The sequence below is a fragment of the Xenopus tropicalis genome, chromosome 8 (assembly GCF_000004195.4).
Source record: "Xenopus tropicalis strain Nigerian chromosome 8, UCB_Xtro_10.0, whole genome shotgun sequence".
Taxonomy (NCBI): domain Eukaryota; kingdom Metazoa; phylum Chordata; class Amphibia; order Anura; family Pipidae; genus Xenopus; species Xenopus tropicalis.
Window position 1 is genome coordinate 117,886,888 of NC_030684.2, and position 72,089 is coordinate 117,958,976.

Consider the following 72,089-nt stretch of genomic DNA (forward strand, 5'->3'; position numbering starts at 1 on the left):
TGTCTTTTTCCTGCTGCAGCCTCTCTCCTTCTGTTTCTGCTGCTGCTGCGTCTCTTCCTGCTTCCGCCTGTTGATATTGCAGGATCAGCTGAAGGTGCAGGTGGGGGTCATCTGAACCCAACAATTGCAAAGCTGCTTGCAAGGATTAATTCCTGTCACCCTGCCCACTGCAGCTATTACTATCCTCTCGCTGAGAGGATCCAGGAGCAGAGTTCATCACTGGCATGTCCTGAGTGGCATAGTCTCCTGACTCAGGGGTGTAGTTTTGCTGCTGCCATCTTGCAATGCTTTACCAAAATAAAAGATAGAAAAGAAAAACGAGAAGGGAAGGCAAACTGTTTGCAACACGTATGTCTTAAAAAAATAAGTCTGCACTGAGTTTGTCTTTGAAGTCAAGGATTCAGTCTTTAGTGCAAGGTTCAATTACTTAATCCAAGCACTAATGCTCTAAATAACAATATGCCACCGCTACCAAACAATTTGTCACTTCAGACGCACGTGACTTTAGGCGTGGCTGTCTAGAGGGTCCCCTGCTCAGTCTCTCACACCTGACACACAGGTCAGACTAGCGTCACAGCACCCCAAAGACCAACCAGCACTCACCAACTCATACACAACTTGCTGCCACCACTCTCATACTTCTTACACTGGCGATGAGAGATGCCAAGCACACTGATAGAGAAAGGGTTAATGTAAAGAACTGACACACACTCTCCTTACCAGCAGTCAAAGGGTTAATCAGCATGCAGAGGGCTAAGGCACACAACACAGTTACACACTCGGAGGTTAGGTACGTTTTAGAGCATTAAGGACAAACTTATTAAATTTTATATTTAATATTATAAAAGGTATAACAGTGCACATTTAAAACAAGATGTTACAAAAAGGACATACAATAAAATATAAGTACAGGTATCGGACCCCTTATCCGGAAACCCGTTATCCAGAAAGCTCCGAATTATGGAAAGCCTGTCTCCCATAGACTCCATTATAAGCAAATAATTCAGAATTTTAAAATTGATTTCCTTTTTTTATGTAGAAATAAAACAGAACCTTGTAATTGATCCCAACTAAGATATAAATAATCCTTATTGGATGCAAAACAATCCTGTTGGGTTTAATTAATGTTTTATTAATTTTTTAGTAGACTTAAGGTATGGAGATCCAAATTATGGAAAGACCCCTTATCCGGAATACCCTTGGTCCCGAGCATTCTGGATAATGGGTCCTATACCTGTACAAACAGTTTTTTGTAAAATAAAAGGGAAAAATATAGAAGTCCTATACTATACAAAGCAAAGTCCTTCTAGTCCTGGAGGCAAGGGGAAACCACAGGATAAACTTCCAATAGAAATTGGTCCTCCACAGAATATCAGAGTATAGTCAGAAGAGCTGACTATTTATCCCAGTTTGCAGGGGATCAGGTAACTGGACACTCCCCCCTCCCTCAGGAATGCAAGGGGAGTCACCATTAGCAGGGCAAAAGAAAATTATACATGCCCAGAAAAACCAGATCCATCAGGTGGATTAGGCTGTGGACGTTGCACAACAGGTGACTCAGATGAACACTCCGTTTCCTCAAGAAGTATTACACCTTCACCAGAGGAAGATAATTCATCAATACATTTGGTTTCGTTTTTCTGATTTTTTTTTTTTTACTTTAACCTTTTTTGCACGTGAAAAACTTCTACCTCAGAAGGGGCCCCAGGCTTAGATCCTGTTTTAAATCCTACTTCTCAGACCTATAACCCCTCGTACTGCTGTGTTGAACCCTCACCTCACCCAATTCAGGTTTTATGGGTAAGACAGGGCCCCGTTACTGGCTCCTGCCTCTTTAGCTGCTTTAGTCTTATTTGCATAAAACATTGGACAAGCATGATCTATATGCCTGCCCTTTCCACACAACCAGCTGTGACATGATCTTTTGATCCGCAATGACAACATATTACAAAATCACAGTAAAAACTCAAACTTGAAATAGTTAAGTGTCAGACAATGGGTCAGTGGAGTCAGCAAAAACTCAGTAGATGGTCTGTCCTCATCTGGATAATCCAGCAGGTATTTCTCAATTCCTTCTGAGGTCGGAATGACCGTGTACAAAGAGGAAACGTCCATAGTAGCCAATAGAAGTCTACTTGGTAGTAGGTAAAGGGCATGTAGTTTACCTAACAGGTCACCTGTATCCGTGATATAAGTGTTAGACTTCTGTATTATGGGTTGTAAAAAGTAGTCCACATAGAGGTTGCAAAAGGGAGTCACATGCACTTACAATCGGGCGTCCCGGTGGTGTGGTTAAACTTTTATGTATTTTAGGGAGTGTGTAGAAGATAGGACACTTCGGAAATTCCTTAGTTAGGAAGTTGAAAACATCGGTGGTATTAAAACCACCCTGCAAGCCTAATGTAATGTAATGTTATCAACCACTCTTTTAAAAGACCAACCAGGGTCCCTGTCTAGTTTTATGATAGGCCGTGGTGTCAGCAAGTTGTTTGGTAATCTCTTGTCAGTAATAGGAGTAATCTAAGACTACTATGGAACCACCCTTATCCGCAGGACGGATAACAATATTGGAATTTTGGGATAAGCTATTGATCGCATCCCTTTCGCACCTAGTAAGGTTGGGGTATACTTGTGCTGTGTGCATATGCTTACGAGTCTCATCTATAATCAGTCTGGTAAACGCTTCAATAGATTTAGGGGTATTTGGTGGTTCGAATTGGCTTGAGGCTTTAAAACGTGTAGTGTGATCAGAGGGGGTGCGGAAATGGTCTTTAAGTTTCATGTTCCGCTGAAATCTATGGATGTCTATCATATCGAGCGTATGAGTCTATGATATAGGGACAAAAGATAAACCCTTAGATAAGAGTGCCAATTCAGAATCAGTTAATATGAGTGCTCAGGTTGAATACTACTTGTTCCGTGGTCTTAGGTTTTTTGCGGAAGGAGTGTTGACGCCCCCCTCGCCTCTTATGGGGGCGCCCACTGAAGGGGGGACGGGTATTGGACCCTAAAAAATCTGTCTGAGAGGACACTGGTGTGATGGTTGATGTGTTGGGGCCCAAAAAGGTCTCCCCCTACGAAAGCCCCGCTTCCTAGTAGGGGAGTCTAAGGAGGTGTTAGTATAAGGAGAAGAGTCAATTCTGTCAGTATGGGAAAGCTGTGTTGAATGAGTCCTCCCCCAGGACAGAGTCACCCCACCGGTTAGCCACCGGTAAACCCGTCTGTTTTGATAGTCAGTGGTAACAGTAGTCAAATTTGCCTTTTAAACTTGTGTAGTGCAGTAGTGTATTGGGTAACCTGGTCCTGCAGCTTCTCTAGCCACTTGTGCTCTTTATCATTCACCAGTGTATGATAGACATCTCTGTTTTAACAGTCTTTAGGTTTTTACTGACCTCTTCTATGACCAATAACATCAAGTCCATATAACACTTATTAAGAATTTGGCACCACCTCTTGCAGAAGTTCACGTTGTTGGGGCCGATTGTCGGGATGTTCCGGATCCTGAATCCCCTCGGGATATGCTGTTTCTTATAAAAGTCGGATAAATAAATTCCATGTAGCTTAATCTCAGAAGCTGATGGTATAGATCAGTGCTAGAAGATTGTGGGATGATGTCGTCTGCCGTTTCATCAAACAGTATATCAGCCGCCTCTGCATCAGAGAACTGGAAGCCGGATAACGGTACTTCCACTACTTCGCGTCCATCAGATTTTGCCATAGTCAGGTGTTATTAGCAAGGTAATTTCAAAAATATACATAGATTTAAAGTACTCTGGTGCACTGTTAGAAGCAATAATCAAGAACCTATAGGAGCAGGCACTCATGTTTAACAAAAATATAGCAAGCCTGGGTGCAGTATAAAAAACATGCAAAACAATAAACAGTGTGCCGCACTCACAGGTCTTAAGGTGCAAAAAAAGAAACTTTTATTGAAAAATTGACTGACGTTTCTCAAAGTACAATTGTGACAAACAAAACCCGCTAATAAACACAACAACGGCGCCAAAAGGAGTGTGATGTCATATAGTGGGAGTGTAAATACCAATGAGGACATAAAGATGTAAAAAAACAAAAAGAAATATAAAGAAAATGTGCAAGACGACCAAAGAGAAGCACCACGTGTGTGGGGAGTAAAAAAGTGAAGACTGAAAAAGTAGAAAGGCGCAGATACCCTAGTAGAGCTGAACTGCAACTGCCAGGTACCTTAGTCAGCTTGGAGTACATAAAAAAAAAAATTATTTAAATTTAATGATTATTTTATTCCAGTTAACCTTAAACCCTGCAGCTAAACAGAAATTACTGACATGATCATGTGCCCTTCCCACTATTTCCTTGATTAATTCCCTCTTAACTTCTACTGTGCTCCACCTCCTTTCCCCAGGCACGTAAGCTATATACGTTTTTTAGCCTACCAACCGTTATTAGATTGGTGGGGGTTAGGTAAAAACAAAGGGTTTTTTTTCAGAGAAAGGGGAGAGAAAAGGCAAGAGGAGGGAGAGAGGATATATGACCCTGTCAAACCTTTCCTTTTGCTTCCTTGATCCCTTATATGCTTCAACATACTCCCCTTGTGCTATCCTCTTCTAACAATGTTAAGTTTTCACACTCCCCTCCCATTTTCTCTCTTCTCCTACCTTCACTTTCCCTTTCTCTACCTTGTGGTCTGAGAATATTGAAACATCTGTACTAAAACCCTCCCCCTTCACATTCTGCGATATATAAAGATTTTATCTAACCTTGATATAATTTTGCCCGTTTCTGCTTCCCACGTGTACCTATCCCTCTTATCCCCTACACACTACATAATTACAATCTTTTATCATCTTTAACAGTACCCTACTAGAGGCATCTAATGCTTCCCCCCCACCCCCTTCCCTATCCTCTTTTGCTGTTACACAATTAAAATCTCCTACAATTATTGTTGGCCCCTTCCCCGGCAAAAAAACATTACATTTTTTAAAAATATCAATTCTTCCCCTCACAACTGTTGGTGCATACATATTAAACAGCTGTATACTCTTCCCCGCTACTTGCATATTAACCATTAATAACCTGCCTGGCTCAACCATCGTACAGTATAACTGAACTTTAACCTTATCATTTTTTACCAGCACCCCAACCCCTGCATTACGATTATCTCCACCCCCGACCATATTGCCTTCCCATGTTTCCATTCCCTGTCAACAGGACAATTCCTAATACCACATTCTTGCAAACAAAAGATATCATCATTTAAAGTTCCTATATGCTCCAGGATTGGCTTCCTCATTGCATTCGCCCTTACAATTCTGACATTTAAGGAGCATATTTGAACCGACATAGTTTAACAAAATACTGATAGCACTATATCGGCATGGCACTACTTTCTTTTTTTCCCAGACCTTCCCCCAGTCTTACGCTCACTGGATCTCAGAGTCTCTTCCACCACTGTTCCATCTGCTTGTCGTCCTCTACTTTCCTCTTCTTTCTTCGATTGTAGTTCCGCCACTGCCGTTCTCAGGTGCTCCAAACTCTGCTTGGCCTGCTCCTCCTCACTTTCTTCCTTCAGCACTTCGTAGCTATTTGCAGAATGTAATTTTCACTTTTTGGGGGGATTGAACACTCTGCGCTGCTTTGTCTCGTTTCCTTGCTCCTGCTTGGGATGAAGTCCATCTCAGACTGACTCCGATTCCGTGCTGACGTCCCACCCCATTTTTGGGGTTTTCTCCAGCTCCGCTGCACTGTCTTGACTCTTCTCGTCGATCTGTAACTTGCCCTCAGAGTCCTACTCAGACTGTACTCAGACATCCGCCTCCTCTGCCTCTCCTTGTCCCTCTCTGTCTCCTTGTGCTGCTGACAGCCCCGATGGGCCCGCTGGTGCTCTGGCCCCCTCCTGCACCTCCTCATTGACCTTGTCCATCCTCTGGGGAGCAGTCCTTGCATAGGTGCTCCTCCAGCCCACAGATATCAAATCGCCTCGGCTTTGGGCACCATCCCACCTTGTGGCTTACTTCTCCACAATTTCTGCATCTTGGGGCATTAGGGCACTCATCCTTGATGTGCCCAAACTGCAGGCATAAACGGCCGTATTTAGGCTGCCCTGGATACGATAGAAAGCCTCTGTTGCCTCCCAGGGAAAAGTTCGCCAGAGGATGTTTCACTTCCCTGATTCCTTCTGGGTCTGGTACCAGTCTTACCCAGAACTTGATTTTCCCATTGAAGATATCATAGGGATTGAACTGCTTTGATCCCTCCTCTCACCGTCGTGCAGTACCTCTTCAGAAACGCTTGAACCTCGTCCAGGTCCGTGAAGGGGTTTAACAAGTGTACAGTCACTGGTTTCTCTTCCATCTGGAAGCTTGGTACCAGCATGATACCTTCCAGCTCTGGAGTGTTTATCAGCTCTTTCCCCTTCTCGTAGAAATTCATGCAGTCGTCCTCTCTGTAGAACGTGAGGTTGTAGATTCCCTGCCACTGGAAATCTTGCATGCAGAAAATCTTAAGTGGTTCCAGCTTGAACTTGTCTCTCAGCAGCGTCTCCACCACAAATTCGAGACTCTCTTCTCTGGTGACCTGGCTCAACCCGAAGGCGTACAGTATTCCTGACGCGATTCTCAAAGGCCGCCATGCCTCTTGCGATCACTTGTTCTTAGCCAAAAGGCCAAGAAGCGATAACCCGAATTGCACACACACCGACGGGCCCAGATCCTCACTTGGTTGGTCTACATCCATGGGGAGAGGGGCAATAACGCCTCCTGCACCTACACTACCTTCCCCCCAACCCCCACATTACAGCATCTCTACAGCTGCCCTTCTCTGGCATCTAGCTCTCTTTTGCGGCCTGCACTGACCAAGCACTCGGCACCGGAACAGCAACTTCACCACTCTCCCAGAAGCCAACATTTGCATTTGCAATACGATGAAATGTGATGCTTTGTTGCTTGCTGCTTCCTCAAAAGAACCCTCCCTTGAATATGTCTCAAACGTGTTGAAATGCAATACGATGGAAGCGCATAAAAAATATAAAGAAAACAATTTGTGGAAATGCACATGTGATCACCACCACTGGATGCGGTAAAAGTGCGCACTCCCCAGATGACAAATATGATATGCAGAGATAAGTCAAAGCGAATGTTGAATGAAGTATGATTCAGAATCTCCATAAGGTTAAAGAGGCAAAAGAGAACAGAAATAGTATAATACCATTTATTAAAAACAATCCTGCAACAATATAGGCTACTCACAGGGGCAGATTTACCAAAACACGAATTTGAATCCTTAATGGGAAAAATTCTGATTGGAAACGAAAATATTGCGACACTTCCGTCGCCATTGCAACGTTTTGTATTTTTCGCAACTTTTTTGTATTGAACGATCGTAAACGGCGTTAAAACCTTTCCGACTTTGCATGATTTTGGAAGCCTCCCATAGGAATAAATGGCACTCTGCAGCTTCAACCTGGCCCAAGGAAAGTCAAGAGTACCAAAGCTTGAATGAATCCAAAACTTTCGTACTCGGTGCAACAATACGATTTTTTTGCGACGGCGGCAAAAAAGTCACGTAAAATACGTGCAAGATACGAAAAAGTCACGACGGCGACAGTCGCAAAAATACAGATCACTACGGAAAAAAACATTCGGAGTGTTCATGGATTAGTAAATGTGCCCCACAGTGTCTGGATATGAAATAGTCCTCTCGCAACTTTATCCTTTCTCAATTTACTCAACAAAGGCTCTGTCACGAGGAGACGCCGTGGAGTACCAGGAAGTTGGGAGCCTGAAGACTGGGGAACCCGGAGTGTAACCATAGATCACAGGACTGGTGTCAGAGGCCATGATGATCAGTGAAGAACTTAAATAAACGTAATAAAGTAACAGTGCACACAGACGATATACACACTTGAATATTTGAATCAGCAGGCAGAGACGTAATCCAATTCAGGCCAAAGGTCAGGGGACATCGAACAAGCAGTCGAGGACAGGCCAAGGTCAGAACCGGGGAAATAAGAGCAGAACAAGGAAGGGAACAGGGCAAGAGCAGGAACAAGACTCAGAATCTGGAGTTTGGAACCAGAAGGGGATGACGAGGAAATCCACAGGAACAAGGAACACAGCGGCAGGGTCACAGGAAACAGATCAATGACCAAGCAAGGGGCAATGGTCAGGGACAGGCTTATAATGAGTCAAGATTAGACGATGGGAAACGCGTGAGGATAATGAAGTGAGTGGGGGAAAGGGAGCAGACAGAAAAGTAGAAGACAGACAATAGAATTGGACAGAATCAGCCCAAAATGCCTCCAGTGGCTCAGGAGGCAAATGTACGTTGCCAGGAACACCCCAAGCCGTGTTCAATTCCCGACTGATCCTGACATGCTCTATTGCACATATGAATAGGATGGGGGACAGCGGGCATCCCTGCCTCACACCCCAGATTTGATATTTACAGTATTAGTTAGAAAACCATTAACCTGAAATCTACTCAATATTTGTATACAGACTGATCCAAGACAGCATTCTTTCTGGTACTCCCATCCTGCTCAACACTTTAAATATAAAATATCTCCACTCTCGCCAAGGCAATTATCTCTCTTCCTTTCTGCTTCAGAATTCTCTTGCCTCTTCAAACTCGTACTCCAGATAGGGGATGTATCAGATATTAAACTGATAAGAACAGTTTTTTTTTTTCATTACAAAACATTCAAAAACATTAACAATACATTAAATCTAAACCACATCAATTTCAGCAAAAACAAATAATTACTGCAGAGGATGTGATGCTTTCTCTTGACTTCTCAGAAAACAGGTCCTTAATTCGTTCATGCTGGTAAATGTCATATCATAGCAGCCTTGTTGATGAAAAACATGAACACAGAAGATGCTTGGTCAGTCCATTCCTAATTACTCCTCAACGATGTCTTTCTGTATCAGCCGCAACATAAATTTCTCCTTCTCTCTCGGAAAATACACCTTTACAGTGTTTGGTGCCTCCCACAAAGCTCACCTTCTCTCGATAGATAATTCCTGGTCCCCAGTGACAGCATGCCTCTCAACCTTAACAGAAGAGAACCAGGGTTCCTCCGGTATTCATTGAGTACTGCCTTCACCTAATAGCAGCATGGACCCAACCTGTCGGGTAAGGGCCAAAAGGCCGAGTAGAAGGGGCCACACGCACGCCAATGACTAGACTGGGCACTGACGGGCCCAGATCCTGACTGGGTCTACCTACATGGGGAGAGGGGCAACGACCTGCCCCTACCCAATTGAATTTTGGCTTTGTGTAACTCTTTACAAACCTTACTTGTTTCTGCACAATTCAATCCTTGTATTAACCCCATCTCAGCTTTATCCTATATTACTCCCACCAACCGTCTTCTGTTTGTCCGTACCTCCTCTGGTTCCTACAGGATCTTGTACTTTCACTTTCTTTTCGATGTACAGATAAAATTGTGGACAATAAAACCTTTTGGGCCTTTTATTATCCCACTGGTACATTCCCATCCCCCTAAATATATCATAAGTGCAGCCGTTGATGAATTCCTTGTGAGAAATATGTAATGCCCATGACCACATCAATATCAGGAAAATCCCACCCCCGTTTCACACTGGTTTTTAACAACCTCCCTCTTAATTTTTTTGTATGCTGTTCCCCAGAAAAATATAAACAGCAGTCTTTGCCACATTTCTTTGTGTGGGCGGTAATACCATACAAATAGACAGCAGAATTGGCAATATTACCCCTTTTACTATTAGCAGTTTTCCCCCAAAAGAGCTCCCTTAATCTCCATAAGTTTAACTTTTGTGCGACTCTATTCCCTACTTCATCACAACTGTCTTTCCCTTTTAAGGTTGTTAATAAATGTTAATCCCAATACCTTAATTCCCCTTGCCTCTTCCTGTAAATTTGTGTCTGTGATGTCTATTTTTTTCCCAAATTGCTTGTACCAACTTTTATTCCAATTTACCTTAAACCATGCGGCTAAACAGAAGTTACTGACATGATCCTGTGCTTTTTAACCCCTCCCTTGTACTGTTTACCAGTGTCACATCATCCATATATCCCAAAACTTTTACCCCCTTTTTACCACTCCCCGGAACCTCATACCCTTTAATCTGTATATCCTTCCTTATTGCTTCTAATAGTGGTTCTATTACACATATAAACCATTACTGGTGACATTGGACACCCCTGTCTTACTCCTGACTGAATTTTAATTCTCCTCCCCACCTTTCCATTTATCACTATTCTACTATAAATATCTTTATACAGCGCTTTTATTACCCGTCCAACTCCCTCTGGCACTCCTATTTTCTCTAGTACCTTAAACAAAAAGTTATGAGCCACCCTGTCGTATGCTTTTTCAAAATCAATGTTAGTAACAACCAAACTCCCCCTCCCATATCATGTCCCTCAGTAAGATTAGATTCTGCTGGATCGTTCTTTCCGGTACAGCACACACCTGCTCCTCTCCTATCACCTTATCAATCTCTAATTTAAATCTGTCAACAGAACAATTCCTAATACTACATTCTTGCAAACAAAAGATATCGGCATTTAAAGTTCCCATATGCTCCAGGATTGCCGCCCTCCTTGCATTAGCCCTTACGCTTCTGACATTTAAGGAGCATATTTGAACCGACATGTTTTAACATAAAATACTGATAGCATTATATCGGCATGGCACTGTCGTAGTTACACTCCTATAATCCTCCAGGGATATAAGATTCTCGCCCACAATGAGTAAGTTACTCTTGGAATTGAATAACTGCTTACTCAAATCGAGCCTGGCCCCGAAGTTCCCCCTGGGCCTGACTAGAACCATTCAGATTCACTCAGGATATTAACCAGACAGCTTTATTAGAGGTATACATTAATACAGAGTATTACAATACAGAGTATTAAATAATAGCTCATACGTCCTGAAAGCTCGTGAGGACGTGAGGGAACATCTAACAATACAGCATGTTACCATTTAACCATTTCTTCTTCCATGGGGTAGATCCTGTGGCATCCAATCATCATCCTTGGTTTTGCATAACTATCCCCCTCTGTTCATCTTTAGTAAAACTAACTAGCATCAACACAATAGGCCCAAAAAGGTAAACTGTTATGTCCGCACAGTGTCCAGAATGGTATCTGTGCAGTGGGGGTGTTTTTAGGGCTATTTGCGACAACTAAGAAGGCCATTAACCAAGGACAACAGCTGCATTTTCTTTTTCTGTGCCTATACTTTGACCTTTAACCTTCAGCTGTTTTGTCAGCTGTTCTATACCAGTGTCCAATTTTAAACTTATTTGACTATGACCTTGTATACAGTTTATATTTAAGATAACAGGCACTACTTTCTTTTTTTCCCAGCCCCTCCCCTAGTCTTATGCTCACTTTGTCTCGGAGTCTCTTCCACCACTGTTCTGTCTGCTTGTCTTCCTCCGCTTTCCTCTCCTTCCTTTGCTTGCAGCTCCGCCACTGCCGTTCTCAGGTGCTCCAAACTCTGCTTGACCTGCTCCTCCTCGCTTTCCTCCTGCAGCACCTCGTAGCTATTTGCAGAATGCGAAATCCCCCGTCGTTTTCACTTTCTTGGGGGATGGACACTCTGCGCTGCTTTGTCCTTTTTCCTTGCTCTTGCTTTGGGTGAAGTCCATCTCAGACTCTGACTCCGATTCCATGCTGACGTCCCACCCCATTTTTGGGGTTTTCTCCAGCTCCGCTGCACTGTCCTGACTCTCCTCATCGATCTGTAACTCGCCTTCAGATGACTCCTCCTCAGCCTGTACTTTGGCATCCACCTACTCTGCCTCTCCTTGTCCCTCTGTCTCCTTGTGCTGCTGGCAGCCCCGATGGGCCCGCTGGTGCTCAGGCCCCCTCCTGCACCTCCTCATCGGCCTCATCCATCCTCGACGTCGGCTCCTTCTCCTCTCTCTCCCTCAGCTGTGGCCTCTCACCTGTGACTAAAGTGTTACCAGCTCTATTTACCAGCCCTGCTACAGCTCTCGCATATGATTGGGCAACAGCTGAGTCTTTATAAAAGTATAGCCTTTTTTTCTGGGGGCAGTCCTTGCATAGGTGTCCTTCCAGCCCACAGATGTCGCATCTCCTCGGCTTTGGGCACCGTCCCACCCCATGGCTTCCTTCTCCACAATATCTGCATCTTGGGGCATTAGGGCATTCATCCCTGATGTGCCCAAATTGCAGGCATAAACGGCAGTATTTAGGCTGTCCCGGATACGACAAAGCCTCTGTTGCCTCCCAGGGAAAAATTCGCTGGAGGATGTTTCACTCCCCCGATTCCTTCTGGGTCTGGCGCCAGTCTTACCCAGAACTTGATTTTCCCATTGAAGAAGTCATAGCGATTGAACTGCTTGATCCCTCCTCTCACCGTCAAGCAGTACCTCTTCAGGTAAGCTTGAACCTCGTCCAGGTCCGTGAAGGGGTTAAACAAGTGTACAGTCACTGGTTTTTCTTCCATCTGAAAGCTGGGTACCAGTATGATACCTTCCAGCTCTGGAGTGTTACTGAGCTCTTTCCCCTTCTTGTAGAAATGTGAGGTCATAGATCCCCTGCCACAGGAAATCTTACATGCAGAAAATCTTCAATGGTTCCAGCTTGAACTTGTCTCTCAGCAGCGTCTCCACCATGAATTCAAGATTCACTCTCCTTCGGTGACCTGGCTCAACCAGAAGGCTAACAGTGTTTTTGAGCGATTTTCAAAGGCCGCCATGCCTCTTTTGATCACTTATTCTTAGCCAAAAGGCCGAGAAGCGATAACCCGAATTGCGCACGCACCGACAGGCCCAGATCCTCACTTGCTCTACCTCCATGGGGAGAGAGAGGGGCCATAACGCTTCCTCCTGCACCTACACTACCCTCCCCCCAACCCCCCACATGAGACACAAGCCCCACATTACAGCACCTCTACAGCTGCCCTTCTCTGGCCTCTTTGGGCCTCTAGCTCTCTTTTGCAGCCTGCACCGGACAAGCACTCCGCACCAGAACAGCAACTTCACCACTCTCCCAGAAGCCAACATTTGCAGAGCCCCACCTCTTTCTTGCGCACACAACAAACTCCTGCAACGAGTCCCGGCTGAAAGGGGATCAGACCAAATAAAGGGGGGAGACGACAGCAACCTGTCTCCTGCTTCTACTGTTGCACAACAAACACCACTGACTACTTGCTCCTGCTTCCCTGTCCTGCTTTCTTCTCCTTATCTGTCTCTTTAACTCTCTCCTTCCTTGCATCCAGCCCACTTGTGCTGTTGCTGCTGCTGTCATTCAGTACAGTACAGCTCAGCTTGCCCCTGCTTTGCCTTGTTTCACTTCACACTGCTTCCTCCGTTTTCGCCCGACAAACTTTGCAAAGTGCTGCAAAGCTTTTTTTTTCCTTCCTTGGGCTGTTGCTGCTGTTTCTTTGCACTTGTTGTGCTGCTGCTGCTGCTGATTTTTGCTTGTTCTGATTTTTCAAACTGAATAAAGAGGTGCATCGGTCCTGGAGGTACTGCAATACCAGGTTGATGCGTGGAGTGGACAGAGCAAGCTCTTCTTCCATCTCCCTGTTCCAAAAATCCATTTAATATACAGTGGCTTGCAAAAGTATTCTGCCCCCTTGAACTTTTCCACATTTTGTCACATTACAGCCACAAACATGAATCAATTTTATTGGAATTCCACGTGAAAGACCAATACAAAGTGGTGTACACGTGAGAAGTGGAATGAAAATCATACATGATTCCAAACATTTTTTACAAATAAATAACTGCAAAGTGGGGTGTGCGTAATTATTCAGCCCCCTCAATACTTTGTAGAACCACCTTTTGCTGCAATTACAGCTGCCAGGCTTTTAGGGTATGTCTCTACCAGCTTTGCACATCTACAGACTGAAATCCTTGCCCATTCTTTGCAAAACAGCTCCAGCTCAGTCAGATTAGATGGACAGCATTTGGGAACAGCAGTTTTCAGATCTTGCCACAGATTCTCCATTGGATTTAGATCTGGACTGTGACTGGGCCATTCTAACACATGGATATGTTTTGTTTTAAACCATTCCATTGTTGCCCTGGCTTTATGTTTAGGGTCGTTGTCCTGCTTGAAGGTGAACCTCCGCCCCAGTCTCAAGTCTTTTGCAGACTCCAAGAGGTTTTCTTCCAAGATTGCCCTGTATTTGGCTCCATCCATCTTCCCATCAACTCTGACCAGCTTCCCTGTCCCTGCTGAAGAGAAGCCCCCCCAGAGCATGATGCTGCCACCACCATATTTGACAGTGGGGATGGTGTGTTCAGAGTGATGTGCAGTGTTAGTTTTCCGCCACACATAGCGTTTTGCATTTTGGCCAAAAAGTTCCATTTTGGTCTCATCTGACCAGAGCACCTTCTTCCACATGTTTGCTGTGTCACCCACATGGCTTGTGGCAAACTGCAAACGGGACTTCTTATTGTTTTCTGTTAACAATGGCTTTCTTCTTGCCACTCTTCCATAAAGGCCAACTTTGTGCAGTGTACGACTAATAGCTGTCCTATGGACAGATTCCCCCACCTGAGCTGTAGATCTCTGCAGCTCCCCCAGAGTCACCATGGGCCTCTTGGCTGCATTTTTGATCAGCGCTCTCCTTGTTCGGCCTGTGAGTTTAGGTGGACGGCCTTCTCTTGGTAGGTTTACAGTTGTGCCATACTCCTTCCATTTCTGAATGATTGCTTGAACAGTGCTCCGTGGGATGTTCAAGGCTTTGGAAATCTTTTTGTAGCCTAAGCCTGCTTTAAATTTCTCTTAAATTTCCTGTCCCTGACCTGTCTGGTGTGTTCTTTGGACTTCATGGTGTTGTTGCTCCCAATATTCTCTTAGACAACCTCTGAGGCCGTCACAGAGCAGCTGTATTTGTACTGACATTAGATTACACACAGGTGCACTCTATTTAGTCATTAGCACTCATCAGGCAATGTCTATGGGCAACTGACTGCACTCGGACCAAAGGGGGCTGAATAATTACGCACACCCCACTTTGCAGTTATTTATTTGTAAAAAATGTTTGGAATCATGTATGATTTTCGTTCCACTTCTCACGTGTACACCACTTTGTATTGGTCTTTCACGTGGAATTCCAATAAAATTGATTCATGTTTGTGGCTGTAATGTGACAAAATGTGGAAAAGTTCAAGGGGGCCGAATTACTTTTTGTAATATATGGTAAATACTTTTTAGTTGCCAAAAAATAAGAATATGTGACTAACTGAAATTGATTTTACATTTTTATTATGCTATACTTTATAAAATAAAATGAAAAAGAGAGATGTTTGATGTTACTGCTGCCTTTTTTTGATGAGTTGTAGAAGACATATTGAATTGAATAAGTCCAGAATTCACACAGACTATACATGCCATACAGAGTTAAAGACAGTTGAAGACTAGACTGTAGAAGACTGTTCTTCGAATAAAGTCATCAAGCATAATGAAATACTAGTAATACTATACTAGTAGTAGTCACTTAGTACAATAACATTTTTGGCATTATGTGCACAGTAATCAACATCATCATCATTTATACATTAAAAGCAGTAAAACTGTCAAAAGGCAAAATTCATAGCTTGAAATTGAATTTGAGGAATTCCTCCTGGTAGTGGCAAGTTGTCAACTTGAACTAAATAATAACTAACTTAAAGTTAGTGGCACGCATCAGAAAGAGACAGACAACATGCAGCAGTCACTTTTGCACAGTCACATAGTAGTAGTCTGTCATAAAATTGACATTTGCTTTCAGAAAAATAAGCCGTTCAGCATTTTGAGGAGACAGTCTAGAGCGACTATGAGAACAAACATCCCTAGGTGTACTAAAAAGCTGTTCACTTTGAACTGATGTAGGTGGAGAGCAGAGATAGATCTCTGCAGTTTTTGCTAAATTTGGGAAGATAATTCTATTTCTTTTCCACCATTGAACAGGATCTTCTGAGCGATCAATATTTTGATCTAGATAGAAAGCATTAATTTCCTTTTCAACAGTATTAGTGGGCATAGGTTGATGATTTTTTTTTTCCCAAACAGTTCCTCCCAATTATTCCAATTACTTTTTTTTTTTTTGAAGGTGATGGACCTGTTTCTCTACCTGGTGATTTACCCTGCTTAGAGTTTTTATCATCATGGCTTTTAGGAAGAGTGCTACCACCACTGCCACTATCATCACTATAATGATCACTGTCATCTTCAATTGTTAAGGCTGGATCAGCATTAAGTACAGTTGCAACAGCCTGCTGTCCAAAGTTTAACTTTATATCTGGGGTCTAATGCTGTAGCAACAACTAAGATACTATTCTCTTCTAGTCCCTGGAACCTTGACTGAATGGATGATAGCATAAGATTTTTCATATGCTTGATACCATCATCTGCTACATCAGTGCTTATGTAACGCTTTAGCTTGACACTGCTGGTAAGATAATGGATATACAAGCGTTTGAAGCACTTATCTCTCGTCAGTTCCTCAAATGGCTGTAGAATGCCTATAACTGTTTCCATGAGACCCCATTGTTGTGCATGGATATGCTGCATGTTGTCTGTCTCTGAAATATACAAGTTAACTGCACGTTTCTGTTCCATCATTCTCTGCAGCATCAGGTAAGAAGAATTCAATCTAGTAACAACATCTTGAATAAGGTTATGATTTGGAAGGCCTAACTCTGACTGCAACTCAGTAAATCTTGCTTTTGCACTTGATGAGTGTTTAAAATGACCAACTGTTTTTCTGCATACTGCTATCATATCATTTACACTGCGCTGTGAAAAAAGACTGTCATGGATACAGAGTTGGAGTGTGTGAGCAAAACAGCCAATGCTAGGAAGCTGAGCTTCAGACATGGCTTTAACCATGTTAGCTGCATTATCACGAACAATGATATGGCATTTTTTTTATGGGAATGTCCCATCTTTTCATGGTTTCTAGTACAGAATCTGCAATTTGCTTGCCAGTGTGCCTGGTATTAAAAGCTTTACACTGCAAAACTGCACTTCTGCGACTGAATTCAATATCAATCCAATGTGCTGTCAAACTGATATATGATTGGATATTGTACTCTGATGTCCATGTGTCACATGTGAAAGCTAGGGCATTTGCTCTGTCAACTGCATTTCTAACTTGCTTTATCACCTTATTATACATGTCAGGTATTACTTTGTCAGAAAAAAAACGACGGGATGGAATTTTGTACTTTGGTTCTAGGAGATTCACCAGTTCAGTAAATCCAGCATCCTCAACAATTGAGTAAGGCTGCAAATCTACTGCCATCATCTTACCAATAGCATTGTGAATTTTAACTGCATGAAGGTTATCAGAGGCCCACTGATGTCTAGCTTTTGTAAACTCATTAATTGTTGCTTGCTTTGCCAATTCTGCTACAATTCACACAAGTGGATTTCTCACTGTTTTCTGGTGGACTTGGAGTTACCATACTGGAAACCTCTGCAGATGTGCTGCTTATGTGATTGCAGCTATCATTAGGGCAGGCATTGAATCACCACATCCCACCTGCCACTTTTTTGCCATTATTGCCATCTAATTAGCTAATTAGTAATAGCTTTACTGGCCTATCCTATACACTCACATACATAAACTATATATACAAACATCAATACTAGCTGTAGATATTAGTATCACAATAGCCTTGGATACTATGCTTGTTCAAGAACTGATCCAGGCCCCTCTTATAGGTATTAACAGAATCTGCCATTACCACATCACTAGGAAGGGCATTCCCCAGCCTCACTGCCCTCACCGCAATAAAACACCTACATTGCTGCAAATGAAAGTTAATGGTGATGGTGGCGTGGCGGGAAAGATTGTTTCCCTCCCCTTTACATGGAATGTGCCACAAAGCCAGTACAGGCAGCACCATATTCTCCCTTCATTTGGGCTCCTGGTGCAATACACCTTGCCTGAATAGCCTGGTAGCCTCACTGTGGCTTACACGTTCATTGCTGGCTTGTGTGCCGCCCATCCATACTCCAAGGTAGGTGCCTCTCTCTGCCATTGAACATGCTACCAGCCTGCGTGCCTTAAACTGTCTCCCAGCCAGCGTGCCTAAAACTGTCTCCCAGCCAGCGCTCCTCAGCGCAGCCATCCTCTTATCCGCCCAGCGGCACCTCCAACCCTCTCACATGCTCACCTTTTTGTGCAAAGTCTAAAGTGCGCGAAGACTGAATAAGGCGGTCACGTGTTCCAACAGGATTCGGTTCGGCGCAGAGCACGGATTCGGCCGAAACCGAATCCATACAAAAAACGTGGTATTCGGCCCGAATCCGGGATTCGGTGCATCCCTATTTCTGATGCAGGCAAAATTGTGAAAGGTGAGATTGTTCACTGTTGGGAATCTCATACCAAGGGATTACCTAAAAATATTGCATCCAAAGAAAGGCCTGAAAAATCTGTTGTTGTAGAACAACACTTCTCAGGGTTTGGAAGATGATGTAAAACTTGTTGGTATATAATTTGGTTGTATAGTAAGTTAATTTTCTATTATAATGAACATCACTTAAAACATCAATCTTAAACATAATTTTTACTTTTGCTATTTCAGTCATTGACTATGTCTTCCAAAAATTGTCATAAACAATTAACTAGTATAAAAATCTGAAACTTGAAAAATAATATTCAACAGTGTTGGGTATAATTTTTTACTAATAAAAGATAATTTCCTCTGCTGCAAAATCACAGGCTTGTAGAAAGAATACGTATTTTCCTTTTGGGTCGGGGAATGCTTCTGTAACAGCCTTCACCACACAAGCTGGTATCACCTTCCGTATCCCAGACCCCAGATAACCGTATACCCACACTGAAGCAGCGATAGGCAGCTTTTCTGATTGCCCTGTTGAGAAAAAGGATATAATATGTAAATTTAAATTTAATTAAATTTTAGGAATAAAGAAGAAAACATTTTTATGAACCTCATGTTTGCGGCTTTGTTGGGTTTCTTTTTCTTTTGAGAGTTGGTCAACTTGAAGGCACAATCCACTCTTTCTGGATCAATGATATCGGTCTTAAATCTGTGCCACTCAATGATACATGAAGCGTCGTCTGGAATTAGGGCTTTAATCAGGGGCTCCTCATGGCAACAGACGCACTCTATTACAGTTGGCATTGCAGAACAATTAGAACATTGACACCAGTCATTCTTGCCAAGTCGATCCTCCTTTTCTTTGCTCTGTATGTCTCCCTCCTCACTGGTGTCCACACTTTCTTGTTCTGTGTCTTCCTCCAATTTTTCTTCGCTCTCACCGGTGATTTCAGATTGATGCACCGTATCGCTTGAAAAGCATTCGCGCCTCTTTCTTGAACCGGCGCGCTGCCGCATTGTTTGTAGCAAAACTTCATACTATAAAAATGTAATTTATTGAAATTATTATAAATTTATATTAAGTTAAGATTTTACAGCGATGTAAAATGCAGGCGATTATAGGCGCGCAAAATACGCAAGATTTAATGTTAACATAATGCATGAGCTTACAGGTTTGAAGAATATAAAATACCTTTTCAGCATGAAAAGCTGAGGTTGTTGGCATTTGTGACTCCTCGTGAGACATAGCGATAATACTGTAAAAAACAATTCAGAAATTTAGATTTAAACTTCACCAAGGCAGGGACATCAATCAGTTTGTCTTTCAATATTAAATGAATGCAGATGAACCTTAAAATTGCATTTACTCCCCTTTAAACAGTGTAAAAAGTTGCATTTACTTGCCCTTTAAACAGTGTAAGAAATAGCATCTACTTTGCTCTCTATAGTATAAAAAATTCCATTTACTTGCCCTTTAAAACAGTGATAAAAATTGAGAAGCTGGTATGAACATGTACTTTAAAAAAAAAAAAAAAAAATCAAAATGATAGTATTAACTTGCCCTTTAAACTTAATACATCTCTGAGTGAGCATCTCAAATAATTTTTTATGTTTTTTTGACATTAATTAAAATTTCCTGTGTAAATTATTAATTAGTAATATTGGTGTACAACAGTAGTGCTATACATATATAGAGAGATCACAAATAAAAATCACAATCAATCAGATTGAATTTTTTTTTTTTTATTTAACACATTAAAATAACATAACAGTAAGAGCAGACAGGAAAAGAGATGAACAGAGAGGCTATTACTCACAATATTAATAACTGAAGCGACGAGCGGAGAGGATCTGCTAGTAATTATCAGGCGCGCCCACACGGATGCGCGCCTAGGCTGGGGGGGAGGAAAGGTTGCGCATGTGCACAGGAGGGCACGCTCCGGGGGGGAAGGGGGAAAGGGGAAAGAAGGTTGCGCATGTGCAATGAAGGCAAGGAAGTGGGCATACCACTTCCAAAATGGCCACGCCATTCTTTGCATGGAGCTCAAATCAATTGTAGCTCTATCCAGTGGTACTATTTATAAATTTTGGCTTGCCATCTCCTTTAATCTGTTCAATAAAAGTAGAAGGAAACCCAAATATATTTAAAACTTAAAAAAGGAAACTATCAGATACTCTATCATAAGGTTTTTCAAAATCAAAGAATGTAATCAATAGCTTCTGGTTTCTTTCCCTTGTATCATAAATTATGTCCCTAACTAAAGAGAGCGCTTCTGTAATAGACCTATTCAGAATTGCACAATATTGATTAACCTCAAGTACGCTACTAATAGCCTGTTTTAATCAAGATGCCAACATTTTTGCAAATATTTTATAATCCGTATTTAACAGTGTGATTGGTCTCCAATTTTTAATCAAATCTTTTTCACCTTTTTTAAAAATTAAAACTACCACACCTTCTAGCCAAGATTCAGGAAGCACATCATTTTTAGCAACTTCTTTTAAAACCTCCGTAAAATCTTCCACTAAAATATCCCAAAATGTTTTATAAAATTCAATTGGAAGATTCATTACCAAGTGTTTTTTAAATTAGAAAAGCTTTTAACAATACCTAATATCTTTTTAAAAAAAATTTCATCCTCCATATTTAAAAGTTTTTAAAGAATTTTTCCAGAAAAGGATCAGATGCCTTTTCAGAATAGAGGTCTCCATAAAAATGTTCTACCTTTTTTTAAAATTTCCTCTATCGTTTTCACCTTCCATTTTATCAATAAAATCTTTACCATTACATATTTTTCAAAGGTTAAAACATCGGATGAGGATGAAAAATGTACAAAATTCTTTTTAAAAAAAAATAATTTGTTTACCTTTCTCCTCTAAAATTTTCTTAATCTCACTTTTAATTTCATCAATATTTTCATTGACTTCAACCCCAGCTTTTTCTAAGGACAAAAAAAATTTGTAATTTCATATTTAAAAACTTTTTAAGAAATTTTTAAACAGTTTTCATTTTATCCCACCATAATAGGATGTTTTTAAAATCTTTTTTAGATTCTCTCCACATTTTATAATTATTAACAAACTTATTTTAACACTTTCATCTTCTAGCAACTACACAGTTTCCAATATGTTGATTTACAGAAAATATTCCCAGGAAAACTAATCGAGCACTTTAAAAGCCTGTGATCTGAAAAACAATTGGTTTCAACCTCAAAACTATTTACAATAATTTTTGGGGATACTCTGGAATTATCATTACCTTTCCACACATCTCTCATATTCAAGGACTCTATCAAACTTTTTAAATTAAGACTTATCCTTAAATATCTGTAGTTTTTTTTTTTTCACCAGGCCATGAAATATTAAGATCTCCCCCGATAATACACGGCTCAGACCTAGTTAAGAAACGTTTTAATGTTTCCAATAATTTGAGCCTCTTTTCTTTTTCTACTGATGCATACTGTGACATGCTGACTGCCTGTACACGCAATTTTGGGGGAATTAGCAATGGTAGGCAGGCAGAGGATCTGGAGCATAGAGACAGGGACACCACGTCTTCAGGCAAAACTCAGGTTTATTTAGAGCCAATTCTTCCCAACAGAAACATAAAACAGTTCATCAACATACAGTTCAGGGTTGCGATTTGTCCCCTTCAGGGTTCTCACCTTCCAGGGTTAGTTCCACTCTCTGGAACAGTCAGGCTTCACATTAAGCCTTGCTGAGTAGAGATGTAGCGAACCTCGCAATAAAAGTTCACGAACCCGTTCGCAAACTTCCGCCAAAAAGTGCGAACTTTGTGAACCCCATAGACTTAAATGAGAAGGCGAACTTTAAAACCATTTCTGGCCAGAAAACGGATTTTAAAATTGTTTAAAGGGTGCAACGACCTGGACAGTTGCATGCCGGAGGGGGATCAAGGGCAAAAATTTCTCTGAAAAATAAGTTTTTGACACAGGGTTGCATTTTTGTGCTGTAATGGGTAGAAATCACACTACATTTCTAAACTTGTGTAATAAACTTCTTTAAAACATCCCGCGTCTACATGCCAATCAAGTCGTGTAAAGGTTACAGCCGGTTCGCACGCAAAGACAAAACGCCGCAGTAGTGGATACGGAATATATTATTGCTGGTGGAAAAACGTCGCTCAGGTGATTTTATTGCAATGCAATGTCACTACTATGTGTAACGTGTTTGGTGCACTACTAAAGAGGAAAAGGAAAGAACACCAATTGATGGCACACCACGAATTAAAACAAACTTTATTTAGCCTCATTAAAAAAGGTCATCAGTTAAAAAATAGAGAAAAGTAAGGAAAAAATCAAGAGTTAAAATAACTGGCAATCTAAGTACCTATCACTTTAAACACGGCCTGAATTAGACCGATTTGCTATTCTATCTATAGCGGAGGTATCTTGAAGTGGTGGTTAGGTTAGGCCAAAAGTAACAAACTTGAACAAGTAACAAATAGAGCAGACTGCAATCACACAGCTGCCTCTGAAAATAAATCAAAATGTATCACTCACTTGCTCCTACGGCCATGTGGTGATGATGCGATTTGTTTGCAATAATTGTTGCTAATATCCCAAAGAACTTGGCAGCTCTCCCAGGCTGCTCTAAAACGGCTCATTCGTTCAAAAAAGTTCTATACTCTGGTGACTACAACCAGTGAAACTCTGCTGCAACTCAAACACAGATATATCTCAGGAAATCCTGCGCTCTAAACGGCTGATTGAGTATACAGGTGTATAGACATAAATCTATACACCTGCATTAGGGTACTAAACTTATCAAATTAGCCCAAATTATACACGGAAAGTACTGCGCTTTTCCATTAAATTTACATCAACGAATATGTGTCTTTTTTTCTTAAAAAGGTGTACTGAGCACAAGAAGGGGTGATTGCGGATCCCTTTACTAATTATAGATTATTTCTCCTTCAACATATTATGACAAAATCAGAACTGCAACCAGTAATGACGTTACCGGTATGCTAACAATGACTAGAAGCCTCCAGTCACCTTTTTAAGAGAGCTTAGGCAGGGTTCACTTTTAGTGGCGATGAGTTGTTAGTTCTAAATTGGTACTTCTTCTGTCCGACTTCTACGGGTAGCACTTCTGATAATTCGCTAGCAGCTCAGGCTATATATTGTGAGCGGCTAATAGCTCCTTATAGTAACTATATCATTAAGTTGTACATTTCAACAATGCAGTTAATAGTAAAGGAATACGCCGGAAATTCAACTTCTAAATAGGTGCTCACAGATGCACCATTTAAGTATTAACTAAAGTGATATAGTCAAGCCACAGAAGCCATGTCTACCGATAAAAATCAAAAGATCTCGGTGTGGTTTTGTTCATCAAATGTCACAGGCGGCTTCCCCACCACTGTCTCATCGTGTCTACCACTGTGTACTCAAATGACCTTCGCGATTACATGAGAGTATGTTAAATAACAGACGCCCAAATAGGTAAATCAGACGGACAGCAAAATCAACCTTCTCAAAAACCATTACCTAATCGTGCCTACCACCATTTGTGTGTATTACCTCGGCACGACTACATATACGCCAACTGTAACTTCACTATCCTAAAATCTATTTCATTTAACCTTCAACATCCACCAACATTCTAAGAACTAATTACCTCGTTGTGCCTACTACCATATAAACATGTTACCTCGTCACGACTACAAAACAAGGTACAAAGAATTGCGAACGCCAACGAGCGTTTCGCTCATAGCTTTATCAAGGCGAATTGGACTTCCGCCTGTCTACAGGTTGATTTAAGTAATTTTCAACCAATTACAAGATTTCTACATGTTCCCTTTTGGGCATCATCATTAACCCTTAATTTATAGGGGAAATTTAAACATTCAGATTGCCGCCATAGTAATTAATAGTCATCAGATCAGCTTCCAACTTATCCCATGATTAGAATAAATAGTGGTAATGAGTACTTAATCAACTTCTAATATCTCTCATTGTTAAAATAAGTTTTAAAAGTGTAGCGGTGAACCAGTGTAAACCTATGTGAAGTGCAAGATGGTGCAATATTAATATAGACTCTGCGATATTTAAATAATCACTTCACAGAGATATAAAAGTGCAGTCACTAAAATGTCCCTTGCAACGCGAGGGCAGACAGTCAATCAGTAAATGAATATAATCAGTGAAATTATATGAAAGAAATAATTAGTGTGAGAGAACCCAAATCAGTAATGTGAAGAGATGGTTAGAAAATGTACACATTGAGTGTACCCCAACTTATCTGTTATCGTGTAAATAAATACGATTATGTATAGAGAGCTCTCTCTCTTTAGCAATGCTTCTGTGATCTGACCTCCCCGAATCCCCAGCATAACGTGTTCAACACCCCAAAACTTCATCTAAGTGGAATTAGCTTCATGGTATTTTAAAAAGTGATTGGCTACCGTCGTGAGTGTTTTATTATTCTTGGAATCTTCTTTAGAATTATTGATAGTACTCGCATGTTTTTGCATGCGCTTGTTTAAGGGCTGTGTTGTCATGCCTATATATTTCTTGTCATAATATATGACATTAGTCGTTTTGCAATTAATATAGTCATTAATGTGGTGAATATGATGTGATTCTATGATTGTCAAAAAGAACTTTCCAGATCGTTTCAAAGTGATACAATTACCACATCTGAAGCTGCTCTTTACTACTTTACTACCAGTGAACGTTTCTTTCCCACAAAGTGACTTTTTGTTAGATTGTCTTTGAGATTTGCTGATCTTCTGTAACAGAAGGAAACTTTTTCGGGTAAAAGATGTCTTAAATCTGGATCTTGTAATATGATCGGCCAAAATTTATCGATCACTTGTTGAATTTGAAAATTACTGGGATTGAATGTGGTAACAAATCTAATTTGTTCCTGACTACTTGCAAAAGATTTTGGTTTAAGTAGCTGATCTCGGTTAGTTTGTAATGCCCTATGGTGGGCTTGTTTAAGGAGTTTGTTTGGATACCCTCTTAAATGGAGTCTCTCTTTTAGTTGTTTAGCCCTATCTTTAAAAGTTTCCAAAGACATACAGGCTTTTTAACTGTTTGTCTATGATGGCTTGTGTAATGTAACAGGGTATTAGTCGCAGTATCTTTTCTAAATAAATCAGTTGTAATATCACCCTTGTCATTTACACCTATGGTGAGATCTAGGAAAGAGACAGAGGTTTGAGAGGCTGTTTTTGTTAGTTTGATGTTCCAATCATTGCTATTGAGGATCAGACAAAAGTCATTTAGGAGATCTTGGGGTCCTTCCCACAGAAAGAAGATATCGTCAATATATCTCAGCCATTGTGGGATATGGCATGTGTAAAAGCTCAAATCATCACAAAAAACAAGATCTTCCTCCCATTTGCCCAGAAATTTATTGGCATACGTAGGAGCGCACGCCGTGCCCATCGCCATGCCCATCACCGTGCCTTGTATTTGCAGATAGAAAATATTATCAAAAACAAAATAATTATGATTTAATATAAAATTCAATAGTTTCAAAATGAAATCACCAAAATCCTGATTCATTGAAGCATCACTTTTGATAAAGGATTGCACGGCTCGTATTCCTTGCTGATGTTTGATAGATGTATATAAGGCCTCAACATCTAGAGTCACTAACCAAGTGCCTCTTACAACTTTAATCCCTTCCAATTTAGCCAATACCTCCATCGTATCTTACATATGAAGGGAGAGTGACAACATACTTTCTTCAGATGCTGATCTATGAATTTACTAGCCTTTTCTGTTAAATTTCCGTTTCCCAATACAATCGGTCGGCCTGGGGGTTTAGATCTGTTTTTGATATTAATAAATCCTTATAGGCATCATCAATGATTTTCTTAAATTTATCCAAAAAGGAATCTGTAGGATTAGAAAAAAGTGGTGCACTACTATGGTTTGGTGCACTACTATGAACAACAGCAAACAGCACTGGACACGTTAAAGAACAGTAAGATAAATAAAAAAAAAATAATAATAAAAAAAAAAAGTGATCTCTGGTTGGTGCTGGGGGTGAACTACTAGGAGCAGCACACCAGTCCCCAACACAGCTAGACTAATAGCACTGGGCTCTGTAAATTTACAGAAGCAAAGTAAAAATACACAAATAAAATAATGATGTGAATGTGTGGTTGGTGCACTACTATGACCAGCATACCTGTCTCCAACACACACAGACGGAGCTGCAGTACACAATGAAAAGAAGACTAGAGTAACAGTAATCAGAAAATAAAAGCAGTCCTTACAAGGACTATTGGGTTACAGCAGATGAGATCAGCAGGACAGCTTCCCACAGCAGCTACATACAGATCAGTTGAAAGTAGATCACTAGTCAGCAAAGCTACCTAAACTGTCCCTCAAACCCCTGCACAGCTCTCTCCCTATGCTAACTCATCAAGCACACACAGGCAGAATGTAAAATGGCTGCTGGGCTTCGGTTTATATATGGAAGGGAGTGGTCCGGGGGGGGGGGTTGTCCAGGAGGGAGAGCTGCCTGATTGGCTGCCATGTATCTGCTGGCTCTGGGGTGAGAGGTCAAAATTTGGCTCCAGCTAAGGCGAACCCAAAATTGCAAACATCGCTAAAAGTTCGCGAACTTGCGAACACCCGATGTTTGTGCGAATTAGTTCGCCGGCGAACAGTTCGCTACATCTCTATTGCTGAGCCCTCTCAGCACTCATCCGTCTGGTCATAACTCCCTCTGCTCCCTGCAGTGGCAGGTGGCACCCCCAGCTCCTCTGGGAGTTCCTAACACAGGCAGCCCTCCTGCCCTGTGCCCTGCTCTGAGAGTGACCTTCACTCAGTCAACCTCCAACTCTAACTCCTGTGCAATCACACAGCCCTTTTTATTGGCTGCTCACCTGCAGCCTAATGAGGCAGCTCCCTACAGCTGGCCAAATCAAAACCTTAAAGGGAGTTTAAGCATCACCTGCTGCAAAACCAGGCATTTTACCTGGTGCTATTAGTATTCCACTATTAACACTGGTGGAAAACACACCAAACAATGATCTTTTTCATTGCATCTCTCACAATACATACAAACACATTTCAAGTTAATCCCATCTAATTTTACAGACACCATCAATACTCTACTTGGTAGACTGACATGTAATTCTCTGTTTTATAGGGAAAGTTTTAAGAGAATGCGGATGTACAAAATGATTCCCTTGCAAAATGGTGTTGCACACACTACAATTAAAACAACGATAACCTGGCTGAGGATTACACAAAAAATTTACTGTAGTATTGTTTGTTTGCCCTTACCAGTAAATTTTTCCCTCCCAGACACAAACTTGAACTTTCCAGAAGATCAGTTCTCTCCTTTTTCCCAGCAGGAGAATAAACATTAATGATCCTGTTGGATCTGCTGACCAGGGTTCCTTTACTAACTTGCTATTAAGATGCTTTTAAGCCAGAAGTCAATGGACTATTTAACCCTTTAAGTGCCAGCCGAATTCGTCATTTCGGTTCCCCCCAGTGCCAGACGTTTTTTAAGCATTTTGTACTCATTCACTTTAACAATGTTTTTTGGTAGGAAAACCTCCATGAAACTAGGGAAATTATATATCGTTTTTTTCGTCACTAATTGGGCTTCGACATACATACCAAATTTTATAACTTTTCTGGAGATATAATGTGTATTTTGGGTGAAATATGTAAAAAAATAAAATTATGAAAAATTTCTGTATATTTTGAGTTTTTTTTCCATAGAAAAGTTAATTTTATACACTTTTTTTTTGTTGTTTGTAAAAGCCCTGATACTCCCAAGTCCAACGATACCAAATATGTGGTGGTACCCCACAGTTCCTGTCCAGAAGTAACCCCCAAACTAAAGCAATACTTTAGTTTAGAACAAAGCGGAAAAGCGCTTGTAACAGTTGATGCAGCATAACTTATATGTAAATCTAAAATATCCCCTCATGTTTGGTATCTTTAGAAACTACAGACCTTCAGGTTTCTAGGTGCAATGTAGTTTTCACTCAAAAGCCAAATACCTTTTGTCAGTGCATTGTGAAATTTGGAACTTTTTTTGACATTTTTTTTTTTCTAAAACGTACACTTGGACGCATGATCAAATGTGGATTTGACAAAAAAAATCTCATAAATTTTCTAACAAAGGCAAATTTGAAAGACAAACTTCTACTGAATAAACTGATGCCCCATATGTATGGGTGCACATAAAGACATGGGCACCAAACACTCCAAAGCAGGGGCAATGCACAAGGGCAATTACAGCTAAAAATGTGGGTGCTGTGCTCTATGTGCACTTCCTGCAGGTTTTCAGTGTTAACCCCCCCTACCTGTAAAATAACCCCCACAAACTTTCTGAAAAGTGCACACCATCAGCTATTCAGAGACACCACTCTCCTCTTTCTACATGGAAAATTGTGGCCGCAGTCCCTTGCAGAAGTCAGCGCTTTGGTCAGATGTCAAGGAAAAACCACATAAAAAACCTAGATTTCTCCCCAAAATCTCCATGGCAACTACCAAAAACTTACTAAACCTCAATTTGCAAGTTCCCCTGAATAAAACGATACCCCATATGTATGGGTGCACATAAAGACGTGGCCACCAAATGCCCCCTAACAGGGGCAATGCATAAGGGGGGGCTTTGCTCTACCTGCAGTTATTTAGTCTAAACACCCCCATACCTGTGAAATAACCCCCGCAAACTATATATTTCCAAAAAGTGCACACCTTCAGCTATTCAGAGACACCACTCTTCTCTTTCTACATGGAAAATTGTGGCCGCAGTCCCTTGCAGAAGTCAGCGCTTTGGTCAGAAATCAAGGATAAACCAGATACAAACCTAGATTTCTCCCCAAAATCTCCATGGCAACTACCAAAAACTTACTAACCATCAATCTGCAAGTTCCCCTGTATAAAACGATACCTATGTCTAGTTGCACATAAGTACATGGCCGCCAAACCTGAAAATGCAAAATATTGGGGCTGCACTCTATGCACCCTTTTTTTTTTTGCCTGCACCCAAATGAATGGAATACGCTCGGGTGCAGGCACATGTAGCCGATATACGCATGAAAACGCGTGAGAATGCAAAGTCTCGCGTTTTCATGCGTATATCGGCTACATGTGCCTGCACCCGAGCGTATTCCATTCATTCGGGTGCAGGCACAAGTAGCAGACGTAGGGCTGAATTTTCGGCAAGCGTTTTTCCACTTGCTGAAAAAATCAGCCCTACGCCATGTGTGGCATCAGCCTAACCCTTGGCAATAGAAACTACCAGAACAAGTGTCTGTGTGTGCTTGGGAAAGTTGTAAATAAGTGTGTATGTGTGCAAAAGTGTAATAATGACAAAGATAGAAGAAAAAATGGGGAAAAAAAAATTTTTTTAGACAGTTGAGATAGAAATAAGCAAAATAAACAGTGGTAGAGAGTTGTAGTTCAGCTTACCCAAGGCAGGCAGGCGATCAGGGGCGATCAATCCAGCAGGAAGGCAGCAGGGGAGCTCCACCATGTCCAACGTGCGCAGCAGGAGTGAGGGAGCCGACAGTAGGCGGCGACTTTTAAAGGGACAGCAGTGGACACGTCATCAATGCGTGTCCACTGCTGTCATTGGCTGGAGCGACGATCGGTGCAGCTGGGGGACCCGGATCGGTGAGTATGTGCTGCTCTGCTCGTTGCCTAGGGGGATCTTAGGGGTTTACAAGCGCTGTGCTGCTTTAAAAGCGAGCGCAGCGCTTGTAAACCCTATAGTGCCATTGGACGTAGATTCTACGTTCTATGGCACTTTGGTCCCTTGGTACCTAGGACGTAGAATCTACGTCCTATGGCACTAAAAAGGTTAAGTAAAGTAAAATAAAACAAAATAACAAAACAGAGTTTCAAGTACAGATGCAATGTATAAAGGATATACCTGTACCTAAGTCTAAGATGTAAGTCTAGGTCTAAGTCTCTAACTATATATTTTGGCCTCTCTGTGAGCCATCTTATATACAAAATCAGATGCATTCAAACTCATTCAAATCCAAAACTCCACCCCTGTCAAAGGGTAGTCACCCTAGAGAAGTCCCAGCCAATCAAGTCTGTCATATGATGATCCATAGTAACCTCCAAGTTAGTAGTGTCCTGTAGATGTCGCTGTTGACCAAATAATGGTAGTAGAAGTGTCCTGTAGGTGGCAGTGTTGTATAGGTAGTGATTTCCATGTCTGACCCTCATTCCCAGGGTCTGAAACCTGTTCTACCACCTCAGGGGTATAAACTAAAGGCAATAAACAACCATTTGTTTGCCTTTTGTTCCTGCTGGGCATCCATTTGTTGTTCTCTCCCATGCTTTTCCTTCCTGGACACCACCTTTGTTTATTGCTGTTTTGGTGCCGGCCTGTGGGTTTCCTCTTTTGTCCATGACAGGCGTGGCTGTCTATCAAGAGATAGACTTGAAAGAAAACGCATTTTATGACAGGATAGCAATCTCTGGGGCTCCATGGCTCATAAGTCATACATTCCCCCATTTGTGTCTGAAGGACACACCACAAAGATGAAAGGAAATCCTCTTTGGACTTCTGGCTATATCCGTGTAACATCCTTGTGCCAGAGGTGATTTACACTACTCACATACACACATTCTTGTCTAAATTCTAACACAAAGTAACAACAAGTAGATTAAACAATATCTAAAATTAAAACATACAAAATTATAAAACAATATTTTGTAACTGATGTGAAACTCATATTTCTTGGTATTCTGAATTATACCCATGTATTCCATTTGCCAGTTTGACTTTCCGGTTTAAACTTTCAGCTGGCATTGGGCTTTTTGGGATATAATTAATTCCTTGTGATCCTGGTTGGAGTCCTCATATTTGGTATTGTTTGGTATTGAGTATTGATAGTTGTAGGTTGGAGCCCTACTTATTAGTATAGCAATTGAAATTTCTTATGCAGGATCCAAGGTTGATTGTATACTGGTTCTCGCTCCATAATGGATCCTGTAAATAAAGAACAAGAACAGTATCATGCTCTCATCAGTTAAGTCTTTTACACTGATCTGCATGAACCCATTTCTCCATCCCCCTCTTTTTCACACACTTGCGATTTTGATGGTTTATGTGCTTCACTTTTACTATTTGGTCACTTAAGACCATTGTCACAACAAACGGACCTTGCCAGTTTGCTTCCCATGTAGATTTTGAAACAAAGTTCTTAACCATGACTTTATCACCAACTCTTAGAGATTGTGGCGGTTTACCTTCCTGTTTTTCTTTTGGTGCCATATTACAGGCTGCAAAATGTAAATATTTCTGTACCTGTTCTAATAGTTGTTTGAGGAAATTGTCCCTCTCTGCAGCTTCTTTAACAGGGGTGCTAATTTTGGGATCAGCTGGATGACTTAGATTCATTACTCTGCCAGTCATTAGCTGATATGGAGTGAGTAAAGTCCCTTTTGCTGGTGATCCCCTTATGGCCATTAATACCACAGGTAAATGCGTTAGCCAATTTTGTCCTGACTGTAACACCATCTTTTTAAGTCTTTCTTTGATGGTTCTGTTCATTCTTTCAACCAAGCCTGATGACTGAGGATGATAAGGGACATGGAATCTCTGTTGTACACCTAGCATGTCACAAACAGTAGTCATGATTTTCCCTGTGAAGTGTGTTCCCCGGTCTAATTCAATAATTTTTGGGAACCCCTATCTTGAGAACCTCCTTCCACAAAGCTTTGGCTGTTGCGGAAGCAGAATCATTCCTTAAAGGTAAAGCCTCTAGCCATTTTGAAAATATATCTATAATGACTAGTAAGTATCTATAACCCCCTGGGGTACTAGGTAGAGGTCCTACAAAATCAGTTTGTAGATTTTCCCATGGTCCATCAGCCACAGGCACTCTGGACAGGACGGGTCTTTGACCTTTTGGCCTAGGGTTAATTTGGGCACATATAAGGCATTCCTGTACTGTCTGGGTAACAGTGTCTTTCATCTTTTCCCACCAGTACTTGGATTTATTCAATATATTTTAGAGTACCCTCTATGCCCATATTGTCCTGTCAATCTGTGGTTCTCCTTTGTTACATCTTTTTGATGTTGACTGGGTACAACAAATCTAAGACCTTCTGATGTATTTCTTAATAAAATTTTATCTTGTAACACACAGTTATTTGCCTTCTCTGTGTTGCCCTTTTCTATTTCATTTTTTATTTCACGCAAAGCATCATCCTTAGCTTGTTCATCTGCTAAACAAGGTTCTGCTGTGTTAATTACTGGAAGGCATTGGGCCTGTATAGAATTTCTATCATCATGGTCTTGTTTCTCATCATACCTATGTTCTTCCCATGCCTGCTCCCCTTCAGCATCATAAGGCATCCACTTGACACCTATGACAGCTGCTTCTTTAGCCAACAAATCAACTTTGTTATCAATTGTGATTTCGTCATCGCCTTTTTGATGTGCTTTTACTTTCAATATTGCAATTCTTTGGGGCTCTGTGTCTGCTCTATCCCATATGTCTTTTAAGACTGCACTATGAACAAGGGTTTTCCCTAATGCATCAGTAAATCCCCTTGTGTGCCACATCGGCATGTATTCTGTCAGAGACCGGGTCACATAAGCACTATCAGAAAATAATGCAATGGGGCGAGAACTGAAGTGTATGATAGCTTCTTTTACCGCCTCTAGTTCTGCCCTTTATGCAGAAAAGCTTTTCGGACATTTTATTAAAATTTGTTCGCTTGTCTGTGGGCACCACAGGGCATAACCTGTATGAAAATGACAATTTTCCCAATACCTTGAGCCATCTACCCATATTTTTAAATCATCCTGTTTTGCATTTAGTCTGAAAATCTCCTGTGATTTAGCTCTATGGGTCTCGCCACAGTCATGTTGGTCACCTTTATACTGTAATAACTGGGGTAAGAGGTAGGTGGCATTATGTAAAATGGTAATGTTTCTGGGTGTTAAATCAACTAGCCACCTTGCAACCCTTTGGGATGAGACTCCACTAAGGGTTCGCTCAAGGAGCATTTTGATGGGAGGTATGGGGTGTCTGCAGAATTATTTTTGAAAACCCCACGAGTTCTGTAGCTAGGATCGCCCAGTGAACTGCTAGCAAATTCCTAACACAGTCATCAAAACCCATCTCTACTGGAGTAAGTACTCTTGAGAAATAGCCCACTGGTACCCATTTCCCTAGTCTCTCCTGTAACAATACAGCTGTAATTGCTATATTGGAAGCATGTACTTGGAGGGCAAAAGGTAAACTAGAGTTTGGGTTGCTCAGAGCAGGTGCCTGTGTAAGACTGATTTTTAAACTTCTAAAGGCATTCTCATGAGTTTCAATCCAGTCAATAGGGTCTGCTTCACTTTTGTCACCTTTTTAGCAATTCATATAGAGGGTGTGCCTTTTCTGCAAATCCTTCAATGAATTCCCTGCAAAAACCTACAAGTCCCAGAAATTGTCTCAGTGCTGTTTTTGTATTTGGTTTAGGGAGTTTCCTAATAGTTTCACATTTGTTTGGGTCAGGTGTTCTGCCCCCTTGTGAAACTATTACACCTAGAAATGACAGAGTCTTTCATGAGCTGTGCTTTGGCAGGGTTTAGCTTAAGGCCTGACTGCTCTATCAAAGTAAGCAGTTCTGTAAGTAGTGTGTAATGCTGTTCTTGTGTGTCAGTCTGCAGTAGGACATCATCAACATATTGAATTATGCATTCTGGTTCTGAAAATGATTTTAATATGTCTGACATGCACTTATGAAAATAGCTGGGGCTTGAATGGAACCCCTGTGCTAAACTACAGAATGTGTATTGCTTTCCTTGGAAGGTAAAAGCAAACTTGTATTGGCTGTCAGCGTGCACGGGAATTGAGAAAAAATCATTTGAAACATCAACTGAACTGTACACAGTTTAAGTTGGTTTAAGAGCTTTCATCACATCTGGCATTTTTACCACTACATTTGTGACAGGTGGAGTGTATTTGTTTAATGCACGGTAATCAATTGTGGGACGCCAGGTACCATTAGGATTCTTTACAGGCCACAATGGTGAATTATTGGTAGACTGGCATTCTCTAATGACTCCCTGTGACAACAAGTTTTTAACTGTTTTTTGTATGTATGTTAAAAAGCCATCTAGACTGGTTAAAAAAAGATTTATAGTTTCAAAAAGAGCTAATCTTTCTTTTTTTCTCCGGATAATCATAAATATTTAAAAATCTCCCTTTCTGACCTAAAATCACAGCAGATACTAAAACAGCTCTTCCAGGAACAATCTCGTGTACTTTAAAAAGAATAGCTACCCCTGCAGACTTATTTTCATTACACCCGGACCAAACGGATGGGCCATAGGACCAATCTTTTTGATAATCCAAATAGTCTCGCTTATTTGGAATAGCACACACTTGTAAAAAAAGAACAGTTATTAAATTAGAAACAGCTAAAAAATTAAAAACTTTTTAACTTTCATTGCCCCGTCCATTAAAAGAAAGCCCGTTTAGAAAAGCCATAAGAAAAAAAGGAAAAAGAAACAGAAGACTTAAATCTAAAATAATAAATACCACTTTTTAAGGTCTTCTGTCATACCGATTATACCCAAAAGACTGTCAACTCCATCAGACTCCTAGAAGGAGAAACTGGACTTACAGACTTGAAACTTTCAATTAAATTACAGCCTCCCCATTCCAAAGGATCAGACCCCATCTCAGGACTTTCAAGGTTTCACATAACTTCTCCTGCATAATTCATTTTTTTTATCAGCTGCTTCCTTTTTACCATCACTCTCGATGGCTGAGGCATCTCTCTTCATTCTATTCCTTCTGGACCTTCTTGGCTTCACTTTGGGGATAAGGTTAGCCGACCCAGAGGTTTTAGCCTCTGTCTTGGAAAACCCTCCCCTGATCCACCTTGGCCAGAGAGATCCATTGCCTCTTCAACATCAGAGGAAGGAGCAACCCAAGTAGCAGGCATATCAACGTAAACCTCAATTTGCGTTTGAGAGGTATCAGTAACTTTCTCAGCTGACTCCTCAGCTTCTGTTACCAGTCTCGCTATCTCAATAGCTTCATCAATACCTGAGGGTCTACCCACAAGAAAAGGCTTTTTAATACTTTTGGAACAGTTCCCATATTAATGCCCAGATTCACCACACAAATTACAAATTATTTTTGCAAAACCCAATTTTATGTCCTCAGCAGAATGTCCATTTTGTCCACCAGCTCTGCAATAATGCATTCCAGCATAAAGAAATGTCTCTGTATGCCCAAACTCCAGGCAATTTCCACATATTCTCAGACCAGATTCACAATCTTGCGGGATATGGCCAAACTCATTACACCTCTGGCAGTACTTCAGCATTCCAGAATAGAAATAAAACCCCTTTCTGCTCCCAAACTGAAATTGGACTGCAGGTGTGAGATGCCATCCTCAGAGACCACTCTTGTAGAACTTCACCTTGAACAACCTCTTTCCATTCCACACACCAGATCGGTTCTCTGTTTTTCAAAAACACTGCGTCTTTCCTCAGGTGCCTAATCACATCTGCCATTGGAACATAAGGATTATACATCTGCACAGTGACTATTCTCACTGTATCACTGTGCAGGAATTTCACATCCACATCCTTAAAGACTGGATCATCCTTATTGGCATTGTACTTCCACTTAAACTTGCGATAAGCCTCAGTGGTGTGGAAAATGACATCATACAGCCTCTTCGTGGAAACTTGGGAAGACTGAAAATATCTTTTGCCAAAAAATCCGCCAATTCTCATAATCATCTGCTCCATCACACAATTAATTCCATCAGGACCATGTCTCTCTCTTCCGATAGAACAATTTTCACTGTATTTTTATAGCGCGCCGGATTGGCGCGCTATAAAAATACAAAAAAAAACAAGACATTTTCCCATTCATTCATTTCTTTGCATTATTTGTTTATACCTTAATAATAAAGCAATGGCGGAAGGGGGAAGTGGATGGGGGGTGAGAAGTGGGAAAGGGATGTTTCCACTTAAACTTAGACAATGAGGGAGAGATAAGGAGAAGGGTTTCAATCCCCTTCTTCCTCAAGGCTGTCCCAGATGTTGTAGTCATGAAGCAGACTGTGAATCAGTCTGAAGCTGTCTTGGATTGACATCCTCTCTCTCCTCAGAATGAGGCAGTTCAGAAAACCCGTCACCTGCCTTTCTTCCCTTTGAATAGGGTTGTTGCACACAAAGCGAGTAAAAGGGGATTCAGGCCCCACAGCTTTTACCCTCTGCCAGTACCTCCTGCAGATGGCCATAGAGGCAAAGGTGATGTAGAAAAGGCCTCCTATGAAGCTCCAGATGTTTCTGCTGGCAAAGAACCCAGCTCCATCGCCATCTTTTTCCCCGAACATTTCTGAGGTCATGTCCAGGACCTTCCTCCTCCCTCAACTTCAGCACTACTATCTGTCTCATCCAAGGCTCCAGATTGGGTGATTGGCTGGGGTTGGGTTTTGGGTCCGGTTTCGGGTGGTGCGTTCCTGGAGCTTCCGGTCACCTTTTTCTCATTCTTCTTGGAATTCTTCTCCCTGCTGGCAGATGATACTGGAGCCATTCTTTCCTGTTCCTAAAGATCTGGGAAAGAAAAGAGAGAAGGGCCAGAAAAGGGAGAAAAAGTTGGAAAAGAATTGGATGAGAGAGAATGAGTGGGGTTATGCTAATTACCCCGAGGGTCATCCTTCAGAGCAGTGCAAGTGGCCCAAAGGAGAGGAAGAACGAGAGAGGGAGAGCAAGAGAGGTGTTAAGCAAGACCCCTAAGTGTTACACTTAAGCGGAGCAAGAACTGTGTTTCTTCCTTCTCTTGCTGGTCAGTGTTTAGTCTGGGACTTCTTTCCTGAATGTCAGAATCCTGGTCGATCGCTTCAAGATGAAGTGCTTCTGTCACAGCCAAAGTCAGTCTCTGAAGCTGGTCCTCCCGTAGTTCATCTGTCGATCAGATGTCTCTTCCTCAGCTTCAGATCTATAGACTTCAGCCTGCTTCAGTAGATCTGAACTGATAACTGATTTTTTTTTTTTTTTTTTTTCCTATCTTTTAATTTTTTTCCACTCAGCATATATCTCAAATCAATAGTTATATAGATTTCACTCATCCAAAAAACTTTAATATCTTTAAAAAAACAAAGACTTCATGGGAACATAGTGGAAAACCAAAAATCATCCTATTCCAATCTCTTGATTTCCACACTTACAGTTACTACGAAACCGCTGTATTTTACCTCCCTCCAAAAATAAACATAAAATAAACTTAAACAATATTTAATACTTTCACTAACAGAAATATATTCTCTCCTTAATACTCTTATATTTTAAAGTTTTTTTTTCTCAATTCCTAAACCATACAAAATAACCTCATAACTCATAGAAAGTAAACCACTAATTTTAAACAAAAAAGAACTAACTTTCCCCCATAATTTCCTAGCAAAAGTATAAACCCAAAAATATGCTATTGAGTCTCATCTGAAAAACAAAAATTTCTCGGACATAACACAGAACTAATTAACCCTCTTCTATGAATAACTTGTTTTGAAGTAAAGCAGTCATGAACACATGCCCATGCTAAATTTTTTTGTACAAAGGACTAAAATACACATTTTTCCATACTTTTTATGATATTTCTTCTGTAAACCCACACACTAAAACCACACACTCTCTATCTTTTAAAATTTTAAAAACTTTTTTTATGTTCACTTAATATATTTATATATCTTGTAATTTATAATCTTTTACATTTTTTTCTAATATAATATATTGTTTAGGTAAGCCCATCAAATAGGTTTACAAAAATCTAAAAATCACTCACTTTTTTTAAATAAAAATCCCAATTGATATCTCATAAAAACAGTAGAAATTGAATTAGAAACAAATCACAGCAAAATTCTGCTATAAAGATATCCCCATAAAGGAGAAGGAAAAGCTAGTAAAGAGTTAATCTCAAGCTGCAGGCATACCTTCAGTTGTCTCAATAGTGCCCTTAAGTCTCCCCATATTTCACCTGTTCAGAAGATCAGAAGCCAAACAGGAAAAAATGCTGAGCTGGGTAGAGAAGATTCCCATAATGCAACGCTCCTGCATAGACACTGTGACCAGATCTTCAGTTAGCACATGCGCACACATCAGGAGCGCTCCCCCTAGCATCCGGTTGCCATGGCGATGCAGTGTAGGACGCAGCAGGGGCAGTGAGCGGCGCAGCCGGCAGGTTGGGGACGCATGCGCAGTAGAGACAGTGAGGGAAAGGGAATGGGCATACCTTGTTAAAGATGGCGGCGCCGTTCACTAAAACAAGTATGTAGTTTGTAGTTAGTGTATCTCTGTAAATCTTTCATTAGGCAAGCCAGGAATATAGTGTTTTTACAAAGCAATAGTAGTACTATTTAATAGTGTGCTTAATAGAGTTTGACTATCCTTGTCCTTTAACCTACAGATTTTAGACTTGCAAAATATATCCCTTTCTAATCTTTCCATTTTAGAGTTCCACACAAATGTAAAAACCTCCCTTATCAATCTTTTAATCCATAATTCTGGAGGAGTGAAAATCATAGCAACATACAAAATAATAGGTAATATAACTTGTTTTTAAATCAAGATCTTCCCCTCCATGGACAACTCTCCCAGACGCCAAATCCTAGCTTTTTTCTTACTCTCTCCAACAGTGACTCCCAATTCTTAACATTTCCACAATTATCTGAAAACCAAATCCCCAATGTTTTAATCTCCTTAGTTAATTGCAGATCAATTTTAAAATCAAAAACCCAATCCCCTATTGTTAAGACACTTGATTTCTCAAAATTTACTTTAAACCCTGATTCCCCACCGAACCACTCCAAAATTCTTACAATCCTCCGAAACCCACTAATATCTTTTAAAAACACTGACACGTCGTCCATATACGCCACAGCTTTCACTTGCTCACCGTTGCTACCAGGAATAAAAAACCCTCTTACAACTTTATAAATACATGAAAGTAGTAGCTCAATTGCGCAAATAAATAATATGGGCGACAAGGGGCACCCCTATTTTACTGAAAATAAGTTAACCCTATCTGATAAAAACCCATTAACAGAAAACTTACTAAAACAATTTATATATAAACTTTTAATCTGTTTTATCAACGATTCAGGTAAACCAAATTTTTTTCAAAATTTTAAATAAACTCGTGTAAATCCCGGCAGTAGTCTAAGTGAGATATGACAAGGGCGTGGATGAGAATTTTTGCAGTCTCATGAGTGAGGAATGGTCGAATGCGTGCAATGTTTTTAAGGTGAAACCAACAGGATTTAGAGAGTGTTTGAATGTGTGGAATGAAATACAGAGCGTCAAATGTGATTCCTAGACAGCGAGCTTGTGGAACGGGGATTTTGGAGGTGTGCAGAGTGAGTATTTGAAGAAGAGCAGGAATTGGGGATAGGGTGGGTGTAGGAGCAGAGTTTGGGTGGGGGATTTGGAAAGATATCCCCTTCTGCCAGGAGGAGGAGAAGTGTAAGGGAGAAGAGATGTAAGTGGGATTTGAATGCTCTGGGCTTGCTTTTGGTAATGTGGGGTGAATGAGTGAGAGATCTCAGAAATGAGAGCAGAGGGAAGAAGTGATGGTGCAATCTAAAAAGTGTCAGGGGCAATGGAAGTGGTAAAGGAGTTTTCAGCCTTGAGAAGAAGAAAAAAGGTAGACAACTGGAGTTGATGATAGACTGAGCATGTTTAATGTGCATTGGAGGACAGAGGATTAAAGCAAAGGAGGGGGGGGTAGGTGTGAGGCTTTTTCAGTGGTGTTCAGAAGCTATGAAAAGCATACAGGTCTGAGTCTGCATGTATCAAGTACAAATATAGAGGATGCTTGGTAAAGTTTCTTTGTACATTTTTCAGAGCGATCCATAGCAGCTGAAGTTGTAATGTCCCAAATGGAGCATGTTCATTGCTGTCCAACTCTAACTTTTACAGTATACTTAAACTTGCTATACTACTGTGCTGCAACCCTCCCCAGCTGTGCTGCTCCCCAGAGTGATCCCAAGGAAATAGTTCAAGAGAATCACATGGTTCTGAGAGGAATGCCCAATTGGTTGGACATCACCCAGTTTCACACCTAGTACTTGTTATCAGATAATGATTTGCCCTTACACAGAGCCAGGAAATGTGATTAGACTTGGGGTGTGATAACGAATGTCACTTATCAAAGCCAAGCAGTAAATATAGATATAGAAAATCAGGAAAATGGATGGCAGAAAACTTAACTGGTGAGAGAGAGAAAAGCCAGGGTTAGGAGTTTGACTGGAGAAGCAGTTTGGTGATGGTAAAGCCAGATGAAGGAGATATTAATAGTTGCTAGTTAACTCTAACTCTTAAAGTATAGCAAGTTTAAGTATACTGTAAGTTGCTATACTGCCGTGCTGGAACCCCCCCAGCCATGCTGCTCCCCAGAGTGATGTCAGGTGAACTATTTCCTTCTTCCCTGTCTTCCACTACTGCACCTGGACAGTCCACTTCTTGGTGACCCTGCACACTGCACTTTTCACACATATTTTGGACAAACAGCATCTGAATGCCCATGTCTCTTGCATTTTCTACAAAATAAGGGTATGCCTGAATAGAACAAAAAACCTCTACTCCTGTTTATGTAAATCAAACCCCTCTGGATTCTTCTTAAAGGTGACTAAGTACCTCCTTTTGCCGTTCAAAATGCCAAAACTATCATATGCATCACCTTTAAAGATCACCTTGTCACAAAAATTAAAAAGAAAAAATTCAATTTCCTGGGAGGAGATAAACGGATCATACATATGAATTGTTACCACTTTTTCTTTATTTTGATATAAGGGAAAAACCGTCACCTCTTTAAGGACCAGATCCATTTTTTGAAGAAGATACAAACTAAAAATGTTTTCACAAATCTTCTCATTAACAAAAGTCATCATCATACACTCCCCGAGTAAAAACCTCCTGCAAACAAAAATGGCTTCTTTTCACCTTCAGAAGGTTCTCCAAAATAACCATAACTAAAAACCGTAGGTCTTTCTCTTGCCTGAATTCCTGTTCAATCTCGAAATGGATTGTATCCCTCATCTTTAGATCCTCAGAGATGAATTCCCATTTCTTTCTCTCTCCCTACCTACTGCAGTAGAGGCTCCATTCTCAATCTGTTCTGTCCATCCTCCCGCTGCACTTCCCGCTGGTTCTCCATAGTAAATTGTCTGGATAGACACGATCACTGTTTTTTTGCAGAATGCGCCCTTCCCCCTATAGCTGCAACTGACTGACAAAAAATGCCTATGTCAGAAGACCCTCGGTGGTCTACAAGCCCAAGGACATGATCAAAGCCAAAAGGGCGAGAAGCGATAACTCAAATCGCGCACGCACCGACAGGCCCAGATCCTGACTGGTTCTACCTCCATGGGGAGAGGGGCAATGATGCCTCCTGCACCTACACTATCCCCCCCCCAAAAAAGAGGTTCCATGGCGCATATAAAAAGAAAAAGGGATAAGGGACAGCCTTGTTCAACACCAGATTTTAACCAGACATTTTTTGTTAAAAAAAAAAAATTGATAGATATTTGGCTAAAACAGGATGTATATAAAAGCTTAATATGAAAAAGAAATTCTGGTAGAGCCATTTTCCTTAAAACTTTAAAAAGAAATTCATGAGAGACACGGTCGAAGGCCTTCTTGAAATCTAAGGATAAAATGGCAAGGTTAATATTGCGTTCTTTACAGTAACAGATAACGTGACGTATTATGTTAAGGGGCCATACTCCTGCCAGGTATCCTGCAGACCTGATCAGGATGTATAAGATAGCTTAAAAAAAGTTTAACACGTCGAGCAATAAGCTTAGCCATGACTTTGTAGTCTGCATTAAGCAAAGTAATGGACCTATACTTTTCTAATTTCTCTATCGCCTTTTTTAAAAATGAGGGAGACAATACCTCTTCTCCATGAGGCTGGCAATTCGTTAGTGGTAAAAGCATCTTTACATATCATATCATATAGCTCATCAAGTGTAGTAATATGGGAGAAAACCTCCTGGTCTAAAACATTAGATTTACCATCAAAAACATCAATTCATTCATTTAAAAGAGAGTCATCAGTTTGTTTTTTCCGTTGAAAAGAAGTTGATAAATTAAAAGCTGCAGTAAAAATATCAGACAGAAGATTTTCCTTACAGTTTTTTTATCTAAAATCTTTTTAAAAAAGAATCTGAAGCATTTCTCCCCATTCTCCAAATACATGGGAGTTAAAAATAATCTGTTAACCTTTTAGCTCCAGCTGTTAATATAAAAATATCATCAACATTCATACCTGCTTCTTTTAGCTTTTCTTTTTTTTTTTTTGCAATCTTTTTGCCAGCTCTAATAAAAAAGGTTTTAATCTTATGATGCCCTCCCACCAGTGTAGCATTGTCATATGGGGGTCACACTCACCTTGCCAACACCGGTAGGTCCGCACAAACTCCTCACAGATTCGTTCATCCTCGAAGTTGAACATTCAATCTCCACAAACCCTTTTGAACCTTTTCCTCATAAGAAAAATTCAGATCAACAGTTAAAAGCTTATGATCGGAAAAAAGGTTATCCAAAAGCCTTTAATTAAAAGGGTTAAAATCATCAGATAAAAATATAAAATCAATTCTAGAGTATATCCTTCTATTAGACCATGTAAAACCACAGTTTGCACAATCCTTCACAGCATCTTTAGAGTTAAAATCATTAATAAAATTATTTAAAAAGCATGATGCCTTATCTTTATGATTAGGGTCACCCCCCTGTCGGCTTTCTTTACGCACATAATTGAGATCGCCACCGACCAACAGGGGAATTGAACCCACACAGAACAATGGCAAGAGTTCAAATAAATTACATTTTTTTTTTCAGTAGAGGCATACACATTTTAAACATGAAAATGAAAACCTGTAAAACACAAGTGAATCATCATAGCTCTGCCGGCATGCTCTGTCAGTGTCTGTATGGAAAAATAGGAGCCACGACAAAGCAGACCCACCCCAGTAGACTTGTCCCCCTCCTGAGTCCCCACTCGGGATCAGAGGACCGGATCCAACGCAGACATGTACCACACATCCACGCTGACCCAGGCTTCTCCATCCCTGGAGCTGGAACAGAGCAAAGCTTTCCTTAGAACACCACTGCCATCACTTTTCAGATGCTAACCAGCTGGCCACTGGCTACCAACCTCCTCACCAACAGATAAGGATGCCTTCTCCCCCGCCTCTAATACCATAGCCTTTGGATCACTAGAAGCCCCCGTAACAGGTGCTCCCGAGACTGACCGACTGCTTTACAACGGTAAAGCAGTCAGGCCCCCTCAACCACCTTTGTTTTGCTGAGCTAAACTCCACCCTTTCCACATCTCTCAAAAAATAAATATGCATAATATTTAGTGCTAGTCTGATACAATCTTTTACCTTAACTTCCCCCCTCTTAAACATTAACACTTTCCTTACTGCCCAAATTGCTTCTTTGACCGAACTGAACATTTGCCAGACTAACACCTTTGCATTAATCTGCACATCCACAAACTTACCATATAGCACTACTTCATATATTAAATTTTTCAACCCTTAAACAAACCACCCACTTTACACCACACTTCCCTTGCAAAGAAACAATTCCAGAATACATTATTACATTCCTCACTACCACATTCCTTTCTTGGGCACTTTGCACAACTCACTAACCCCTCCTTGCTTGAAATTGCCTTGTGTTTAAACAACCGTGAGCAATACCCCATGACAGATCCTTCTGAAAATTAGATAACTCTGGATGCGACACCATCTTCCAAATTTCTTTGGATACCTTCTCTGAATGGATGCACTAACTCTATTTGTTCTGCAGCTCTTATTTTCAACTTAAGTTTTTTATAGTAATAATAATAAAAATAACCTGCTGCATACCTAATAAATGCACTAGCAACTACATTTTTATCCATTACATGTAAATTACATTAAATTTAAATTACAATTAAAGTTCTGGCCTTTTGTAAATTGTTTCCCTCCTCAAACTCTCCATCTTACAACCCCACAAGAACAGAAACAAACTCCTAATCACCCTTTTGAGTGCTAAATTTGACTGAGCAAATACTAACCCGACATACAAAATAAACAGCGCTACCACTTGCTTTATAATCAACACTTTCCCTACTTTAGTAAGAGACCTTAAATTCCAACACATTATCTTTTGAATTTTGTTCAACAATCATTTTGAATTTTTACCCCTAACTATGCCATCCCATCACATTGCCCCCACACTTTACACTCCATATTTATAACCCAAAATTTTGTTGCTTACCACCGCCACCTGGGACTTCAACTCCCTTAATCAGCTCCAGTGTCTCACCTCTCTCCCAGGAGAGAGCAGCCCCCACACTATCCTTGGAGCATCTTTTAACTACAGGTGAGGCTAATCATCCCTCACACCTGCATAGACCCTTAATTTCACAGCCTTCTGTGCTGCTTCATAGAGGATTCTGGGAGGGATATACTTTCCTTCTATGATTTTATCAACCATGCTACAGATCCTAGAACATTTTTCACCTTCTTCTAGGTACTTAACATTGGCATTAAAAATCATCTCTTTGCCTTTCTGCTCCAAACATTTGTTAATTTCTGCTTTTAAAAAACATATCTTTAATATCAACCCCAATATCTCTCAGTTTAAAAAGCGTTTGTAAATGAACATTAAGAAAATAAAACCATTTCTTTTTGCTTTTTGCAACCCTCTTACCTGATGAATAAAAAATATTTAATTTTAGGCTTAATACCCTCCCAACGGAGCACAGATTCGTGGGGTTTACGGGAAAACTGCCACCGCTGGTAGGTCCGTACAAACCTTTTGCAGAGCTGTTCATCCTCTAGGAGCTGAACGTTTAGGCCTTTTTTCCCTTAAAAAATGAATATGGGCAGATAAACCCATGTGATCGGAAAAAATGTTGTTTAAAAGGACACATTTAAAAGGGCTAGGGCCAGGGCGGGCCCCCTTCGTCTCTTTAATTCCGGCACGCCAATGACACCAAGTCTCGCGTGATGAGACTTGGTGTCGTCGGCGGGCCGGATTAAAAAGGCAAAGGGGCCGGATGTGGCCAGCGGGCCGTAGTTTGCCCACCCCTGCGTTAGACCAAGTAAAACCAGCATCTGCATTAACTAATCCCTACATATCCTTAAATTTAAAATCTTTGATTAAATTCTGCAGCAGGTAAGAGGTTCTGTCTTTACAATTTGGATCTCCCCCCTTCGGTGCTCGCCCGGTCTCACGCAGTTAAAATTACCACCCACCAACAGGGGAGTGGAACCGACACAAAATAAAGGTAACCGGTCTGCTCTTTCTTTTCTGCGGGAGCATACATATTTAAAACACGTAATAAATTATCTTTAAAACGTAAATTAGTTAAGACCACTCTGCCGGGCATAATCTCGGTCAGTGATAAAATAGAGCAATAACCAGGTCCAAAGCAGACGTGTAAACCACCTCCGTCCGGCCCCTGGGTTCTCCTTTGCTGGACACCGCTGCCCTCGCTCCGAAGATGCTTACCACCAACAACCTCGCTCATCAGAGGAGGCTTCACACCAGCCAGAATGCCTTCCACACTCAAATCTCCAGGAAAACCCATGACGGAAAAATCCGTCACATGCAACCCAGAGACCCCAGCCTGCTGAACAGGGAGGCTGGCGTTAACAAGCCATTTCTCTTGAACTCTGCCTTCGCTTTGGACATCAGAGACCATCTTTGCAGGACTTTCCACAGATAATGTTTCCAGTCCTTGCTCCGATCCCTTTACCGATGCCGTACCGCCAACACTACGGGCTGTCTTTGCAGGATCCACTGCCAGTGGTGCAATAAACACCTGCTCAGACTCCGAACTAACCTTCAATGCACCGGAAATACAGATGCTCACCTGAACAGAAGGACCCTTGCTCTGGACCTGAAACCGACCTATGGCGCACACCTAGGACCGTTTCTGAAGGCTCTGCCACCGATGTTACGGCCAGAACCTTTGCAGATCCCATGGTTGACTTACCAGAGCTATTCTCTATTAGCACCTTCTGCCCAGAGTTGCGCTCACTTTCAGAACCGTCTTAGCTAAGCGAGTCACAGGTCTGACCAGCTTTTGCTCAGGTTCCAAAAGAACTGAAATCTTCCTCGCCTTATAAGCCCAAGTCTCCTCAGACTTGGCCTTAGCCTTACTGGGGCAGGCTTTGTATATGTGCTTGCAAAAACATATAGCAGGAGCGCATGTGTGTAAAAAGAAAAAACAAATAGTGCAAAATTGTTTAACAATAAAACTATTTAGCAGAAAAAATGATCAAAAGTGAAGAAATTAGCAAACACGTGAAACAAAAATTATTCACTGTGTGAACCACCAAATGCTGTAGTATAGAATGCTCACCAGATGGCAGTGACGAGCTGGCCAAATATATAAATATCCAATATCAAGTTGTAGCTGTGTCCTCAGTGTGGACTCGGAAAAAGAGAACAGCAAAATAGTGTAAAATTGTTTATTACAAAAGACTGCTAAAATCGGTGCTACTTACAGAATGTAGACAATGAACAGACTCTCATGAACTCAAACTCAACGCGTTTTGCGTACTGAACGGTACGCTTCCTCAGGAGTAGAAAACATCAGAACCCTAAAGCCCCTTTTTTATAGTGTGTAACGTGGGGTCAGTACCTCCTGCGTGACCTCGTGTCTGGCACTTATGACATCATTCGGTACATACTTGGGGCTTAAAGCGCACTGCCCTTATTTTCAATGAGCACATCGGCGCTTCGCTAGGGGGAGTGTCTAACTAAAATATTGCTCATTGGTACATCAGAATAAGGAAAAGGATCTGTCTAAAACATCCATTGCTATGGCAACGCGTAACATTAGGCCGGATGTGTTTTTTAATAAGCCAGCGCAGAAGTGGTATAAGCGCAACAGCTGGAGTGAAGCCCGAAACGTTGCCTTTGGCACTTAGTAAAGTTTCACATTTTTCAAAACAACCGGAGTGCTGCTGTTTTCTTCATTCTTGAATTTATCTGCCCGGGCAGTGGGTACAGCGGGCACCTGGGGCTGCAAGAAGCTATTTTCACTGTGTAAGCACATGTTAACTGATTCTTTAAGCGCAACAGCGCTTATTTGGCATTAGGAACTGTGGCATTTCAATATAAATGAGTCCCTAATGTGGAACTGAAAGGGAAAAAACTTCTCTATTCACACTGCGTTGTCATAGCGGCGTATGTAGCTCGGCCGAATATGCTCTTAACTTGTTGGCACAGAAGAAATGAAAGCGCATCTACGCTTTCAAACACAGCCTAATAGCAATAAAATTGCAGCATATAGGGAATATACTTAGTCCCTAGTGAAGCACTGATAAGGGAAAAGTATCTACACGCAACGCGTGTCACTGGGTCGGCTAATAATGTTCTTAAACTGTCGGCTCAGAAAAAATTAAGAACGCCTCAGCACTTTCAAAACAAGGACCCCTCACAAGCAGCATCACTTTTTAGGAGGTATGAAACCTTAGCAAAGGTTGTAAAACATATACAGGTATTGGACCCCTTATCCAGAAACCCGTTATCCAGAAAGCTCCGAATTACGGAAAGTCTGTCTCACATAGACTCCATTTTAATCAAATAATTCAGAATTTTAAAACGGATTTCCTTTTTCTATGTAAAAATAATACAGTACCTTGTAATTGATCCCAACTAAGATATAAATAATCCTTATTGGATGCAAAACAATCCTATTGGGTTTAATTCATGTTTTATTGATTTTTTAGTGGACATAAGGTATTAAGATCCAAATTACGGAAAGACCCCTTATCCGGAATATCCTTGGTCCCGAGCATTCTGGATAATGGGTCCTATACCTGTACTAAAAAATGTTGCCATGACAATGTGTAAAGGGAGAATATAATAGAAGTAAAAAGTTAAATTGCTCAATAATTAAGGGTTTAAAAAATATTAAACATCAGAACAGCAACTTTTAATAATGATTAAAATTTAAAAAGCAGCCAGATCTAAATCTAAGTTAAGTCCCTCTGGTTGTAGTGTGTTCAATTTAAATATCCAAAAGGTTTCTCGCTGTCTCAATCTCGTAAACCTATCCCCCCCCACCTTAATTTGGAAGGTACTTGTTCAAGTCCCGTAAAGAACATACCCTTAGGGTCACTGTTATGGACTAATTTAAAATGTCTTGACACCCCATGGTTCATTGTCCCAGCTTTGATGTTACGGATATGCTCATTAACTCTGGTTCCCACCGATCTTATGGTGCGCCCAACATACAGTTTGTTGCAGGGACATATAAGAACATACACTACATAGATTGAACGACAATTGATAAAGGTCTTGGGAATTGGAAGGTCCCCCATGGTTTGTTTTTTAGGCAATACATAGGGGCAAGACGTGCAACGTTTTTTACCGCATTTACCGTTGAGGCCAAAACTGTTCTGTCTCCCGTGTTCATGATCACGTCCCCACACCTTAGACGGTGCTATAATATTACTAAGTTTTTGATTTGCGAAAAAATATCCTAGGAGTTTGTTTACACATGTTCCCCAGTATTGGGTCTGCCGATAAGACATTCCAGTGTTTATGAATGATCTACGGATATGGTGTGCTGATGTATTATATTTAGTATAGAAGTTGAAATTTTGGAGAGTGGTCAATTCTTGTTTTGGCCTATCCTTTTGTTGCTTATTTAATAGTAATTCTCTATCTTTACTGACCGCTAATGTTTCAGCCTCCTTTAACCACACTGATTTGTAGCCCTTTTCCAAAAATCTCTCCTACAACACTACACGTTCCTTCATGAAGTCAGCTGGCCTTGAGCAGTTTCTTTTTGCTCGTAAATATTGTCCTTTAGGAATATTTCTAATGCACTGTTTATGATGACTACTAGTAGCATGGAGCAGACCATTCCGGTCAGTGGGTTTGCGAAAGTTTCGTCTCAATCTTATCGTTGGTATTAAAGTTAAGTCTATGGTGGTAATACTAATATTGGCAGTAAAGCTTAAGTTAAAATTGTTAGCATTAATCTAAATGATTAAATTATCAGCCAACTCATCAGGGCCATCCCAAATGAAAACTAGGTCGCTTATATAAAATAATGTGTTTATTAAAATCAGATGACCCCCAAATGTTTATCTTCCCAGGCAGACATGTACAAATTAGCATATGAGGGAGCAAATTTGCTCCCCATCGCGGTGCCCTATTTTTGTAGGTAAAACACCTCATTAAAAAAAAAAGTGTGAGAATAAAAACAATACTGTCCGTTAGAAAGGATTGGAGTACCGATGGTATATCACTGTCTGTAGCTAATTTTGATCTAATAGCCTCAACGCCTTTATTGTGTGGGATATTGGTGTAGAGGGCAGCTACATCACAAGTGATCCATTTGTATGTATTCTTCCATCTAATATCCTTCAATCTATTCAGTAGGTCACCTGTATCCCGCAAGTAAGACCTCTGTTTGACTACTACTTCCTGCAGGAAGTGGTCGTCCAATTCCGAGAGGTTGCTCGTGAGTGAGTTAATCCCAGAAATAATCGGTCTCCCTGGCGGTACTGTTGGGTTTTTATGTATTTTAGGAAGATGGTAGTAAATGGCAATTCTAGGAAAACGTGTGTTTAAATTATACCCTCCAACTTAGCTGTTATTAAAAGGTTACCCAATTCCTTAATAAAAATGTTAGTGGGATCCTGTTTTAATCTTTCATATATCGTAGCATCCCCTAAAATTCTATCTGCTTCTCTATAGTAATCACTTCTATTTTGTATTACTATTCCACCTCCTTTATCTGCTTGCTTAATCACTATGGAAAGATCATTCATTAAGATACGTAAGGCTGCAGATTCCTCACGTGTGAGATTACCTTTACTCTTGGGTACGTTGGTGAATAATTCATCAAAATCCTGCTGTACCAAATTTTTGAACATTCTAATATATTCACCCTGGGACTCTGGGATAAAAATTATTTTTGTTACGGCATTTAAAACACTTAGCAGAATCAGAAACTGGATCAATGTGAGAAGGTTCTATAGGGTCACGTGTGATATTGTATCTCTTTAGTGTAAGCTGCTGTGTGAATTGAATGAAAATCCCTACTTTCTAATGCTTGTGGTTAAATAGTGGAATGAAGATGTATATAGATTTATATATTTGGCCAGCTTGTCACTGCCATCTGGTGAGCATTCTATACTACAGCATTTGGTGGTTCACACAGTGAATAATTTTTGTTTCACGTGTTTGGTGGTTGCTAATTTCTTCACTTTTGATCATTTTTTCTGCTAAATAGTTTTATTGTTAAACAATTTTGCACTATTTGTTTTTTCTTTTTACACACATGCGCTCCTGCTATGTTTTTGCAAGTGCTTTGGACCTAGTCAAAGGGGTTTTCGTGAGGAGAAGCTGCAAGATCACATTTTCATAGTTAACATTCACTGAACACTATTGGATCAAGAGCGCTGAGGATCTGGTATTGTATATACCACAACACATATATATTCTTTGTATATGTGGCCTTCTTTCCCACACAGGTTACACACTTTTTGCAACTGGCACGCAGCTGCCAAATGACCTGGCTTCCCGCACTTGTTACACCAGGCCATTTTCTCCTCAGGATACGCATCCTAAATATGTCCAAAACGCTGACAGTTACAGCAGAAAAGGGCCATCCCAGAGTAAAAAAAAGGTAACCTTTTGTTTCTGCCTATGAGGAAATTTGACGGCGGGTGCGAGAACCCACCAATTCCCTCAGGATCCTGCCGAAACGTAACCAAAAACTTATGTTTCCTGTTCCAGAAGCCTAAATCGTTCTTGACGTAATGTAAAAAATGGACTTTTGTATAATACCGCTCGAGAAAAGTCACAATATCGGCCGTCTCAACGTGAGGATTGTACACATGAAAGACCAAATGTACATCCTCTTGTCCGTACAATAAGCAGAATTTCAGGCAGTCAAGCCAGGGATCCTTCAGCTCTTTCTGAGATAAAGCTGTGTAAACATTTACACAGTACGCCAAGGAGGTAAAGGTGACACTGTAAACTCCTCAGCGCTCTTGATCCTGAAGAAACAGGATATCCTTGGAGAACTCAAATCAGAACCTCCTGAACTTCAGGTCCTTCTGCTGCCGATGTTGTTCGATCCGAATGGTGTTCTTTATTCGGGTCTCCCCGGATGGAAATTCGTAGGAGAATGGCATTGGGAAAGCTTCCAGACACCGCAAAGATTCAAAACCCAACCGGCACAAAACCAAGTCACTTCCACCAACAGATCGCTCACTTCAAAGAAACAATGTCCCAAGGCCAAGCAAAGGGGGTACCTGGATACCAAGACCAAGGCTTACACCTTAGTCCAGGCCAAGAAAGCGACCTACCAGCTTCTACAACTTGGAAGGAACAGAATTAGGCTCCTAACCTCTTAGGCCGCACGCAAGACCGTCTGCCTAGGGATTGCAACTCATTATCCTCGGAATGGCTCACCACCCAATAGCAGCAAGAGACTTTAGTCTCCGGAGAGACGATGTCCCAAGGCCGAGTGGCGAGGGTATCTGAACACCTTCTGACTAAGACCTCCTGTATTTTTTATTTTTATTTTCCTTTCAGTTCAAATTTCTTTCATGAAAGAGTAAAAATAAAGAAAGAAACTATAAAGCATCATAAAGGAAATAAGACAAAAATAACCAAAAACTTATGAAAACATACCATTTTTCTTAATGCAAATCTTATACAACCAGTTACAAATAATTCATCCCTTTTTAGGACTAAAAAATATTTCTGCATTTCCAAATTGCTTCTTTAGTTATATTTATAATTTGCTAGGCCTTAATGTTATTTCCATTTCTATACTTTAAATGATATCCAAAACACACTTCTTCATAACCCAAAAACTCTAGCTCACCAACACCCTTCCAAAAACTACTCATTTTCTCCTACACAATTCTTGCAAAACCACAATTCCAAAACACGTCACACTGTCTCATCACACACACAACCTTTTCTAGGGCATTTAGGATTATTTAATAACCCCTTCTCAGGTACTAAAAATTCCTAACAGGTAAACGGTTATAAACAATTGCCCATGCCAAATCTTTCTGACTGTTAGTAAGGTTTTTGTTCAAAACCATATTCCAAATATTTCGGCATTACATTTTTCAATAGGACATATTACTTAATTTTCCTTACATCTTTTAATTATTTTTTTCAAGTTCAGTAAAATTAAATGTATTTAAAATTTTCTTACCATTTTTTCTAAAATCACATAAAACCTGTTCATGTTAAAAGCATGCGGTTTATTTAGATTAATTCCAAGCCACTTGCATTTATTAAAAACCCAACCTCCGCTATACCTTATAAAATTTGACACAATACTTTCTTTAGTTAATAATTTAAAGATAAAAGCAGCATGTTTTAATGATGAGAAAGGTCTCTTATATCAGGAACACCTCTGCCCCCATTAACTACATCTTCGTACATAATTTCTGTTTTTACTTTTTCCATCTTATATCCCATATAAAAACAAATTTCCCTTGTGAATTTTTTCATATTAAGATCTGAGCGTAAAAAGACGATAGATACATATAATAAAAGATATTATAGCACATATAATATTTTATGATCTGAAAACCAATTACTTATTAACTCAAAATCACACACTTGGAATTCTTTTGAACAGAAATAAAAATCTATTCTAGTTTTTATTTGCCCAAGTAAAGCCATCTCTAGTCCCATGTTTTAACCTCCATTCGTCTTTTAAATCAAAATCTCTTTCCCTTCTATTATACTTGTACTAATTGAAATCTCCCAAAATAATAGTAGGCTCTGAGCCCACCAAGAAATAACTAACTACATTTTTCAAATAACTTAACTCTCATTTTTTTTTTTTTTGTATTTCCGAAAACACACATAAATTAAACTTTAAAACCACCAAAACAACCCTTGACATAAAAAGCTTTGCCTGGCTCAATTTCAAAAAAACTTTCAAAAACAAACGAATCCCCTTTAATTAGCAACCCTAGACCAGAATGTTTTATATTTTCTCCTTGAAAAAAAAAGTCCCCATTTCCAAGAATCAGATAATTTATAATATATGCAAAACTCAATACCAGATTCCTGAACACAAAAACAATCAGCATTCAATGTGGCTATAAAAACAAAAATCCCATTTCTTCTTCCCACATTATTAATGCTTAATGCTTCTTACATTTATGGACCCACACTTTAGAAGCATTAAAGAAAGAAGAGATAAGGGGGGGGAAAAAAAAAAATTCAAAAATCAGTCAAACTACCAAAACACAAATAAGGAAGCAAATCATCCAGGATCATTCTTACTTCCTTCAGGAAATATATCAGGTGTCACACTCAGACGACCCAGCCTTCTCTTCACTCTGGCCGAAAATTCACTTTCACTAGCAGGAGAAAAAACACTTAAGTCCATACTATCTATTGTCCATTCACCTTCTTCTTCCTGATCTTTTCTTTCTTCTTATCTTTTCTCCATCACTCCACCCTCAGATCCTTCTTCTACATTCCTTTCTTCTTTGTCCTCACTTCTTAATTCACTCTCCTCTTCTACAAAAGCACTTGCTTCAGTCCTTTCTTTGTTTTATTACCTCAAGTCATTTTTTTAACTTTTTTTCCCTTCTAGCACAGTTAAATTTTGACTTGCCACTGGCTGTCTTCTGCAACTGGTTTTTGTTCCACCACCTCACTGCTTCTAGGTTTATTTCCTTTTCCAGCAGTAACATTTTTGAGTTTCCTGGCATTTGATGATTTCATACAATTCATTATATGATGACCCTCCACATCACACAAAGAACACTTGGGAATTATTTTACATTCCATGTCATCATGACCAAGACCAGTGCAAACTTGATATACTTGACACATAACTTGGCATCTGTGGGAGGCAGGGCAGAGGCCTGGGCTGGGGGTTGGGTTTCAGGTCAAGTTTTGGGTGGTGCATTCCTGGAGCTTGCAGAGACCTTTTTCTTGTTCTTCCCGGAATTCTTTCCTCTGCTGGCAGATGTTGCTGGGGCCATCTGTTCCAAAGATCTGGAAAGGAAAAGGAGAGTAAAAGTAGAAAAAGGGGGAGAAAGTTTGGAAAAGAAGTGGGAGAGAGAGAGTGGGCGGGGTTATGCAGATAACCCAAGGGTCGTCCTTCAGAGTAGTGCAATGGCCCCAAGGAGGGAAAGAGTGTGAGAGAGGAAGAGTAAAAGAGAGAGGGATTAAGCAAGACCCCTAAATGTTAAGCTCTAAGCGCAGTAAGAACTGAAGGTCAGAATCCCGGTCGATCGCTTCAAGATGAAGTGCTTCTGTCACAGCTGAAGCTGGTCCTTCCGTAGCTCTGTCGGTCAGTCAATCCGATGTCTCTTCCTCAGCTTCAGATCTTCAGCCTGCATCAGTAGATCTGAACTGATAACAGATTTTTATTTTATTTTTTTTATTATAAGTCAACAAGACATAAAAGGTTACAGAAAGGCAACATCAAAATTTAAAGAAAGGAAGACCATTGATTTACAATCCATTTTCTTGATAACATATCATTGTATTTTTTATCCAATAAATAGTAAAAATACATATCACTAAAAGCCAAGCTTAATACATCATTAATCAATAAAACATATAAAAACATATAAAATATTTCTCACTTTCCACAGAGCTTCTTTAACACAGTTTATAGTTTTCCATGCCATAATCTCTTGGGCTTAGGAGGGGCATACAAAAAAATTGTATAATATTGAATCATAATTCAGAACATCAATATTTGACATTGTCTGCAATAAAGGCACATTTTTTTTTTCCACACAGTCCTTGCAAAAAAGTCCATAGAACATGCAAAACAGCTTCTTCTTGACAATTTTCCCGTGGACATTTTGCTGATTTTATTAAACCCCTCCGGTATTGAAAAGCCCTGCACGGAAGGAACACAATTCCAAGCTAGATCTTTTTGGGAATCAAAAATAGTTGGCAAACGTATCCATTTCCACATCTCTTTGCACTTGGCTTCACTAAAATTCCCAATAATTACTGATTCCTTTTCCATTTTGAAATTTTCTTTTAAAACGAGCATTAAGACATAAGACAAAAAAATTTGACATAAAGGAAAATTTTAAAATCTGGGAAATCTTTACCTCCTTTCTCTCTGGGCCTTATAACAATTTCCCTTTTTAAAATGGAAAAACTTGAGCTCCAGAAAAAAACAAAACATATTCTTATTACATTATTTAAAAATTTTACAGGTGGGGGGAAACCCAGACTTAAATACAGGTATGGGACCCCTTATCCGGAAACCCATTATCCAGAAAGTTACGGAACGCCCATCTGCCATATCAGACTCCATTAAAAACAAATAATTGAAATTTTTAAAAATTATTTCCATTTTCTCCATAATAAAACGGTACCTTGTACTTGGTCCCAACTAAGATATAATTAATAGTGATGAGCAAATCTGTCCTGTTTTGCTTCGCCACAAACGCATTTGTCGCGTCTTTTTTTTTTTTTTTTTGTTGCCTGTGCTTTTTTTGACGCAACTGTGCCCTTTTTTTTTGACGTGCGACAAAAAATTCTGTGTAAACAAATTTTCCACAGTGAATTTTTGCAGAAATTTTGCAAAACAATTTGCCAATGGTGAAATACGGAAATTCGCTGTGAATCCATGCCTGGCGAAAAAATTCGCTCATCACTAATAATCCTTATTGGAGGCAAAACAAGCCTAATAGGTTTATTTAATATTTAAGTGGTATTAAGCAGACGTAAGGAATGGAGTTCCAAATTACAGAAAGACCCCTTATCTGGAAAACCTGTACAATAAAATGGATAATATTACCATTTTTATAATTAAATTTTTTTTCTTCCATAGGTAGCTTCCTTAAATTCCACATACAAATAATTTTATTAACTTTTTGCATCACCATGTCCCAACTTTCATAACCTTTATTTGCATAATTAAAAGTTGATAAAAGTTACTCCTAAAATACGAATATTTTCATGCCTTGAATCCTCCATCCCACCACACCCCTCCCTAGGACATATTTCTGAATTACATCAATCTTTTTTCTTTTGAAATAGTCTTGTTGGAATAATATTATGAACTGCCATTTTCACTACATCCCTGTATCTATTTATACAATCTTTAAATTCTAGGCAATCTCTTGAAGTGTGGAAAAGAATAGATTGTAATCTCTCAATGTTAATTTTCTTTTATCACCCTACAGGAATGTCCCGGTTGCCCACACACCTCACATTTTCTAGGCAAATCCCACAAACCTGCTTAATGGCCAGCTTTCCCACAGTTACGACAACATTTTCCCTTGTTACAGTCCTCTATCACATGCCCAAAACAAAAGCATAACCTGCAATATTTTGGTTGTCCAGCATATTTCAGGAACCCTCTGAATCCACTGACTGTAAAATTGGCAGGAGGATGACGAACACCACCAATCCTATCAGCATCTGGTTTCAGTCTCACAAAATTCACTACTCTTTCTGGACAATCTCTGTACACATGCCCTTGCTTACTGCACAGAGTACAGTACTTGTCTTCCTTACAGTCCTTCACATCATGTTCCACACCCATACAATTTGTGCACCTTCTCAACAACTCTTCTTGGGGTGTGTGCCCAAATTCGTTACAGCCCTGACAATATTTAGGCATGCCAGAGTAAAACATGAATCCTCTCTCCGGGCCTATTCTGAAATTAGATGAAGGATGCAAAATCCCATCTTCAAAAAGGTCACTTTAATAAAATTTAACTTTAAAGAGTCTTTTCGAATTCCACACTCAAACGGTTCACAAAATTTTTTAAGAAAACAACCTTACGCATCTTTTTTTAAATGCCTTGCCACTTACTCAGCCTTTATTTAGGTATTGTACATTTGCACAGTCACTATACGTACCATATCATGATGTAAAAAGTTCAGTTCAACACTATCCTTGTACTTGTATACTTCCGGTACGCTTCTGTAGAGACAAAAACAACTTTGTACAAACCTCTTTTAGGAAATTCCGGCAGGCTATAGATATATCTCACTGAGATTTCACCAATTTTCATAATACCTCATGGTATTCTTATAGCGCGCTATCAAAGCCGCTCCATCTCTATCTCTCGAAATAAGAAATAACTTCACAGGCACCTCTCCATCAAAGACATCCAGGCCCAGTCAAGACGATCGCCACTCCAGATCGTAGATCCAACCTTTATAGCAGCAGGGAGCTTAAACCTCTATAAAGAGGCGATGATCCAAGGCCAAGGTGCACATACTCTTTTAACCTTTCAGCACTTGATAGTGCCAAAAGGCCGAGAAGCGATAACCCAAATTGCGCACACACCAGATGCGCCCAGATCCTGACTTGGTCTACCTCCATGGGGAGGAGGGCAATAACGCCTCCTGCATCAGAGGTGGTAGATCAAAGGAGCAGCCCAGCACATTATGGGAAGGTGTTCACTTCATCTGTATATGAAAAACTTTGAAAATTTCAAAGGAATTATTTTTAAACAAAACACCAATCCCACTTCATTACTGATAGACCATACGCATGGACCATTCTCCCAACCAGCAATTTTAGGCTCTTCTGTCAAGGAGCATTCCTGCAAACATAAAACATCAAAATTAAATGATGGCATTTTTCAAAATTGCAGTTCTCATAGAGCCTAACTTAAGGGACATATTTTAAGAAAAGAAAACCACACATCAATTATCATTTCTCTTATCTTGCCCTCCCCCTAGCATTCACTTGAGGGCCAGAAGAATTGGGTTCAGCCACCTGAGCCCCTTTAGCACCCCTCATGTGGTGAAACTCATCTTTCTTTATTTTGGAACCAACAGCATCAGTTTCTGAAAAGGCCAAAGTCCGAGTCAGTTCCTTCACTTTTTCCTTATCCAAAAAGGACAAAGAAAGAACAGATGAGTATGAATCAATGGCTGCTGCTGAATCACTGCCATGCTCCTCATCTGAACTAGAAAAATCATCAATTCTCTCGCTCCACGGAGTAGAAGCACCACTCTCCAGATCCTTCTTTCTTTTAAGAGAGAAATTATCGACATCCATTTCGCCAGATACTCCCAGGATCCTCACCGACAGATTTCACTTGATCCTCACCAACAGATTGTACTTTCTCCCAACCGACAGGTTGTACACGATCCTCACCCTCTGCACTCAACAGATAAGGAGCTATTTCCAGAACCTCATTAGGATCCTCATCCACAGGAGGTTGTTCCACCACAGCTCAGGGGTCTACATCACGAGCAGGTTCACGAAGGACGTAACAGTAGGACATTGCCTTACCAGATGATTCTCTGAACTACACAGATGATACTTCCTAGAAACATCACAGTCTGAAGTTTTGTGCCCATGTGTAACCATGTGAATGGTGACCGGGACACACTCTCAGGTCAGCATGCCCTTCTTGCTCCAAAACACTCTGGTAACAAGTTTGCAGCTATAATTTTGGCTATTATCTTAGTCTGTATTTAGCAGTGAAATTGGTCTCCAGTTTTTAAGGCTACTCGCCTCCCCTTTTTTGTACAATAAAACAATAATGCTTTCTCTCATAGAATCAGACAATCTCTCTTCAAAACTTCCACACACACCTTCAACACATAATCCCCAATAACATCTCAAAAAGAAAAATAGAACTCAGTGGGAAGGCCGTCGCTCCACGGCGTTTTACCTTTTCTCATATTTTTTAGGCAATCCTCGATTTCTTTTTTCCCGACATCCTTCTTCCAGCAGCGCTTTATCTTCAGTACCTAACAAAAACTCAGTTTCTCCCAACACATCCTTATCCATACTTACATCTCTCTTTCTCTGAAAATAAATCAGTGTAAAATTTCCATACTTCCTTCAGAATGCCATCATTCCCTTTAATTTCCTGTCCATCCTCACCCGTCACTTAACATTTCATACTTTCTACCAAAAACCTAATTGAAAAACATTTTTGAGCATTTCCTCCAGATATTTTTTTACTACTTCTTTCGCTTCCCCCTGTTTTGCACTCACCTCCTCACCCAACCCCCTAAGTTCTTCTAAGTACCCGAGTCTCTCTTGCCACCTATCAAATTTTTCTCTCACCTTTAACTTTCTCACACCCTTTTCAGATTAAAAAAAATTATGATTTTATTTTAACCCATTCCCACCATTTAATGATATCCTCAAAATCGCTAATTCTTTTCTCCCATTTTCTAAACGTATTTACATATCCTGCCTTAATACTCTCATCCTCCAGCAAACTAATATTAAATTTCCATACCCCCTTACCACACTGGGCACCAGAATCTATTTTAATCATACACTCCACATACCCATGATCCATGAAAGGTACCCTTTGAACTGAAAAATTCTCAAAACCAATGTCTTTGGAAATAAAACAATACAGGAGCAAACATTACCCTTATCACTAAAAAAGGTACAATATACTTGCTATTTTTTCCTGCATCCCTTAACTTAAAGGTCTGAGCAATATCGGAAAGCTCCTTCCCGGAACTATCCACCTTACATTCAGATCCGCTACCCGCTCAATCTCCCGCTGACATTACACAGTTAAAATCTCCCACAATCTACAATAGTTTGTAAGAATTTTACCTACCAAATGTAGTCTTATTTTACTAAACAAAGATAGTCTCTCTTGCCTATTATTTGCCGCATAGACATTTATAAGCTTACACATAACCCCATTATATTCAAAGACAACCTTCAACAACACATCTACCATGCCCTATATGAACCACCTGTTTTATTTGAATTGTATTACCTTTAAATAAAACCCCAACACCCTGTATTCTTTTTATTACTTAATGACCACACAGTGGCGCCAAACTCCCATTTTGCCACCTTTGGGACAGATAACAAATTGCACTCCTGCAAACAAAAAATGTTATTTTTGCAAGAAGACAAAAAATTAAATACTGCCGCTTTTCTGTAAGGAGACCTAATACTCCTTACATTCAAAGAAGAAATTGATAAAGGCATTGACAGAAACAAAAACATAACACACAAAATCACGTTTTTTTTCCAGAGTGTGATTTTCCCCTAGCTCGACACTTAACTGTAGCCAGGGGACTTCTTTTCACACCCTGCATTTCAAACAAAGAGGAGGAATCCTCTCCCGGGGTAGCAGAAGGTTTAGATTTATTTGTTTTTTTTTTTTTGTTTTTTGTTTATACCCCATAACATCCTGCAAGTTCTGTACCATGTCCTGGTTAATAAAAAGATGTATCGACAATGTCTCAGTTCACAATTGAATCCGCCCAGGACACCTCTGACTCGCTAGGGAAGCTACCAATGTCCTGGGAAGGGGAAACTTGTGCAGGCACCTCCCCTACATATTTCTCTTTCCTTTTGAGAGTCTCTTTACTCTGACCCTCCGCATACTCTTCCTCCCCCTCAGAGGCCTCCCCGTCCTCACCTTCTGCCAACAGGGTTTCAGGGACATCCTCACACACATCATGGATGTCCACCCCTGCTGTACTTGGAGGACTTGAAAGGGAAGCCACCTCAGAAACCCCTCTCACCTTATCCGCATATGTAGGCTTTTCCGGAACAGCTAAATGCTCGCCAGACCCACTTTCGCCCCACATTACATTCTGCAGTCTTATGCCCCGGGTTAAAGCAGTTCCTGCACACCTCCCCCACTTTACAGTACTCTTTGATGTGGCCAAAGGAGAAGCAGCTCCTGCGGAATGTTGGCTGTCCCGGGTAAAAGAGGTAGCCCCTGTTGCTACCGATAGAAAAAGTCTGAGGCGGATTCATTTTCCCCCCACTATCATCATCATCGGGCTTAAATTTGACCTAGAATTTCCGTTGCCCATTGAAAGTTCCCAAAATGTTTTTAAGCATAACACTAACAAACAAATTCACAGTACCTGCTTAGAAAAGCCCTGATGTCACTTTTCCACAAAAGGATTGTACATATGGACTGATTTCTGGATCGCCATCTTTTTCCAGTTTCTGTGCAAGTAAAGTCTGCAGATCCGCCTGGGTTCTGAAGTATACATCAAAGTAGCCATTCTGGGGAAAATTCTGGACGCAAAACACGGAATCATGCAGGATGTTGAGAACACTTTCCACTACTTTCTTTTGGAAATGGTACAGACCGCACAATTCTCGCTTCTCCTTAGGAATAAACATCAGGCACTGCACGTATCGGCATACTCACAAAAAGATCGCCTTTTCGGTTTTGTGTAGAAATGGCCCTGAGCCCATCAGGTGAAGCTATCCGAAGATAACGATCCAGAAAGATATGCTGAGATAGAGGGTATCTAGCACGCCTCCAGCAGTAAATCCGTGATCGCAGCCAAAAGGCTGAGAAAAGAACCCGAATTGCGCACGCACCGATGGGCCCAGATCCTGACTGGGTCTGCCTCTATGGAGAGGGGCAATAATGCCTCCTGCACCTTCGCTACCCTCCCCCACAACCCCCACCTGAGTGACAAGCCCCACATTGCAGAAATCTCTACAGCTGCCCTTCTATAGCCCTTCTCTGGCTCTGGCCTCTTTGGGCCTCTAGCTCTCTTTTGCGGCCCCGGATGTTGTAGTCCCGGAGCAGACTGAATCAGTCTGCAGCAGTCTTGGATTGACATTCTCTCTCTCCTCAGAATGAGGCAGTTCCTGGAATACCATAAAGCGTCCTTAAAACAGTTCATAAGGCGCCAGGCTTCCTGAATTGCCCCCTCCATGTGAATGCCCTGGAAAAGCCCATAAAGCACCGCATGGTGCGTAAGGAGATTTCTGGGCACACAGTCTTTGAGTTCGTGTTCCAGGGCATCAAGCAGGACCTGAGCAAATTGGCAATCACAAAAAGTGTGCAAAGATGTTTCCTCATAAATGATGCACCGTGGGCAATGCCGGTACCTGCACAGGTTACGGGCATGCATGAAGGTTCTGAGGGGCAGACCCCCCTGGATTGCCATCCATGACATGTCCTTGTGCTTGTTGGACAGGCTGTCTGAAGTAACATTCCCCCAGACAACCTTAACTGTGTCAGCTGGGAGCCCTGGAATAGACTCCATAACGTCTTTGGCTCTGATCAACTTGTGAATTGTCTTTGGTTTCCAAGTCGGGCTTGACTCCCTCCAGTTGGTGTTCCCTCACAAAATTTGTAACATCCAGGTAAAACCAAGGGGTGTTCCAGTTGTAAGGGTAGGAGCTGTCCCACTTGTCCCACCCCAGCGAACGCCAAAGTGGAAGCAGAAAGAAATGGGACATGGAGCTGCCAGTAGAGTCCTTTTCTTTGCCTGTGATTGTCTGGCGGATGCAGTTACACACAAAGAAACTCCTCAGCTGGGTGGGGATGTCTGGAACTACTTTTCCACCTTTGCTTGGGCCATGTTTTGCAGAACAGGAAGAATCTCATTCCACAGCACCAGTGTCTTCCCTTCGATGGTGAGGTCTCTGAGGCTCCAGAGGCCAATCTTATGTCTGACCTTTGCCATTCTCTCCTCCCAGCACTTCAGGGCAGCGCCCTCATCGCCAAACCAGACTCCGAGGATCTTGAAGAAGTCGGCTTTGATGGAGAAGGGGACGTTGTCAGAAGTCAGGTTCCAGTCTCCGAAGAGGAGGGTCTCTGACTTCCCGCAGTTGACTTTGGCTCCTGAAGCTTTGCTGAAGTCCTTGCAGGTCTGGACGAGCGATCTCACCGACTGCTGATCTGCGCAGAAGACGGTCACATTGTCCATGTAGAGCGAGCACTTGATCTGGGATCTAGCAGGTCCTGGTGTGGTGATCCCTCTGATCTCTGGATTCCGTCGGATGCACTCGGCAAACAGCTCTATGCAACAAACAAAAAGAGGTGAAAGAGGGCAGCCTTGTCTGACCCCAGAGAGGACCGGGAAAGGGTCAGTTTTCCAGCCGTTGACCAGCACCAAACTGAAAATATCACAGTACATTAGACTGACATAAGAACAAAACATTTCACCCAGCCCAAACCTACGCAGGACCTTGTTCATAAAGACGTGGGACACCCGATCAAAGGCTTTTTCCTGATCAAGACTGACCAGGGCCGCGTGTATACGGCGATCCTTGATGTAGTGAACCGTGTCCCTAATGAGAGCAAGGCTGTCTGCAATCCTGCGCCCGGGAATACTGCAGGTCTAATCCGGATGGACGATCTGTCCGATGACAGTCTTTAGCCGTTTGGCTAGTACCTTGGCGAGGATCTTGTAGTCCACATTCAGAAGAGAGATGGGCCGCCAATTTTTAAGGTCGCATCTCTCCCCCTTCTGTTTATACAAGATCGTGATCATTCCTTCCCTCAGTGACTGAGGCATCCTGCCCTCCACGGCCATCTCCTCGTACAGCACAAGCAGGTTTGGACCAATGAGGTCCCACAGCGCTACATAGAGCTCCGCTGGGAGACTGTCACTGCCCGGGGTCCTGTCTCGCCTAAAGGATTTGGCAGCCGAGTGCAGCTCCTCCAAGGCCAAGGGGGCATTGGTGGCTGAAAGACCTTCGGGATCAATAAGGTTAATGATACCTGACAGGAACCTCTCAGCCGATGTTTCATCTGTGTCTTTTTCCGTGTAGAGGGAGCTGTAGTAGTCGGTGACCACTTCCATCACCCCCTCCTTTCCTGACTTCAGTGTGCCGGTCTCGTCGCGGAGCTCTGTCAGGGGTGTGTGGCCGGAGTGGAGCTTTCGGAAGAAGAAAGAGTTGCACTTTTCCCCCTTCTCGAGATGCTCCACCTTGGAGCGGAAGATAATGCGCATGGATTCCTCCGCAAAGTGCCCTTTCAGGCCCTCTTTGGTCTCCTCCAGATCCTTTCTCACATCCCAGCCACACCGCTGGAGGTCTTCAAGAGGCTGCAGCGAAATCTCCAGTCCCTTCAAGTTCCTCTTGCGTTCGTAGGCTTGACGCCTGCCCTTGACCTGAAAGAAACTACGCAATTGGACCTTGACAAATTCCCACCAGTCACTGACATTATCATAACAACATTTCTCATTCCTCCACCAAATGTATGCATCCCTCAGTTCTTGCATAACCTCCTCCCTTCCCAACAGTTCACAGTTCAGCTTCCAGGAGCCCGGACCCGGAGGAAAACCACAGCCCAAAGATCCCTGAAAGTGAATGGCCCTGTGGTCAGAAAAGAAGCAGGGGACCATAGCATACCTTGTCTGCTTGATGGTACGTGAGGTAAACACAAAGTCAATCCTAGGACGCACTGAGCCATCGGGGCGGCACCAACTGTAATTCACAGTGCCGTTCCCGATGGACCCAACAGCGTCCTTTAAGGATGCTTCGGTTACCATCTCCTTAAGCAGTTTGAAGGTGACATCCAGTTTGGCACCGTTGCTGGAGCTGCGCCCGTCCTCCTCAATGGGGCAGTTGAAGTCTCCGACCAACACTACCACCGAGTGGTTGCTAGCTGGGCCCGCAGGGTCTGGAATAGTTCCAAACGCTCACCCTTCTCAGGGGAGGCGTACACGTTGATAAGCCTAACAGGCTCCCCCTGCTCAGGAACCATCCACGACCAGTATCCGGCCGCAGACTAGCTCAAGTACAGAATCAACAGTGTAGAGGCTCCTCCTGATCAGAATGGCAACCCCTGCAGACTTACAGCTATTACCCCCAGACCAGTAGGAGGGACCATGGGTCCACTGACGCATGAGGTGTTTGTATGACCTGGAGAAAGGAAAGGCACATTCCTGCAACATGTACACATTACAATTCTGACTGTCAAGAAATGCAAAGATAGTCTGCCGTCTCATCTGGTCCTTAATACTCCTCACGTTAATGGTAAAACCCCTTGTTTTGGGTTTTGGCTGGGGCTGCAGGTGTTGATTGTGCCTGAGCCACAAACACATATGTTCTCGCCCTCTGTGGACAGTGTCTGTAGACATGTGCAGCCAATCCACATAAGTTGCAGGCTTTGGAGCGGGGGAAGTTCTTGGCTTCGTGGCCCAGCACCTTGCAGATCCTGCAGGCGTTTGCTGTGCAGGTTTTTGCCTGGTGTCCCAGCTGTCCGCATTTTTTGCATGTCTGCGACTGGTCCGGTTAATAGATGAGTCCGGGGGAGCTGCCAAGATTAAAAACTCTGGGGGAGGTGTTTTAGCCCATCTGCTGAGCTCTCTACCCGCTGGAGCTTGACCAGGACTGAATACTTACCCGTTCAGAAGCCATTGGAGTCCGATATCTTGACAGGGTCCTTGATGACACTGCAGAATCTGCTCAGGAAGGTTACGATATCTTTGACTGGGGTGTGGGGGTTTCGCATTGCAACAGTCACCTGCCTTTCCTCCCTTTGAATAGGGTTGTTGCCCACAAAGTGAGTAAAAGGGGATTCAGGCCCCGTCGTTTAACCCTTTCCCAGTACCTCCTGCAGATGGCCATGGAGGCGAAGGTGATGTAAAACAGGCCTCCGATGAAGGTCTGGATACTTACTGTCTCCGCCTTGGAGAAGCCCTGCTCCATCACCATTTTCTTCCAAAACAATCCGTAGTCATGTCCGGGACCTTTCCTTCCACCTCTCTCAGCTTGAGCACTACTGTCTGCCTCATCCATGGCTCCAGATTGGGGGACTGGCTAGCCGGCGTTCTTTGCTTTGCTGGCAGCTGTTGCAGGGGCCATCTTTTGCTGTTCCAAAAGACCTGGAAAGGAAAAGAGAGGAGAGAAAGGGGTAGAAAAAGGGGAGAGCATTTGAGAGAAAAGATGAGAGTGGGTGGCAAATGACCCAGAGGGTCGTCCTTCAGAGCAGTGCAATGGAGAAGCGAGAGAAAGCGAGAGCAAGGAAGGAGTGTGAGTAGGGAGGAAAGTGGTTAAACCCCAAAGTGTTACAGCTTGAAGCAGAGTTAGAACTCCGAGTTTCTTCTTTGCCGGTCGTAGTCTGGGACTTCTTTCCTGAAGGTCGGAATCCCTGTAGATCGCTTCAAGATGAAGCGCTTCTGTCACAGGCTGAAGTCGAAGTCGGTCTCTCTGGAGCTGGATCTTCTGAAGTTTCTCCGTCGGTCGGTCGATCAGATGTTTCTCTTCCTCAGCTTCAGATCTTCAGTAGATCTGAACAGATAAGGTTTCAACAAAATTTATTGAATTACAGAATAAAAGAACACCATAAAATATATACAAAGATTGAGAGGATTTTTATAAAATTTTTTAAAAGAGAAAGCAATAAAATCACATTAAAATGTCATTCCAGTGTTTAAAACCACAGACAGACATAGCTTTCTCAGCCCCCATACATATTTTGTCTCTTAAAAAGTATATATACGTATCACTAAAAGCAATTTTAATACAATTTTTTACATCAATAAAATCACTTTTTAAAAGTAAAATATTTTGAGTCTTCCAGATGGCATTTTTAAAACCGTTAATAATCATCCAACATACATTGTATTGTTTTGCAGTGGAACATACAAAGAGCCCAAATAAAACCATAAGATGATTAAATCTTTAAGACCCCCGACATGTTTAAAAAGTGGACCTGCCATTTTCCACACTTCTGGAACTACCCTTACGCACAAGAACAAGTGTAAAACTGTTTCATCTATGCAGCAGGTTTCTCAAGGACATTTAGCCCTTGCCACCAGGCCCCTTCTGTGCTGGAATTCTCTTGTGGGTAGGCACTGGTGGACAATGGCCCAAGAAAGATTTTTGTGGGCATTAGCAAGAAATTTCCCAAACACGTTCCGCCATACTTTTTTTGCCCTGTCCTCTGAGAAATTTGACACCGGTAAAACACTCTCATTTTGCTTTAAAACCTTGGAGACCTTACTTTAATCTCCCAATATTTCAGATTCAACATTTTTAAGGTTAAAAAGTCTTACTGTTTTTTCTAAAACCACATAATGTTTGGGGGGGGCATAAAATCACCGGTGAATTTAAAGAAACACGGAACCAGTTTTTAAAAACCATTCCTGCTGCATACCTTTAAAAAAACAACTAAAAATTCCATCAGAATTAAAGCTTAAAACAGAAACAAATAGTTTACATAAAAGGTTAGGGACATTCATTCCACCTTTTGATTTGTCTCTGTACATGAATTCCCTTTTCAATTTTTCCATTTTGGAACCCCACAAGAATTTAAAACAAACCCTGGTTAGTTTTTTTATATAAACATTGGAAGGAGGAAAGACCATACCCTCATGCAGCATTATGGGTAATAAAACCATCTTAATGATTAAAACTTTCTCTTCCATAGTGAGGTCTCTCAAGTTCCACATTAAAACCTTCTTTTCCAATTTCATTCAAACTGTATCCCAATTAATAGAATTAAAAATGATACCTAAAATCTTGATTTGATCCTGTTGAAATAAAATGTCAGGAGTTGGGGCCTCATTCCATACTCCTAAACCCAGACAGTTACATTTGTGCATGTTCAGTTTAAAACCAGAAGCCCCACAGAAAAAAGAAGTGTGAAAAAGTGCTCTTTTAACTGAATAGGAGGAGGAACAAAATACCGTAACATCGTCCATGTAGCTTAAGACCTTTACTTGACGGCCTCCTCCTCCGGGGACTGGAACACCTCTAATTACCTTGTCTGTTCTTAAAAGGATTAAAAGAGGCTCAATTGCACAAATAAAAAGAAAGGGGGGACAGGGGGCATCCCTGTTTCACCCACGACTTTAAAAACACAGGCTGAGTTAAAAAACCATTTACAGAGATTTGACTAAAACAGGACTTATATAAAACTTTGATACCATTTAAAATAAAAGCAGGCACATTCATTTTTTCTAAAACGCTAAAAAGAAAGACATGACAAAATCGTTTAAAACAGAGGCATCAAAACATTTTTCATGTATGTATAACTTTATTTATAAAGTGCCACAAGGGTACGCAGCGCTGTACAATCTTACAGAATACAAAATTACACACAGGGAGGACAAGTGATATAATAAATACAATAAATATATATATAAGGAAGAGTGGAGCACACCCTATAGAAATTCAAATGCCTTAGGTGCTGGCTAAAAAGGAAATATATGGACAGAGAGCCGCACACAGAAGGACTTCGTTACAAAGTGAAAAAATTTATTGAAAAAGATCCAACGTTTCGAGTACCAACTGTACTCTTCCTCAAGTGTAGGGACAATACGTGGTGTTCGGGAAAACAAATACACAGAAAAGTGATAACCATGAGTAGGAAATATTAGCAGGTATGAAAAAATTAAAAATACAAGACAGAGAGACTGTTGGGTAAATGCAGGGTATAAATAGCAAATTGTGCAATAAGAATTTGAAAACAAAGGGAAAAAATAGGCGTAACAAATTGCAAGACACAAAAAACATCATAGTATAGTCCATTAAGATTACATTCAGTAGGTACAAAGACCTTGCTTAGTGTAGGGTCTTGTAACTTGCAAGAAATGAGCAAAACTCGATGTTGGAGGTATTCGAATCATATAAAAATAGACAATGGGAGCATTTCGTTAAGACCACGGGGGTTAACAGTATCAAGTCTGTAGATCCAATGGGATTCCAATTTAAGCAAGTCCAAATCCCTGTTGCCACCCCTCCTTGGAGCTGGAATGTGATCAATCAGCATGTGCCTAAATTGGGGTAAAGAAAGTTTAGCAGTCAAAAAATGCTTAGCAATGGTTTGGTCAGCTTTGCCAGAGGCCAAAGCTGCTCTGATAGCGCCGCGGTGATTGTTCATCCTATCCCGATATGGCGTCACTGCCTTTCCCACATACGCCAAACCACACGGGCACCATGCCATATATACCACATAGTCACTTGTACACATTAGTCTATGATGAATTTTAAAGACTTGGCCCGTATGAGGATGTCTAAAGGAGTTTCCTTGAACCATTCCATTACACGACAACCAGTGCATTTATAGCACCCAGGTTTATGCAATAAACCCAGCCAAGTAGTGGGTGAAGGAGATGGTTTTAAGTCATTAGCATGTCACCCAGATTTCTGGCCCTTCTATAGGCCATCATGGGTTTCCGAGAGCCCAAAAAAGGTAATGTGGTGTCCGAAGTAATGATATCCCATCTATTGTGAAGGGCTCGTTGTACATTCCTGCTCTCAACAGAAAAGGTGTTGGAAAAAATCAAAGGAGGCTGTTTGTTCACAGATACATTCTTGGGCATCAGAAGGTCATCCTGGGAAAATTTTAATGCTTTAGTCTTTTGTTCAAGAATCACCTTGTGGTTATAGCCAAGTTCTAGAAACCGCTCAGTCATCAGGTCCACCTGGGCAATAGCATTTGCACGGTCTGAGTTGTTTCTAATGACCCGGAGGAACTGAGAATACACAACCCCCCCTTGAGGTTGAGTTAGGGTGATGTGAACGGGCATGTAATATGGTGTTGTGGTCTGTAGCTTTACGGAATAGAGTAGTACCTAATGAGTCCCCATTTTTGTAAATTTCCAAATCTAGGAAATGTATATGGTCAGTGCTCCATTCTGCGGTAAATTGTTAAGAAAGCCCACAAAGTCAGATAAGTCAGTCTCTTGCCAGATAAGGAAGCAGTCATCGATGTAACCTTTGTAAAATACAATAGAACCACCAATTTTGGGAACAATGTTTAACCGTTCATAGCGTTGCATGAATAAATTAGCAAATGAAGGAGCAACATTTGACCCCATGGCGGTGCCAGAGGTCTGTAGAAAGAATTTATTCTCAAAAAGAAAATAATTGTGTGTCAAAACAAAGTCAAGCAAGGAACACAAGAAGTCAATAGGAGGTTTCGTATGGCCAGACTCATGCAGTGAAGCACGAACTACGTCAATGCCAACCTCATGGGGAATGATGGTATAAAGACTCGAGACATCCATGGATACTAATAAACATTTGTCAGGAACAGACAAATTATGTAACAGAGATGAGATGTGTACTATCCTGTAAGTACGAGTCCATACTCCTCACTAAGGGTTGTAAGAAATGATCTAGAAAAATGTCCACCGGCTAGAATAACAAATTGGTGGCTGGAATGATGGGTCTGCTAGGGGGCTTATCAACTGACTTGTGGATCTTGGGGATAGTGTAAATAAATGGAACCCGAGGAAAGGGGCTGTATAGAAAATCATGTGGAGGTTGTGGAATGCCCTTCCTAGAGATGTGGTAATGGCAGATTCTGTTAATGCCTTTAAGAGGGGCCTAGATGAGTTCATAAACAATCAAAATATCCAAGGCTATTGTGATACTAATATCTACAGTTAGTATTAGTGGTTGTATATATAGTTTATGTATGTGAGTGTATGTAACTATGTGTGGATGTATCAAGCCACCCACTATCCGCCCCCAATTTGTGTCCATAGTCAACGGTCGGATCCTTTGGTAAACTACGATATGTGGTTGTATCTGACAGCTGCCCCAAGAGCTCAGTCCTGTAGTATTGCTTATCAAGAAGCACAATCGCCCCACCCTTGTCCGCCTGTCGTGTGACTAAATCATTGTCTGATTTTAACGATTTCTTCACCAGTAAGGTTGCTATGGGAAGTCCATGTGCTGTCAGAAGTCTTAGAGAGTGCTTTACAGTCTCTAGTAAGCAAACGTGAGAATGTAGTAATGGATGACGGGGTATATATATATATATATATATATGTGCCATGTGGTATGAGACACAGTAGGAAGGAGGTCCCTGCCCCGGAGAGCTTACAATCTAAGTGGTTGGGTAACATACAGGCACAAACCGGAAGGTAAGATTGCACCAGGTATGGGCATTTGCCCTTGAGCGCAGGACTAGGCAAGATAATGTCCTAGTGCTCCAGAAGGTAACAGCTGAGCTTTTTCTTAAAGAGAGTGGGTGAGTTTTCCCTACGGAGGGATTCAGGGATAGAAGCATGCAGAGCTACAAGACAGGGAATCCTTTCTTACTTCAGGGTGAGTCTGAGTTTTGATTTGGTAACTTTTTGTTATCTTTGGAAACAAAATTCAGGTTTTTCATAATGGGTTGCGTTCCCTTTGCAATAAATGTCTTTTTATACAGTATCAAAACCTTCTCTTCCTTTGACCTGTTCTAATATTTGCCACCTAAGTTGTGAAACTTGGTGGCCACATTCAAAAAAATGTTTGGCTAATGTAGTTTCTCTTTTTTTCTCTCTTCTCCTTTCCCAATTTTTTACCCAATTAATTTCCTTTATCCAGAGCCATGTCATGTCAGTTTTGCCATTTAAGGAGGAAATTAGTTCTTTTTTGGCCATAACGTTCTTAAAAAAAAATATGGAACATTTCTCTCCTTCCTCGAGATGCTGAACATGAGAATTAAAAACGATCTCTTTACCTTTTTGGTCGATCAGCTTCTTAATTTCACCTTTCAGGGATAAAATATCATTGTCAACATTAAAACCAATGCTCTGCAGTTTTAAAAGGGCTTGCAAACGTAAGTTTAAAACATAGCTTTTTCCCTTTAGCCACCATTTTACCGGCTTTGATAAAAAAAACTCAATTTTGGGTTTAATGCCCTCCCACCAAAGCAGCATAGAAACATGGGGGTCACATGCTGTACGCCAACATTGGTAGGTTCGCTTAAACCTTTCACATATTGTAGGATCACCCAGTAATAAAACATTCAATCTCCAAAGGCCACTGTTAACCCTTTTTTCACCAACAAACTCAAGAAGAGCACTTAAAACTTGATGGTCAGAAAAAATGTTAGTTAAAAAATCACACTTAAGAGGGTTCAAATCCTTGGATAAAAAGATAAAATCAATTCTGGAGTGAATCCTACCATTTGACCAAGTAAAACCAGGGTTTGTAAAAAGCATTTTAAAAGCATCTTTCAAATTAAAATCATCAGTAAAATTCTTTAAAAGACAAGAGGTACGGTCTTTTTTCCCAGGGTCACTTCCGAGTCGATGTTCACCTGAAAAGACACAATTAAAATCTCCACCGACTAGCAGAGGAGATGACCCCACACAGAATAAAGGCAAAAGTTTAAGTAACTCAGCCCTCTCCTGCTTGTC

General features: G+C 41.0%; 1 protein-coding gene and 1 pseudogene across 1 annotated transcript; both read right to left on the minus strand.

Moving 5' to 3' along the window:
* Positions 1–13,443: 13,443 nt before the first annotated feature.
* Positions 13,444–13,567, minus strand: LOC116407377 (annotated as a pseudogene).
* A 4,917-nt stretch (positions 13,568–18,484) lies between these two features.
* Positions 18,485–29,747, minus strand: LOC108648313. The gene is made up of 4 exons (XM_031891510.1): positions 29,711–29,747; positions 19,474–19,537; positions 18,892–19,319; positions 18,485–18,812 (listed from the first exon to the last, which is right to left on the minus strand). Exons 2-4 carry the CDS (start codon positions 19,525–19,527, stop codon positions 18,656–18,658), a joined length of 639 nt encoding a protein of 212 aa, XP_031747370.1. The 5' UTR covers positions 19,528–19,537; positions 29,711–29,747; the 3' UTR covers positions 18,485–18,655.
* Between the last annotated feature and the right edge of the window lie 42,342 nt (positions 29,748–72,089).

What these genes read in the sequence shown, in the direction of transcription:
- LOC108648313 (XM_031891510.1), bottom strand. Translation starts at nt 19,527, where the DNA reads ATGTCTCACGAGGAGTCACAAATGCCAACAACCTCAGCTTTTCATGCT. An exon ending in CAGCTTTTCATGCTGAAAAG is followed by an intron (nt 19,320 to 19,473) that starts GTATTTTATATT and finishes ACATTTTTATAG; the next exon opens with TATGAAGTTTTGCTACAAAC. An exon ending in AACAAAGCCGCAAACATGAG is followed by an intron (nt 18,813 to 18,891) that starts GTTCATAAAAAT and finishes TTTTCTCAACAG; the next exon opens with GGCAATCAGAAAAGCTGCCT.